Raw genomic sequence first — 72,089 nt, 5'->3', positions numbered from 1 at the left:
ATGAATGGAATGCTGATCAATGGGTTGTTTTGCTCTGGATGATGTTGAGCTTCTTGAATGTTGTTGGAGCTGCACTTATCCAGCCAAGTGGAGGGTATTCCATCACTCTGATGGAACGCAGTCCTGTCTTGTGCCCTGTAGATGGTGGAAATGCTTTGGCGTCAGGAGCAATGTTCCCTTGAAGCTGCAGTGGGAGAGTGGCCACATAGTAACCCACAACATATCTTGTAGGGAACAAATAGGTGGCACAAAACTAAAGTTGCTTTTCATATGCATCTGTGTGCCCTGGTGCATGTGGGTATCTCACATTGCAATAAACAGGCTGCACAAACAGAAATATGTTGCTCAGGAAGTGAGTCACTCACCATACAATTCTCAGCTCTGACCTGCTCTGGTAGCCAAAGTATTTACATAGCTGATCCAATTACATGTTTAGTCAGTGTTGAGCGCCAGCATGAGATTACTCTGAGATTATTAATTAACCCTGCCATGTTGCACAATGTTAGCTCTAAATTAGTTGTATTCCTAGTCAGTGCCACATGGATAGCTCCATGAAAGTGCTAGGAAAGTATTCTACAAGCTCGTCACCTTTACTACCTTTGCCAATTTGATTAATCCAACCTATATAAAGATAAAAGTTCCCTCATATCTATCACATTGGCTGGAATTGTTCTGCCGTTGACACCCCACCGCTGCTGCCACAGAGGGCGGAGAATTTGGTGCTCAGCCAAATCTCTGTTCACTGCAGCAGGACCAGAGAATCCCACTGGTATGAACGGCAGGAGAATCCGACTCAATGTCTCTAAGGGGCGGCGCGGTGGCGCAGCGGTTATCATTGCTGCCTCACACGGCCAGGGACCCGGGTTCGGTTCCCAGCTTGGGTGACTGTCCGTGTGGACATCAAAGAACTAAGAAAATTACAGCACAGGGACAGGCACTTTGGCCCTCCAAGCCTGCACCGACCATGCTACCCAACTGAACCAAAACCTTCCCGGGACAATATGCCTCCATTCCCATCCTATTCATGCATTTGTCAAGACACTCCTTAAAAGTCACTATCCTATCCGCTTCCACTACCTCCCCAGCAGCGAATTCCAGGCACCCACCACCCTCTGTGTAAAAAACCTGCCTCTTACATCTCCTTTAAACCTTGCTCCTCACACCTTAAAACTGTGCCCCCTAGAAATTGACTCTTCCACCCTGGGAAAAAGCTTCTGACTATCCACTCTGTCCATGTCTCTTATAATCTTGAAGACGTCTATCAGGCCTCCCCTCAACCTTCATCATTCCAGTGAGAACAAACCAAGTTTCTCCAACCTCTCCTCATAACTAATGCCCTCCATACCAGGAAACATCCTGGTAAATCTTTTCTGTACCCTCTTCAAAGCCTCCACATCCTTCTGGTAGTGTGGCGACCAGAATTGAACACTATATTCCAAGTGTGGCCTAACTAAGGTTCTATAAAGCTGCAACATGATTTGCCAGTTTTTAAACTCAATGGCCCAGCTGATGAAGGCAAGCCGTATGCCTTCTTGACGACCTTCTCCATTTGCATTGCCACTTTCAGTGACCTGCCTACCTGTACACCCAGATCCCTTTGCCTATCAATACTCTTAAGGGTTCTGCCGTTTACTGTATATTTCCAATCTGTAATAGACCTTCCAAAATGCATTACCTCACATTGGTCCAGAATAAACTCCATCTGCCATCTCTCCGCCCAAGTCTCCAACCGATCTACATCCTCTGTATCGTTTGTTGGTCCTCATTGCAATCCGCAAATCCAGCAATCTTTGTGTTGTCTGCAAACTTACTAATCAATCCAGTTACATTTTCCTCCAAATCATTTATATATCTTACAAACAGCAAAGATCCCAGCACTGATCCCTGAGGAACGCCACTTGTCACAGCCCTCCATTCAGAAACACTGCTATCCTCTGTCTTCTTTTGCCAAGCCAGTTTTGTAACCACCTTGCCAGCTCACCTCTGATCCCACGCAACTTCACTTTCTGCACCAGTCGCCATGAGGGACCTTGTCAAAGGCCTTACTGAAGTCCATGTAGACAACATTCACTACCCTACCCTCATCAATCACCTTCGTCACTTCCTCGAAAAACTCGATCAAGTTAGTGAGACATGACCTCCCTTTCACAAAACCATGTTGCCTCTCGCTAATACTACTAATTTCCAAGTGGGAATAAATCCTATCTCGAAGAATCCACTCCAATAATTTCTCTATCACTGATGTGTAGCTCACTGGCCTCTAATTAGCTGGATTATTCTTGCTACCCTTCTTAATCAAAGTACAACTTTGGTTATTCTCCAATCTTCTGGGACCTCCCCTGTAGCCAGTGAGGATACAAAGATTTATCCCAAGGGCCCAGCAATTTCCTCCCTTGCCTCTCTCAATATCAGGTCCTGGGGATCTGTCTACCTTAATGTTTCTCAACCTCCTACTTTTTGATCTCAACATGAATCAAACTATCTACCCACCCTTTCCCAAACTCATCATCCTCCAAGTCCTTCTCTTTGGTGAATACTGATGCAGAGTACTCATTTAGTACTTTACCCATTTTCTCTGGCTCCATGCATAGATTCCCTTCCCAGTCCTTGAGTGGGCCAACTCTTTCCCTGGCTACCCTCTTGCTCTTTACATATGTATAAAAAGCCTTGGGATTTTCCCTAATCCTGCTGGCCAATGATTTTTCGTGACCCCTTTTAGCCCTCCTTACTCCTTTGCATGGGTTTGCCCTGGATGCTCTGGTTTCCTCCCACAGTGCAAACATGCGTAGGTTAGGGGAATTAGCCATGTTATATTGCCCCTTAGTGTCCAAACATGTGCAGATTAGGTGGATTGGTCATACTAAACTCCTCCTTAGTGTCCAAAGATTCATAGGTTAGAGAGATTAGCAAGGTATATATGTGAGGTTACAGGGAATAGGGCCTGGGTGAGATGTTTTGTCAGAGAGTTGGTGCAGGCTCGATGGGCCAAATGGTTTCCTTGTGCATTGTAGGGATTCTATGATTCTATTACCATCTCCAGTAATTTCTTGCTTAATGCTCTGTTTGTTGTTGTTCAGTTCAATTGGCTAATTGGATAGTATGTGGTTCAGAATCTTTCTACTGGCATGGAGATTGTTCTGGCTAAGGTATGATGTCAAGATGTTGGCGTTGGAGTGGGGTAAACACAGTAACATAAGAACATAAGAAATAGGAGCAGGAGTAGGCCATCTAGCCCTTCGAGCCTGCCCCGCCATTCAACAAGACCATGGCTGATCTGAAGTGGATCAGTTCCACTTTCCCGCTTTCTCCCTATAACCCTTAATTCCCTTGTCCGTCAGAAATCTATCTACCCATGACTTAAATATATTTAGCGAGGTAGCCTCCACCACTTCAATGGGCAGAGAATTTCAGAGATTCACCACCCTTTGAGTGAAGAAGTTCCTCCTCAACTCTGATCTAAACTGCCCCCACCCGCCTCCCCCCCTTATTTTGAGGCTGTGCCCTCTAGTTCTGCTATCCTTTCTAAGCGGGAAGAATCTCTCTACCTCTACCCTATCTAGCCCCTTCATTATCTTGTAAGTCTCTATAAGATCCCCCCCCTCAGCCTTCTAAACTCTGACGAGTACAGACCCAGTCTATTCAAAGAAGTCTGGCAACACCAGGTTAAAGCCCAACAAGTTTATTTGATAGTAAACCCACAAGATTTCAGAAAGCTGTTCCTTCGTCAGGTGAGTGGAAAGTTCTGATCAGAGCTTTCCACTCACCTGACAAAGGAACAGCGTTCCAAAAGCTATTCAGTCTCTCTTCATAGTCCAACCCCCTCAACTCCGGTATCAGCCTAGTGAACCTCCTCTGCACTCCCTCCAAGGCCAAAATATCCTTGCGCAAGTGTGGCAACCAAAACTGCACACAGTACTCCAGCTGCGGCCTCACCAGTGCCCTGTACAGTTGCAGCAAGACCTCCCTACTTTTATATTCTATCCCCGTCGCTATAAAGGCCAGCATTCCATTCGCCTTCTTGATCGCCTGCTGCATCTGCAGACTGGGTTTTTGCGATTCATGCACAAGGACCCCCAGGTCCCTCTGCACCGTAGCATGCTGCAGCTTTTCACCCTTTAAATAGCAATCCCTCCTATTATTCCTGCCAAAGTGGATAACCTCACACTTGCTAACATTGTACTCCATCTGCCAGGTCCTCGCCCACTCGCTCAGCCTATCCAGATCCCTCTGCAGACTTTCCACACCCTCCACGCAATTTGCTTTTCTACTCATCTTCGTATCATCAGCAAATTTCGTCACCCTACATTCAGCCCCCTCCTCCAGATCACCTATATAATTATATATAGGTATATATATATTTGGTTTTATTTTTACTCGGGTTTTTCTTAGCAGTTTGATAAAACTGAGCATATTTTCCTCGGGTATTTCAGGGTTAACCACATGACTGTCAGTTTCAACTCCCCAAATGCCATGCTGGGGTTTGAACTCTGTGGGTGGGATTTTCCGCATACCCTGACGCTGCGCGTTTCTCAGCGGCAGAGAGTTCCCACAATTGGCCGACGGTGAGATCTCCTGATCCTGCCTCTGTCAACAAGGCTTCCTGTTGTTCGCACCTCCCCACCACCGAGTTATTCACCGTCGACAGAACAAAGAAAATTACAGCACAGGAACCGGCCCTTCAGCCCTCTAAACCTGCGCCAACCATGCTGCCCATCTGAACGAAAATCCCCTACCCTTCCGGGGACCATATCCCTCTATTCCCATCCTAATCATGTACTTGTCAAGACGCCCCTTAAAACTCATTATCGTATCTACTTCCACTATCTCCCCCGGCAGTGAGTTCAAGGCACCCACCACTCTGTGTAAAAAATCTGCCTCATATATCTCCTTTAAACCTTGCCCCTTGCACCTTAAACCTGTGCCCCTTAGTAATTAATTCATCGACCCTGGGTAAAAGCTTCTGACTATCCATTCTGTCCATGCCTCTCATACCCTTGTATGGAGCACTGTCACCAAACTGGCCCTTTAAAGGTGCTCAAAAATGTGTATTTTTAAAAATATCTCTTCCAAACTGCTGTATATTGAGTGCAAGGTTATGGTTGCCAAAATAAGTTTGTTCAAAATTCCCCTGTGATTGCGTTTACCAGTCTTCTTGTAACGGCACATCTGGTAACATATCTTACTATAAATGACTGTTGTCATTTTGACACCTACAATGTTAACTGTGTGGCATGCATCATTAGACATAAACAGTATCACTTTCAGTGGAACCAATGACATTAAGAAATACTGAGCTGTTTGTATGATAAATCTCTCGTCTTTTGTGCTTTAATCAGCTGCTGGCACTCGCTGTCCACCTCAACGTACTTCCTGAACACACGGCCGTTGTAGCTTTGATGGAAGGATTCCTGTGACACGACTGGTGGCAAAATTGGAATCACGTTAATCTTTTTTGAATTAATTTACAATGTCATTACACATTATTGTCTTCTTCTTCCTCCCCCGAGCCAAGATCCTATTAGTGTTTTACAAACAGTAAAACCTCTATATATCGTTTGCCATAACAATACTATGGCTGGTGGCACTGTGGTTAGCACTGCTGCCTCACAGCACCAGGGACCTAGATTCCATTCCCAGCTTGGGTCACTGTCTGTGCGGAGTCTGCACGTTCTCCGTGTGTCTGCGTGGGTTTCCTCTGGGTGCTCCAGTTTCCTCCCACAGTCTAAAAGACATGCCGGTTAGATGCATTGGTCATGCTAAATTCTCCCTCAGTGTACCCGAACAGCACCGGAGTGTGGGGATTTTCACAGCAACTTCATTCAGTGTTAATGTAAGCCTACTTGTGGCACTAATAAATAAGAAATAGATAATATACCTCTACTTAGAATTTTCAGCAAGTACAGGACAATGAATTCAGTGTTCCTGGCCAATGTATAGATAAAACTGAAGAGAGCAGCAATTCTGACCCAGGGGTCCCTGAAATAGTAACGTGCAGAATAGTTTCTCTTGTGACTTTTTCATTAAGTCTGGTTGAACCGGAAATTAATTAATTTTTTTTCTAAGTATTGTTCTGATTTCTGTAGAGAACAATAACTTTTAAAGAGAAACACAAACTTCAGTGATTAGCTGAACGAACAGTATTTAGTGTTTTAAAAGAACGTCGACTGCTTCAGTGACTAAAGACAAGGTAATATTTTGTTCATGTGGGCAGCTTATGCTTTCAATCGTTAGAAGGAGTTTGCCCCATTCAACGTCTAATGACAGCCGAAAACCCCATGTTCTCTTAAGTAGACATCCAAAGTCCTGGAACCAGTCCAAAGGGTTTAGTAGCTCCCTGTTTACAGCTGAGAACGGGGCTGATTCTCCCAGCCAGCTGCGCTGCTTTTGTATTGCGGCAGGCTGGGAGACCCAAGTGGAGGCCATTTCACAGGCTTCCCACTGAGCGCCATGGTCTCCGCAAGTCTCTGGTAACTGGATTTCCAGTCCCGACAGCTCAGCACCAGATAATATATTCACACGAGCATTTGAATCCCAGTTAAATATTAATAATGGGCCCAGAACTGGAGTAAACATTGTGATTTACTGTAGCTCTCTACCTGCTGGCGGAAAGAGGAGCAAGTGAGGCCCGTCCCCCCGTTCCCCCCCACCCGCTACCCCCCCCACCCCCAGAGGATCAGGCACCAGGGCAGTTCCCTCTGGGCATTGCCACCTTGGCAGTGCCAACCTGGGCCCCCGGCACTGCCCAAGGGGCAAGGTGGCTATGCCCAAGGAGCACTTTGGCACTGCCCACCGAGCATCAGGCAGTGCCAAGGGGGTGTGGCCTAATGGAAGCAAGGCCTCTGGAGGGAGATCGGTGGGGGTGGGTGTCCCGCTGCCATTCTGCAGACGGATCGTGAGCAGAGGGAGGGAGGCCAGTGATTGGGGCTGGGCATCAGGGTGGAGGGAGGGAGGGAGGGGTTGGCCTACTGGTGGGGGGGGTGGTCAGGTTCTGTGAGGGGGCGGGGGGGGTCGGTACTGTGGGGGATGGGGGGCAGGGGCTGCCGACAGTGGGGGAGTCGGGGCTACCAATAGGAAAGGAAAATCGGGAGATTGACTCTGCGGGGAGGTGTGGGGGGACGATCGAAGCAGGCCTTGGGTGTGGAGGGTGTTGAGAAAGGCCCGGCCATATTCGGCGGGGGGGAGGGGGCAGCAATCAGGCCATGAGGGGGTCAGTGAACCAGCAATGCAGTATCCGCGGGGCTGACCAGCAAACGAGATGTCCAGCAATTGGGAGGCCGGCAGTGTGGGGCTATTGCGTAAGCACCGATCTCAGCGCTGACAGATCGGCGTATGTGAAGTGGCCCGTTCGGTGCTTTGCTGCTGGCCTCTCTAACGGGAATCAGCCCACTGAATATTGGATTCATTAAGCTGAGGCACACTGCAGTGCACAGAGTGTGGGAGACACATTTTGAAAATCCTGCTGAAAAAATCAGCAAGATTTACTTTTTTTGATTTGATTTATTATTGTCACATGTATTATCATACAGTGAAAAATATTGTTACTTGTGAGCAATACAGACTAAACATAACGTTCATAGAGAAGAAAACGGAAGAGTACAGAATGTAGTGTTACAGTCATAGCTAGGGTGTAGAGAAAGATCAACTTAATGCAAGATAAGTCCATTCAAAAGTCTGACAGTAGCAGGGAAGAAGCTGTTCTTGAGTCATTTGGATCATGACCTCAGACTTTGGTATCTTTTTTCCAAAGAAGAAAGGTGGAAGAGAGAATATTCGGGGTGCATGGGGTCCTTAATTATGTTGGCTGCTTTGCTAAGGCAGCGGGACGTATAGACAGAGTCAATGGATGGGAGGCTGGTTTGCGTAATGGATTGGGCTACATTCATGACCTTTTGTAGTTTGTTGCAGTCTTGGGTAGAGCAGGACCCATACCAAGCTGTGATACAACCAGAAAGAATGCTTTCTATGGTGCATCTGTAAAAATTGCTGAGAGTCGTAGCTGACATGCCAAATTTCTTAATCATCTGAGAAAGTAGAGGCGTTGGTGTGCTTTCTTAACTATAGTGTCAGCATGGGGGGACCAGGACAGGTTGTTGGTGATCTGGACACCTAAAAACTTGAAGCTCTTGATCCTTTCTACTTTGTCCCCATTGATGTAGACAGGGGCCCATAGTGGCTGTGTCAAGTTTTTCGTGAAGCTTCCGAGAGAAGTATGCAGGAATTGAATAGGATCCTGTGTCAACACCTGACTTCCCATCCATTCCCATTTACCAGCCCTTGGCCCATATCCTTGAATATTATGACATGCCAAGTGCTCATCCAGAGAATTTTTAAAGGACGTAAGCTTCCACCACCCTCTCCAGGCAGCACATTCCAGACTGTCACCACCCTCTGGGTAAAAAGGTTCTTCCTAGGGAGGTCTTGCTGCAGCTGTATAGGGCATTGGTGAGGCCGCAGCTGGAGTACTGTGTGCAGTTTTGGGCGCCGTACTTACGCAAGGATATTTTGGCCTTGGAGGGAGTGCAGAGGAGGTTTACTAGGCTGATGCCAGAGTTGAGGGGGTTGAGCTATGAGGAGAGGCTGAATAATTTAGGCTTGTACTCGTTAGAGTTTAGAAGAATGAGGGGAGATCTCATTGAGACGTATAAGATGATGAATGGGATGGATAGGATAGAGGTGGAGAGACTCTTCCCGCTCAGAAAGGATAGTAGGACTAGGGGGCACAGCCTCAAGATAAAGGGGGGGCGGTTTAGAACGGAGTTGAGGAGGAACTTCTTCACTCAAAGGGTGGTGAATCTCTGGAATTCTCTGCCCGTTGAAGTGGTGGAGGCTACCTTGCTAAATATTTTTAAGACGCGGGTTGGTGGGTTTTTGATAAGAGAGGGGATTAAGGGTTATGGGGAGAGGGCGGGAATGTGGAACTGAGCCACGACAGATCAGCCATGATCTTATTGAATGGCGGGGCAGGCTCGAAGGGCTAGATGGCCTACTCCTGCTCCTATTTCTTATGTTCTTATGTTTGGTTTATATGTGCAGTACTGATGCACTTCCCTAATACTGATGTTAATGTTAATGTTAAGTGAGGTGGTTGAGGCAGACATGCTAACAACACTTAAGACTTATCTGGATAGCACATGTACAGGCAGGAGATAGCGGGATACAGGTCTAGATAGGACCACACAATCGGTGCAGGATTAGTGGGCCGAAGGGCTGTTCCTGTGTTGTACTGCTCTTTGTTCTTTGTTTTAGCCATGGCTCAGTTGGTGCCATTTGATCTTGCCTCTGAGACACCAAGGCTCCGGGTTCAAGCACTACTCGAAAGCTTGTGCACAGAAAATCAAGGCCGATAATCCAGTGTCATACTGAGGGAGTGCTGCACTGTCCGAGGTACCACCTTTCGGATGAGAAGATGAACTACGTCCTATTTGCCTGCATTATTTCGAAGTCGAGCAGGGGAGATACTCCCAGGGGAGAATAGTATCATAGAATTGCTACAGTGCAGAAAGAGGCCCATTCGGCCCATCGAGCCTGCACCAACAACAATCCCATCCAGGCCTTAGTCCTGTAACTCCACATATTTACCCTGCTAACCCTCCTGACACTAAGGGGCAATTTGGCATGGCCAAACCACCTAACCCACATATCAGACTGCAGAAGAAAACAGGAACATCCAGCAGAAACTCACAAAGACAACATGAAAATTTCGCACTCACAGCGACCCAAGCTGGGAATAGAACTCAGGTCCCTGGCGCTGTGAGGCATCTGGGCTGTGAGGCAGCAGCGCTAACCACTGTGCCACCATGCTGCTCAATATTTATCTTTCAATCAACATCATAAAAACAACTTAATAATTTATCAAAGTCTTAATTATATTGCAGTGCACAAACATGGACTTCCATATTTTCGTCATTACAGCACTTGCCATGCTTAAAATAATGAACTTCACTGGCTGTAAAGCACTTTGAAACATGAAATCATGAAAAGCCAGTAAGAAGTCTCACAACACCAGGTTAAAGTCCAACAGGTTTATTTGGTAGCAAAAGCCATTAACTTTCGGAGCGCTGTTCCTTCGTCAGGTGCAATGAGCGCTCTGAAAGCTAATGGCTTGTGCTGTCAAATAAACCTGTTGGACTTTAACCTGGTGTTGTGAGACTTCCTACTGTGTCCACCCCAGTCCAACGCCGGCATCTCCACATCATGAGTATCATGAAAAGCACCATATAAGTGCTAGGTTTTTTTCCCCTGATGATCGTTCTGCTCCTCTTTGATGGATTGATTCTAACAAATTTTAAGTTTGATATTATGAGCAAATTCTTTTGGCCAATGTGCACATTAGTGCAGGTTGGGCTTTTGTATGAAACCACGGTATTAATTAAAGTCTATTGCGAATACAGCAACAAATTGTGGAATTTCCTTCACTGGTCGCCTAGTTTGAGCTGGGATCAAACTTCTGGCGCCACCAAGTGGTTAAACTGGTTAAGGAAACCCTGGACTTGCAACATTCAACCCCCATTCAGCACAGCACTGAAAAAAGAACTTTTATCTATATGACAGATTTGAGGATCTCTGGACTTTCCAATGCTCTTCAAAGCCAATGACGTTCTCTTTGTTGAATCATTGAGCAATTAATCAAACTGTCCCAACTCACAGGCATTCAATCTCCACCTAGTGCCTTTCATTAGCTGAGGATGACCCAATACTTCATAGTTAATTCACCATTTGGCCTGGGCTTGCAAAATCATACCAACTTCCTGGCTTGAGACAGTTCATCTTTTTAACCTGTGCTTATCCATCTCTCCACTTGCACTGTCTGTATCTGTAAAGACTTAATTACCTGTAAAGACTCACATTCCGACCATTATTGTACAATTGTGTCTTTATCTATATATGCCAGGTTTGTGAAACCATCTCTCCACTCACCTGAAGAAGGAGCAGCACTCCAAAAACTTGTGATACCAAATAAACCTGTCAGACTTTAACCTGGCGTTGTGAGACTTCTTACCCCAGTCCAACACCGGCATCTCCACACCACAATCAATGATGGACTCTCGAGATGTACTCAATGTTGTAACAGTGGAAAATAAAGCAGACAATTTATATACAGCAAGGTTCCATACAGAATGAAATAAATCTGTTCCAAAGTTGGTTTAACATCAACAACTTGTAATTACATGAGGCTTTTTTATGTAACAAAGCATCCCAAGATGCTTCACAAGGACATTATGAAGCGAAAGTTAACACCGCCACAGAAGGGAGATGTTACAGCAGATGGCCAACAGCTTGGTCAAAATAGTAGGTTCTATAAAGCATCTTAAAGAAGGAAAGAAAGAGAAAGAGGTTTAGGGAGGGAATTCTAGAACTTAGAGCGTTAGGGAGCTAACTGCCACAATGGTGAAGCAATTAAAAGAGAGAATGCTCAAAGCCTGAGATTTGAGGGATAAAGTGTTAGCCAGGATAATGGCTAACATGGCAGCACAATGGTTAGCACTGCTACCTTACAGCGCCAGGGACCCAGGTTCAATTCCAGCCTTGGGTGACTGTGTAGAGCTTCTACGTTGTCCCTGAGTCTGCCTGGGTTTCCACCAAGTGCTCCAGTTTCCTCCCACACTGCAAAGATGTGCATTTAGGTGGATTGGCCATGATAAATTGCCCCTTAGTGTCCCAACATGTGTAGATTAGCAGGATTAGTGGGGTAAATACATGGGGTTATAGGGATAGGGCAGGGAGAAAGAGTCTGGGTAAGATAACAAAGAACAGCACAGCACGGGAAACAGGCCCGTCGGCCCTACAAGCCTGTGCCGCCCATTTTAACACTCAGTGAGTGCCTTATTCAAGTCCTTCTTGTACCTAAGACTTTTGTCTACATCTAGTGGACTCCATAATAAAGGGGTGCAATAAAGGTGAGATTCACCTGATGAAGGAGCAGCGCTCCAAAACTTGTGATTCCAAATAAACCTGTTGGACTTTAATGTGGTGTTGTGAGACTTCCTACTGTGCCCACCGCAGTCCAATGCTGGCATCTCCACATCATTATTTCAGAGTAAGGGGTCACCCATTTAAGACAGCGATGAGGAAGAATTTTGTTTCTCAGTATGTAGTGAATCTAACGAATTGTTTACCACAGAGGCAGAAAAGGCTCTGTTGTTAAGTGTGTTCAGACAGATTTGTAAGGGAATCTAGGATTATGGGAAAAAGGGCAGGAATATGGAGTTGAAGATTATCATATCAGATCAGTCATGATCTTATTGAATGGTGAAGCTGATTCAATGGGCCGAGTGGCCTATTTTCCCTCTGACATAAAAACATAAGAACATAAGAACTAGGAGCAGGAGTGGGCCATCTGGCCCCTTGAACCTGCTCCGCCATTCAATAAGATCATGGCTGAACTTTTTGTGGACCCAGCTCCACTTACCCGCCCGCTCACCATAACCCTTAATTCCTTTACTGTTCAAAAATTTATCTATCCTTGCCTTAAAAACATTTAATGAAGTAGCCTCAAATGCTTCACTGGGAAGGGAATTCCACAGATTCACAACTCTTTATGTGAAGAAGTTCCACCTCAATTCAGTCCTAAATCTGCTCCCCCTTATTTTGAGGCCATGCCCCCTAGTTCTAGTTTCACCGCCAGTGGAAACAACTTTCCTGCTTCTATCTTGTCTATTCCCTTCATAATCTTATCTGTTTCTATAAGATCTCCCCTCATTCTTCTGAATTCCAATGAGTATAGCCCCAGTCTACTCAGTCTCTCCTCATAAGCCAACCCCCTCAACTCCGGAATCAACCTAGTGAATCTCCTCTGCACCCCCTCCAGTGCCAGTATATCCTTTCTCAAGTAAGGAGACCAAAACTGTACACAGTACTCCAGGTGTGGACTCACCAGTACCTTATACAGCTGCAACATAACCTCGCTGTTTTTAAACTCCATCTCTCTAGCAATGAATGACAAAATTCCATTTGCCTTCTTAGTTCCCTGCTGCACCTGCAACCAACTCCTTGAGATTCCTGCACAAGGACATCCAAGTCCCTCTGCACAGCAGCATGCTGCAATTTTTTACCTTTTAAATAATAGTCCTTCTGCTGTTATTCCTGCCAAAATAGATGACCTCACATTTACCAACATTGTACTCCATCTGCCAGAGCCTCGCCCACTCACTTAGACTATCTATATCCCTCTGCAGACTTTCAGTGTCCTCTGCACACTTTGCTCTGCCACCCATTTTAGTGTCATCTGCAAATTCTGACACACCACACTTGGTCCCCAACTCCAAATCATCTAAGTAAATCGTAAACAATTGCGGCACACCTCTAGTCACTGAACATTCGGGTATCAGCTCCCTCTAGACATCTTTTGTTCTTACAGTCTAATGGTATTCCGGACCTCAGTAGCAGATGTCCCACCCATCGAGAGGACTTCATTGCTCATCAGCAGCACCGGGAGCAACGGCAATTGATGGTAATGCCCCTACCAAAGGCCCAAGATCGCAGACACAAGGGCAGAGGAGTAACTTTCAGTGGGTCTCTCCCCTTTTCCTGATGTGGTCCCAGGATCAGGCACCGAGTGCCTAACAACAAGAACCCCCTAATCCCCACCAGCTGCTGGCAAATCTGGTCAGGTTTTGTTGGGTGGCCTTCAAGAGGACAGGGAAATTGTGCATTTCCCAGAGGGCTGTTTAGGGCAGGTCATTGGTGTCTTTAAGACAGAGTTAGATAGGCTTTTAATCAATAAGAGCTATGGGGAGAAGGCAGGAAAATGGGGATAAGAATCGTATCAGCAATGAATGAACGGAGCACAGACCCAATGAGCTGAAAGGTCTCATTCTGCTCCTATATCTTATGGTCTTATTCAATCCTGAGCCACCACTGACGCAGGGCCTCTCCTGCATTTAAGTGCCCAGTTGCTATGGTTTCCATAGCGACAGACTACAGCAAATGCAGCCCAGAGTCTGCAAGTATAGACTGACTTTAAAGGGAGATGCGGGGTACTGTGGAGGCAGCAGTGTGAGGTCAACTTGGACAGACAACTTAAATAAACTGGACTTTTGCTTTAGTACATGTGAGGAAAACTGAGTAACTTTATTGACGAGGATTGGTTACATGGCTGGGATGCATTCCATGATATTTGTCTGTTTGGCTGGTATTTCGTGATTCTGTCTGTCTGTTCACTTAGCAACACAAAAACAGGTGCTTATGAACTGATAAAAAATAAGAACAGATGCGATATACAAAACAGCTGAAGCGGTTGAATTTGTTTTTATTCCAGTTTTCCAGCATTTGCAGCATTTTACTTTTATTTGAATGATAACCATTCACTTGTCTGGAACTTTTTCACATAATAGTACAATAAATGTATTTTAGTTCAGGAGGGTACAATAAACATGGAATTCATGCAACAAAATAATTTGCTGAGGTACATCATTTCTTTAAAATTGCATACAGATGATCCAGTACCCACTAAAAGTATAAATATTCAATTTATTCTCAACTCGACTGAGAAACATATGGTTCTTTCGCAAACAAACTAATCCTTTATAGAGGTCCCTTAACCAACTAGCACGGTGGCACAGCTGCCTCACAAGGGACCTGAATTCGATACCAGCTTGGGTCACTATGTGGAGTTTGCACGTTCTCCCTGTGTGTGTGTGTGTGTGTGTGTGTGTGTGTGTGTGTGTGTGTGTGTGTGTGTGTGTGTGTGTTTCCTCCAGGTGCTCCAGTTTTCTCCCACAGTCCAAAGATGTGTGGGTTAGGTTGATTGGCCATGCTAAATTGCCTGTTTGTATCCCAGAATGTGAATGTTAGAGGGATTAGCAAGGTAAATATGTGGGGTTGTTATTGGTGCAGACTCGATGGGCTGAATGGTCTCCTTCTGCACTGTAGGGATTCTATCATTCTATAAAAAATGATTTTCCGTCGTTTGATGGATTTCTGAGTAAATTCAGATAAGAATCCCAGTGCCTCATCCACCCTCTCTCCTGTACAAATTTCTTAATCCAAAGCTAAAATAAAAATAACAAATCCTGATCCAGTATAAAGTCCTTTCAATAATGTTATTTCATGTTCCTAGACTAAGTAAAGCATCACGTGCATTTCTTAAAGAAGGGAATTGCTTACGCTTTGGAATGTGTAAAATATGCACTCTTTTCAAGACTTTCCAATTATTTAAATTTAAAATGTAATTGTTGAATGAATAACTAAATAAACAGTTCTACAGTAGCTTGTGAGTCAACTCTTTAACCTATTGTATATATTGGCAAGTTGATCCATTCCAGGTGGTTTATTGCCAGGTAACTACTTTATCTGCCAGCAGGACCGGAGTGATTTAACTTCTTTCTAAATTCATTTTGGGTGACTCATCTGATCATGTCCTTTCTGCAATTAAAAATGGGTAGCACAGTGATTATCATGGCTTTCTCACAATGCCAGGGACCTGGGTTCGATTCCCGGCTTGGGTCACTGTCTGTGTGGAGTCTTCATGTTCTCCCCATCTCTGCATGGGTTTCTTCTGGGTGCTCCAGTTTCCTTCCACAGTCTAAAAGACATGCTGGTTGGGTGCATTGGCCATGATAAATTCTCCCTCAGTGTGCCCAAACAGCACCAAAGTGTGGGAATTTTTACAGTAACTTCATTGCAGTGTCCACATAAGCCTACTTGTGGCACTAATAAATAAATAAGAAGTACATAACATACCCCTACTTAGAATTTTCAGCAAATTCTGGTTTCCTACCACAGTCCAATGATGTGCAGGTTAGGTGGATTGGCCTTGCTAAATTGTCCCTTAGTGTTGGAAGGTGTATAGGCTTGAGGGTTTAGCTGGATAAATAAGTGTAGTTACGGTGCTAGGGACTGGGTAAGATACTCTATCGGACAGTCATTGCTGACTCAATGGGCTGAATGACCTCCTTCTACACTGTAGGGATTCTATTATTCTATAATCCAGCCATTTCATTTCTAACTTTTCTTCCACCCAAAGCCCACCCCACATCCACACCACCCCAACCCCATCATTACAGGTTGTTCATCGCCTGTGTCTTTTTATCCCAATGAAAGTGATTAATCTCCATTCCTTGTTCTCTCTCTATCTACTGTAGGTGAATCATCTCTAGTTTATGAAATTGGGATTACTGTTTGTATGGAAGGTAACTACCAACACTGACTGGCTGGGCTTAACAATTTGCAACTTTATACCATTATCTCTCTTCCTCGATCAACAGGTCATCTCTAGTCTCTAAGCTTTCTTTGCTCTTTGTAAGTGGTTCATCTTAGACTCTCTGAGTGGAATCATACGTCCTTTGGAAACTTTCACATTTCAGGATCATTTCTGAGTCAGAGATGTTCCAACAATTCAAATCTCTGGGGAGGTGGCCAATGAATAGGATCCTTTCTCTTTCAGCATCCAATTAAGGTCAGTGGTTGGGTTCATGAGGTGGGAGGCGCCACAGCACTGCACAGACAGAAGGGGGTTTAGCTGAAGCAAATAGCTGACCATAGGTCCAGATTGCCCGGAGGCAAACACATTGTTGGGCGGCACGGTGGTTAGCACTGCTGCCTCACAGCGCCAGAGACCTGGGTTCGATTCCCAGCTTAGGTCACTGTCTGTGCGAAGTCTACACGTTCTCCCTGTATCTGCATGGGTTTCCTCTGGGTGCATTGGTTTCCTCCCACGTTCTGAAAGACGTGCTGGTTAAGTGCATTTGCCCCGAACAAGCGGTGGAGTGTGGCGACTAGGGGAATTTGCAGTGTTAATGAGATCCTTACTTGTGACTAATAAATAAACTTTAAACATTGGGGAGCTGTGGTTTCCTTCTCCTTGTGAAGAAGGCACCAACCAGGAAGAAGGGATTGATCAATACAAAATTTGTAAGTTTGTTTATTAAGAATCTGAAAAGCTGGTGGCAGTATTACACTGTTAGAGAACTTAGACATGTGTCCAAGCTTCTTCAGAACAAACTGTGATTAAGATTGAATCACGTGATATATTGTCTCAATTACCTCCAGAAATGTATATAAAAAACATAACCACACCCTTTTTAAGGTTTACCACAGCACCCACCATTACCTAGCTGGTTATTGACACCGCCCCCAGCAAGGACACCTTGAAGGTGGGAACACATTGGACAGCCTATCAAAGTGAAGCCATTCGTGAGCGTTATGGGTGTTCAGGAGTAACCCAAATGGAACTGCCAAAAACCATGGGCCGGACTTTCCGGCCGGGCTCGCCCCGAAACCTACCCAAGGTCAACACATCTTTCCATGGTCAGCCCCAAACCCACTCCGATTCCTGTGGTGAGCGGAATTGGTAAATTCACCCCCATAGGTCTTCTAAGCAACAAAATGCTCCAAAATAGACAGAAAGATTGCACCCATTGAGGTATGTAGTGTTAAATCTACAATGCAATGTGCTTCAATCTTGGATTGCCTTGTCCAGATTAAAGCTGATCTGCTATTCCTTCAGGAGTGTGGGATACTGTACCTCATCTCCCACAGGCAATGATGGTGGTGCTACAAGCCATTGATCTGGTCGTGTTGAAACAACGCTTGTTCCTCCTGCCTGTGTACTGTGCTGTGGGGAGGTAACTTCACCATCTCCCAGTTTAAGTGAGTAGGGATCTTCTTGTAGCAGATGTAATATACAGAACTGCTCTGCTCCGGCTAATCACTGTGTAAATCCAGGCTGGAAACAGTGAGCGGCTGGCTGTCCTTCACACTGTTGCAAAATGACACCCAGGTCGGTCATTCTGGGTGGGGTCCTCAACAACATCACCAATGCAGTTGGACAATCCAGCAGGAGCGACAACTCACCCAGATGCCTCATCCAGATTCTTGATGGAAATGATAAAAGATGCCAAGCTGCACAATGCTGTCAGCAACCCTGCAGGTGAGGTGCTGTGGAGATGCACCTGTCTATGCCAAACAGGTCTGCCTTTTCAAGGATAGACTTCCTGTCTGTGTTCCAAACATGCACGCTCAGACCTGTCAATGTCAAGTCAGGGTTCTTCTTTGACCATTACCTTCTATTGGCCAATTTCCACCTACAGGAAGACCAGAGGGTTGGCAGGGAAGCTGAACGTGGCCCCAAAAACTATTGAGGAACCCAGAAGGGATTATAAAGATTGGAGAAGCACAAAACCCCTCTTTAGTGTCTGAAGGACAGTTGGGAAGCGATCAAAACAAACATCAAAAGATTCTGCATCCTCGAAGGCCCTGTGGGAAAACAAGATGGCAAATTCTGGATGGTTCCCTGAGCGAAGTCATTTGTAGAATGCCTCGTGACCAATACTTTCAAACAAGCACCTGAACATAGTGAAATGATGCGCAATGCCCTCACTGTCAGACCCACCCCACACACCTGGAGTCTCCCCCTCCACACATTACCCTCAAGGTGAGGAAGAGACCATTGTTCACCTCCTTCAGAAATGTGCCTTTTTTACCTCTTTCCCACCCATCTCCCCGCTCCCCCTACATCTTCATCTGTCAAAGCTTACTCTCTGGTTTCAGCTTCTCTGCCGTTTGGCCACTCACACATTCTATTCTCTCTGAGGGCTGCCATTAGCAGCCTTTCCCCTTGTTTTTGTGGCAATGACTCATCTTCTGTTCCCTCACCCTGCAGTGTAAATATCTCCCACTTTCTTTGCCTTTTAGCTTTGACAAAGGGTCATCTGGATTCACAACGTCAGCTCTTTTCTCTGTTACAAATGCCGCCGGACTTGCTGAGAGTTTTTAGCATTTACTCTTTTGGGATCAAGAGCATTGAATTGGAATTGAGGGACTTCAGAATGGAACATCCTGTTGGAGACAAGTTAAATTTTTAACCACATTTACAAAACATTTCAAAATGAAAATTGCAGTAACGGTTTACTTTTACAAATTTAATGAATAAAGTGTATTTTAGTTTCAGATTTATCTCCCAATCCCATCTCCATGGTAAGATTCTACCCTCTCTTCCCATTGTACTTGATTTATCTCCAACTTTTAAACCCTCTCTAACATAGGAGATTCAGTTCCAGCTTTCAAGTTTCTCCCTCCTGTTTCATGATAATGTCACTGCACCACACGAGTGCCAAGAAATGACCATCTGCGCAAGATTGAGTCCAACAACTGGCCCCTGACATTCAATGGGGTCAACATCACTGAATCTACACTAGCAGCTCCTAGGAATATTATTGACCAGAATATTATGGACATACAGTAACATTTCAAAACTTATCTTTCTGCTGGCAGCTGGCTCCAATGGTTTGCCATCTCGGGTTTGAGGTGTCCCTAGAAAGTTGATCATGTGACACTTGAGTATGTGACGGTCAATATGATGCCAGTCATATGATTAACCACCTAACACTTGATGACATGATTATTTGCAAAAATGTTAGTAAATTTACCCTGCCTGAGGGCCAAAGTATCACCAAGCCAAAATAAAATATTCGACATTTTTTCTTTTGTGGTGAGATAATGATTTTTAACTGAAAGATCATAAATAAAGAAGATGTGGACAAATAATGTTTTAATAAAACTTACTGGCATGCTTTTTCTACATTGAAAAACATCAAGTTCCACTGATAAAACAAAATACCACTTGTCCTCACAGTAACACAGTGGTTAGCACTGCTGCCTTACAGCGCCAGGGACCTCGGTTTGATTCCCGGTTTTGGGTCACTGTCTGTGCGGAGTCTGCATGTTCTTCCCTTGTCTAAGTGGGTTTCCTCTGGGTGCTCTGATTTCTTCCCACATTCCAAAAATGCACGGGTTAGGTGAATTGGCTGTGCTAAATTGCCGCTTAGTGTCAGGGGGTGTCACTAGGGAGAGTATGTGGGATTACCAGGATATGGGTGGGAGTGTTGTTGGTGCAGGCTCAATGGGCCAAATGATTCTCACAATTGACAACAAAGTAGTATGTCCAGTAGGTGACAGACAACATGGATTAGCTGCAAGCCACAATATCCTGGGTACTCCAAATGCTCAAACTGCTTACACAAGGACTGTTCCTCTTGAGTCACTAGCAGTAGCATGTGGGACACTAATTGCTCATCCTGGCGACTGACAAAAAGAGAGGGGGTCAGGAACTCATAGTCCCAAGCATGATTGGTTTAGGGCAAAACCAATTTTATAATAGGCCCTCAATCAGACATGTATTTGCGTGTGTATAGAATCTAGTCCTCTTTCAGATGTATTATCAATTTCTATTTTTCATCAATAGGGTTACAACATTTCCTGCCAGCTATTTAAAGCTTTTTTAAGTTGAATAGGTCAAACTTAACTTTGCATCAGATGAAGTCTTATCACAAAGGAACTGGAATGGATTTTAACTAACGTATTGATCAACAAGTGGTTGCACAATAATCATGCATGACACATTAACAAAAAGAGTGACTGATATATACATAAATAATACATCATACTTTCAGAAATAAGCACTTTTGGCAGTAAACAGCTTGAAAGAGACATCTGGTGGTTATGAAGCTTTATTCCATTTGGGACATGGGTATTGTTGGCTTTTACTACCCATCCCTAATTGCCCTTGAGAAGATGGTGGTGAGCTTATTTCTTGAATCACAACAGTCCCTGTGGTGTAGGTACCCCTACAGCATTGATAGGGAGATAGTTCTGGGATTTGGACCCAGTGACAGTGAAGGAACAGCGATATATTTCCAAGTCAGGATGATGAGCGGCTTGGAGAAGAATTCCCAGGTGGTGGTATTCCCATGCATCCACTGCCCTTATCCATCTAGATCAGATGTCCAAGGTTCAGGCCGAGGATTGACTGCAGTGCATGAAGCCCCTCTATACTAGTCCCAGAGCCAGTTTTCAAAATGCCAATCAAACTGGTAAATTTGAATGGAACAACCTGCATGGAACTGCTCCTCCAATCATGTACTGTAAGTATGGGAACGAAACAGCCAATCGGCTCATTAGTGTAATTGGAGGAGCAGTGAACACCAGCAGGAGAGGTTTTTAGAGAGCTGAGAGCCAAGGACAAGGAAACCAAGGAGCAGGGATTAGCGAGCAGAGGGTCAAGAAGACCTGGGAAGCTAAGGAACAAGGCGAGGTGAGCCAAAGAGCAAGTCCCTGGAAGCCAAAGGCTGGGAACAAGGCTCAGGGAGTGGGAGCAGAGCATAAGACATCAGTTGCAGGGTCCACTACTGTCTCAGAGACTGAATTGGAGTCTGTAAGAAGGAGAGGAATGAGGGGGTATACAATGCAAGGGATTGATGCAGAGTGCAAGGGGAGGAGGCCGGAAACCGGAAACCTTACAACTTAAAATATATTTGGATGAGCACCTGAAAATGTAACATTTAAGGATAGCGGCCAAGTGTAGGAAAATGGGATTAGTACATTTCCAATGGTAGATAGTGTCATGCAGACACGGTGGGCCATAGGGCCATTTCTGCACTGTATGATTCTGACAGGGGAGGGGGGAGTGTTTGTGAGAGAGAGCATGGGGAATGAGAGTACATGGGAGGGTGGGAATATGGGATGCTGAGACAGCATGGCAGAGGGCGGGGGGGAAAGAGTGTGGAGGGTGGGTGTGGGGATGAACTCCCGCTCCCACTCATCATCCAGTAGCATATATCTCTCGGTGCAAGTATATTGCCAGCAGCCATCATTGCCATAGCGTAGGCAATGGAGGGCCTTCTGGTCGTAATAGCCAGCATTTCTCAGTAGGTAGGGCTTTGATTCCGGGGAAAGCCTGCCATTCCCACTGACTGATTGCTACTGATGCGATAGGCCTTCCTTAAGTGAGGTGATGAATGGTTCTTGTCAGCTCTCCAGGCGCAGATGCAATCCACCTCTCAAATTGCTTAGATTATATTCTAGCCTGAGAGCTCAAATCCCATCAGTTGTGATGTTAATGTTCTGAGGCTAGCACCACAATACAAAGACTATGAAACCTATTAAAAGTCATAAAAACCCACCTGGGTTCACTAATGTCCTTCAGGGAAGGCAGCCTGTCGTTGCAAACCAGTGTGAGCTACACAATTCAAAATCCCATTCTACGTGGTAAACACACAGTGCATCCTGGATAAAGACTGCTTTGTCCCTGTCATCCACATCCCAAGATCAAACTTAAAAACATGGCTCTTATAGTCAATATAAAACTACTTCTTGAAATAGTGTTATTTCTTAAGTGACTATCAGTTATTATGAAGAATTCTAACTGCTTCAGAGGAACTGCTTTAATGTAATACCATTCAATTTAAATCCCAAAAATCCTTTAAGCCCAGAACACACATCTAAATGAGCTGGCCAGCCACTCAAATCTTGCATCATCCAGCACCCCCGCCCCCTGCAAATGGAGTTGATCTGGAAAATTGTTGTACCAACAAATAACCTCATGCAAACATAAAAACATTTAATGAAAATGCATTTCAATTGATTAAATACCTACTATTCATAAATAACAGGATTAAATTTACACACTTTTCTGCATGAAAAATGTTGCTTATATGCATGTTTATACATATCTAATCTTGGAACAATGTACATACTAAGCATTCTGTAAGATCGCATAGTCATTATAAGGGTTACAATTTAAATTAGCAGATTCACAATGCAGCATTTAACAGGCTAACAGGAACAAAAAATTATTGGGTTGTTATTGTGTTGAACTTGATTTGATTTGATTTATTGTTGTCACATGTATTAACATAGTGAAAAGTATTTTTTTCTTGTGTGCTATACAAAGCATTCTCATTTCCTTCTGTATGAATGGTGAGTGCAGAATGTAGTGTTACAGTCATAGCTAGAGTGTAAAGAAAGATCAACTTAATGTAAAGCAAGTCCATTCAAAAGTCTGATGGCAGCAGGGAAGAAGCTTGAGTCAGTTGGTATGTGACCTCAAACTTTTGTATCTTTTCCCCAGAGGAAAAAGATGGAAGAGAGAATGTCTGGGGTGAGTGGAGCATTTAATTATGCTGACTATCTTCACTTCCTGCTGCCTCAGCGAAGCAGAGTCAATAGATGGGAGGCCAGTTCGCGTGATGGTTTGGGCTACATTCATGACCTCTTGTAGTTCCTAGCAATCTTGGGCAGAGCAGGAGCCATACTAAGCTGTGATACAACCAGAAAGAATGTTTTCTATGGTGCATCTGTAAAAGTCGGTAAGAGCCACAGCTGAGATGCTAAATTTCCTTAGTCTTCTGAGAAAGTAGAGGCATTGGTGGGCTTTCTTAACTATAGTATCGGCACTGGGGGACCAGGACAGATTATGCACAACAGTAACATATGCAATGTTTGCGAAGAAATAAAACTGACGTTGTGATATTCAGCATCCAATATTTTTTTAAAAGAAAGCGAGCATCAAATACCTATAGTTCAAATTATTTTGAAATTTATTCACACAGTGCTAAATTAAACACACTTTCTTATTGTTAGCTGGAAAGTACACAATCAAATTGTAAATATTTCAAACATTATGGAAAGTCAAACCATGTATCTTAAGCATTCATTTTTGTCAAAAAACAAACAATACTCTGACATTGTTCTGGCAAAGTTAAGGTATGGATTTGCTGTGCTACAGGGTTTGTACCCAAGATGCAAGTTCATGACATTAATTGTCATGATGGGGGAGATACCAAGCAGAAACAGTAGTCAAGTTTCTCACTCGCATCAGGGGAGACAAAGAGGAGAGTAAAAAGGCAAAGGTCATCTTAAATTATCTGGACTCCACTGATGCCAGGGAGCAAGTTCTGCTCAACTTTTAATGGGAAATAATGGGGAGAAATTTGAGAGAGTAACAGAAAAATATCTGAAATATCATCCCTCAAAATTTTGTTTCCTGATCAAGAGTTCAGTCTTATGAACGGAGCATGCCCAATTACACAGTGCAAAGAGACACTCATCTGCTAAAAGCCAGCTTCACATTTCAAATGCCAATACTACCAGTCCATGCAGGCATGCTTGATAATTCACTGGCTTAAAAACTTTGCTTGCTGTAGGAGCTTATTTTTACCATAATTTTGGTATATAAGGCTTAATGCAAGGAGAAAGATTGGTCAGAAATTACTTGCCCAACCCATATAAACTCTGAAGCTGGCAGAAAAAGTTTTCAAAATTCTGATTTACAAATGAAGGAATAGTCAAACCACTTTCATTCAAGCATTCAAACTCCAATTTACATAATACCTTTCATTACCTGAGAAAACCCCAATGTTTCACAGCCAAATTTTTTTGTTTGAAATATATTCGCTGTTGTAATGGAGATAAAACATGGTAGCTGTTTTACACAAAACAAGAATCCATATGGTCCAATGTGACTACATTTAATGCTGCTGATTGAGGAACAAATGCTGGTCAAGGCACAACATGTTTGCTCTTCTTCAAATAGAAGAATGAGAACATTTGTGTTCACCTGAGGGAGAAATAGGAACAGAAACCATTCAGCCCGTGGAGCCCACTCCGCCATTCAATTACATCATGGCTGAATATCTACCTCAACGCCACTTTCTCAAGTGAGGGGGAAGGAAGGCTGATTCTGTTTAAGGAATCATCTTAACTGTAGCATCTGGCATTCCTTCAGCAGTGCACCAAAACATAATCTTGGCTTGTACACTCATATTTCTGAAGAGAAGCATCAACTCTTGATCTTCTGTATCAAAGGCGAAAGAGTCCTGAGCCAAGATTGAATTAACAGATTGCAATGGACATTGTTTTAAATATATCAGTGAAAAAATTTACCAAATTTAAATGACAGTAAAGCTAATTTTTCTCCATTATATTGCTCCTCTCTGGGTTACCTTGTAATTATGAAAAACGTTTGTGCATTTGAACACATTCGTGGGCGGGATGGTAAAATTCCAAAGGGGCAGATCACGGAAAGGTCCATTGACTTCGGGTGAGGTTTTATAGTTTCAGGATGAGCAAGGCCATAAGATCCCGCACACTGTCTATTCAAACATGATTTTATATAAAGCAACTTTTCTTTCCAGTAAAACATAGTCAATGAAAGTTTGCAAGTTGTTCTCGGTTGATTTTCAAAATTAATGGAAAGACCCTTTTTAAAAAATTTAATTGAACATGTCTAAGGAAATGTATCCATTTTATCAAAATAACCAGAGCCAAAAACTATGCTGTTGGCTATTTTGTTAAGAGCAGCCACTGCTCTGCAGGCAAGTAAATTATTGAAAGCAGTAGGAAACATTTAATTTTGGAATGGATCTGTAAACGATTTATGCAACTCCACACATTGCCAAATGGGTCTTAACGATGAAAGTATAGTTCTTTTGTTAGCATAGAAATAATGCAAGGGATTTGCTTCTTTTCATTGCAGGCCTCTATGCTTGTGCTAGATTCAAATTCTAGTGCCACTTTGTGGTTGACTCGGGTAAGCAACTGCATGAGCTCAAGTTCCTTGCCATGCTTATCCAGTATATAGCATAACGACTGGATGAACCATGAACCATTGCCTGTATTTCGCCAAGAATAATAGCCTAGAAAAGATAAAACAAAATGTCACACGTTAATACTTGAGAATTTGAATGGAGAACATATGGAATCAATGTCCAAATTTGATTTGATTTATCACATGTATTAGTATACAGTGAAAAGTATTGTTTCTTGCACGCTATACATAGAACATAGAACATTACAGCGCAGAACAGGCCTTTCGGCCCACGATGTTGCGCCGACCAGTTTTTTTTAAAAAAAAACACTGACCCACTAATCTAAACCAATCCCTTTTCGTCCATAAACCTATCCACAGATCTCTTAAACGCCCCCAAACTAGGCGCATTTACAACTGCAGCAGGCAGGGCATTCCAGTCCCTCACCACCCTCTGGGTAAAGAACCAACCCCTGACATCCGTCCTATAACTACCCCCCCTTAATTTAAAGCCATGCCCCCTCGTGCTAGCTTTCTCCATCCGAGGAAAAAGGCTATCACTATCCACCCTATCTAAACCTCTAATCATCTTATATGTTTCAATAAGATCCCCTCTTAGCCTCCTTCTTTCCAGCGAAAACAACCCCAAATCCCTCAGTCTCTCCTCATAGGACCTCCCCTCCATACCAGGCAACATCCTGGTAAACCTCCTCTGCACCCTCTCCAAAGCCTCCACGTCCTTCCTGTAATGTGGGGACCAGAACTGCACACAGTACTCCAAGTGCGGCCGCACCAGAGTTGTGTACAGTTGCAACATGACGCTGCGACTCCTAAATTCAATCCCCCTACCAATAAACGCCAAGACACCGTATGCCTTCTTAACAACCTTATACAGACAAAGTATATCATTCATAGAGCGCAGAATGTAATGTTACAGTCATAGATAGGGTGTAGAGAAAGATCAACTTAATGTGAGGTAGGTCCATTCAAAGTCTAATAGCAGCAGGGAAGAAGCTGTTCTTAAATGTAATATTCATTAAATAAACACACTTGGAGATTAGTTTAATGAGTTCACTCTTGCACCAAAAAATGGTTAGTATCCAATATACCTCAGCCATCCTCCCCCAGAAATACACTTGTGCAATAATATGAGGAGGCTTAGATGTGAAAAATATCAGGGTGGGCTACAGAAAACAGTTAAACTCCCTGAAGTGGTGGAAATAAAATGTATACATTACCCTGAGGCCCAGGTGGGATCCTGTCACCCTCCAATCAGTCCAGGATTAAAAAACCTTTCACACACGGCAGCTTCTGTTGTCACATCAGCCCCCTTTTTTAAAACTTCAGATTATGGGATACGGGCATCATGAGCTAGGCCAGCATTTATTGTCTATCCCCAGTTGCCCTTGAGAAGGTGTGGTGAGCTGCTTTCTTGAACCACTGCAGTCCCGAGTGTTTTTGGAGGTACATTCATCCAGGCAAGAGGAATGTATTCCATTGCACTCCTAACTTGTGCCTTCTCAATGGTGCACAGCATTTGAGAGAGGAGGTCAGTTACTTGCCTCAGGATTTCTAGCCTTGACCTGCTCTTGTAGCCACAGTATTTATATGGCTGGTCCAGTTCAGTTTCTGATCAATGGTAACCTCCAGGATATTGAGAATGACTGATTCAGTGATGATCATGCCATTGAATGTCAAAGGGCATAGTTGGAGATTTCTTGTTGGAAATAGTCATTGCCTGGCACTTGTGTGCCATGAATGTTACTTTCTAGCACAAGCCTGAATATTGTCCAGGTCTTGTTGCATTTAGACATTAACTGCTTCAGTATCTAAGGAGTTGCTAATAGTGCTGAACATTGTACAATCACCAACAAACATTCTCATTTTTAACTTCATGATTCTGGTGTTGGGGTGTGTGCGTGTGTAAGTTCATTGATGAAGCAACTGAAGATGGTTGGGCCTAGGACACTATGCTGAGCAACTCCTGCAAGTGATGTCTTGGAGCTGAGATTGTTCACCTCCAACCATCACAACCATATTTCTTTGTGACTCCAAACAGCAGAGAGTTTTCCCTCAATCCCCATTGATTTGTTTTGCTGGGGTTCCTTGGTGTCATACTTGGTCAAATGCTGCCAAGATGCCATGGGATGTCACTCTCACCTTACCTCTGGCATTCAGCTCTTTTATCCATGTTTGAATCAAGGCTACAATGAGGTCAGAAGCCAAGTGACCCTGGCTGAACCCAAACTGAATGCCTGGGGCAGGTTATTGCTGAGTAAGTTTTGCTTGATAGCACTGCTGATGACCCCTTCCATCACTTTGCTGCTGACTTAGAATAGCCTTGTGAGATGTAATTGGCCTGATTGGATTTGTCCTGGTTTGTGTGTGCAGGACATGCCTGGGCAATTTTCCACATTGCCGGGCAGATGCCAGTGTTGTAGCTGTAATGGAACAGCTTGGCCAGGACATGACAAGTTCTGGAGCACAAGTCTTCAGGATTATTACCAGAATATTGTTAGGGCACTAAAGCCTTTGCGGTAACCAGTGCCTTCAGCCATGTCTTGATATCATGTGAATGAAACTGGCTGAAGACTGACATCTGTGATGCCAGGGCCTTCTGGAAGAGAAAGGGAAGAATCACCCGGTCAGCATTTCTGGTTGAAGATTGTTGCAAATGCTTCAGCCTTATCTTTTGCACAGATGTGCTAGGCTTCTCCATCATTGAGGATGGAAATATTTGTGGAATCTCCCCCTCCAGTGAGCTGTTTAATTGTTCACCGCTATTCACTGCTTGATGTAGCAGGAATGCAGAATTTAGATCTGATCCATTGGTTATGAAATTGCTTACCTCTGTCTATTATTTGCTGCTCATGCTATTTGGCATGAAAATAGCCCTGTGTTGTAGATCACATCTCATTTTTAGGTATGCCTGGTGTTGCTCCTGGCATGCCCTCTTGCACTCTTCATTGAACTAGGGTGGACCCCTGTCCAGGTGGTAATGATAAGAGTGGAAGATATGCCAGGCTACAAGGCTGAAAATTGTGGTTGAGCACAATTCTGCTGCTGCTGATGGCCACAGTGCCTCATGGATGCCCAGTCTCGAGCTGCTAGATCTAATCGAAGGTTATCTCATTTAGCATGGCAATAGTGCCATACAACAGGACATGTCTCCACAAGGACAGTACAGTGGTCATTCCGACCAATATAGTCATGGACAGATGCATCTGTAGCAAACAAATTGATGAGAATGAGGTCAAGTATGTTTTTCCCTTTTGCTGGTTCCCTCACAATCTGTCATAGTCCTGACTTAAAGCTACATCCCTCAGGACCCAGTCAACTCAGTCTGTGGTGGTGCTACCGAACCACTCTGTGATGGACATTGAAATCCCCCATCCAGAGTACATTCTGTGACCTGCCCTCCCCCCTCACCCTCCCATCAGTGCTTCCTTCAAGTGGTGCTAATATGGAGGAGTACTGATTCATCAGCCGAGTGGGGGTAACAGTGCGTGATAATCAGCAGGAGGTTTCCTTGCCCATATTTGACTTGATGCCATAAGGCTTCATGGGGTCCAGAGTCAATGTTGAGGACTCTCAGGAGAGCTCCATCCTGACTGTATACCACCATGCCTCCATCAATGCTGGGTCTATCACTGCCTCCCCCTCTACATGCTATGGGCGATGATACTTTTTCTGGACTCCAATGGCAATGGAAAAGGCCAAGAGTGCATTCAATAGGTCTCATTCTACCAAGCATTGCATCATAGAAGTTACAAGGAATCCAGACAAAATCCTCTTTGCATCAGTTAATTTCAATCCAGTTGACTGATCACACACTTTACCTCAAACTGTATAAAAATGAAAATCACACAAATCATACCAGTGACAAGAATACAGTCAGTTATTTTTTAATTACTCATATATCTTTTCTGCAGTATTTTCCCAGCTTTCAAAAACAAAAATATTCTCGAATAATTGCTGGACTTGTTTTTTTATTCCTGCCTGTAGATGATGATAATGATGAAATTGTTTACATCTCCCCACATAGAACATAGAACACTACAGCACAAACAGGCCCTTCGGCCCACGAGTTGTGCCGATCACATCAACACCTACCAATCTATAGACCTATCTATAACCCCCAATCCCATTAAACCCCATATACTCATCCAGAAGTCTTTTAAAAGACCCCAGCGAGTTCGCCTCCACCACCACTGACGGCAGCCGATTCCATTCACTCACCACCCTCTGAGTGAAAAACTTACCCCTAACATCACTTCTGTACTTTCCTCCCCGCACCTTAAATCTGTGTCCTCTCGTAGCGACCATTTCAACCTGGGGAAATAGCCTCTGAGAATCCACCCTATCTATTCCTCTCAACATTTTATAAACTTCTATCAGGTCGCCTCTCAACCTTCGTCTCTCCAGGGAAAAGAGTCCCAGCTCCCTCAACCTAACTTCATAAGGCATGCCTCCCAGTCCAGGCAACATCCTTGTGAATCTCCTCTGTACCCTTTCAATAGCTTCTACGTCTTTCCTATAGTGAGGCGACCAGAACTGCGCACAGTACTCCAAATGAGGCCTGATAAGGGTCTTATAAAGTTGCAGCATTACCTCCCGATTCCTAAACTCAATCCCTCGATTAATGAAGGCCAGTACACCATACGCCTTCTTGACCACATCCTCCACCTGCGAGGCTGATTTAAGAGTCCTGTGGACCCGGACCCCAAGATCCTTCTGCTCTTCAACACTACTAAGACTCCTGCCCTTGATAGTGTACTCGTTCCTGCCGTTGGTTCTGCCAAAATGGACGACTACACATTTATCCACGTTGAAGTCCATCTGCCATTTCTCCGCCCAGTCCTGCATCCTATTTATGTCCTGCTGCAACTTTTGACATCCTTCCAGACCATCCACAACACCACCGACCTTCGTGTCATCAGCGAACTTACTTACCCACCCCTCCACTTCCTCATCTAGGTCATTTATGAAAATGACAAACAGCAAGGGTCCTAGAACAGATCCCTGGGGCACTCCACTGGTGACTGACCTCCATGCCGAAAAAGACCCATCCACAACCACTCTCTGCCTTCTGCAGGCAAGCCAGTTCTGGATCCACAAGGCCAAAGGCCCTTGGATCCCATGCCCTCTCACCTTCTCAAGAAGTCTTGCATGGGGGACCTTATCAAACGCCTTGCTGAAGTCCATGTACACCACGTCCACTGCACTTCCTTCGTCAATGTGTTCAGTCACACTATCGAAGAATTCAACTAGGCTCGTAAGGCACGACCTGCCCTTGACAAATCCATGCTGACCATGGTTTAGAAGAGTTTATGGAACTGCTCAGGACATTCCTCACAATTGTAATTGATTAATCTCATCAGGCATGCAATCCAACCTGGAGCTTTACTGCTCTTCATTGCCTCAGTGGCTTTTCAATATTAGTAATTGCAAGGATCATTCGCATAACATTTTGATCTCTGTACAACCGTACCTCAAGAGGGCTTGAATCAACATTGAATAATTTGTTCCATTATTCATGAGGGTGACATCAACTGTAACATTTCTGAAATTTGCTATACATCTTTGGTACATTGTGTGGTTACTGATTCTCAATTTTTGCAATAGGAACAATTTCCCCCCTTCTATTCTTGTGCAGAACCTTCTCAACCTGCTTTCCTCCACAGAGAACAGCTCCAGCTGCTTCAAATGATCCTCATTACTGAAGTCCCTCATCCCTGAAACCGTCCTCATAAATCTTTTCTGCACACAAATGACTTCCAACCCTTCCTAAAATGTGATGCCCAGAATTTAGCACAGTACTTCAGCTGAGGCCAAAGCAATGTTTGACAAAGGTTCACCATTCTCTCTGCACTTTTGTACTCTTATGCATCTATTTATCAAACTAAGGGTCCTATGTGCCTTATTTACCGCTTTCTCAGCCTGTCCTGCAACGTTGAAAGAACTGAAAGACTTAAATTATAGTGCTTGATATTGCAAAACGCTCGACAGCCAATTAAGTACTTTAGCTGGAAATATAGCAGCTAATTTCCACTCAAACTCCCACAAACGGTAATCATTATCATACTGAATGATCTTTTTTTTATTTGTGATGGTGACTGAGGATAAATATTGGCTAGGACACCAAAAAGACCACTGCTCTTCTTTGAAATAGGTCCGTAGGATCTTTTACATCCACCCAAGCAAAAAATGGGTGATTTGATGTCTCATGCACACCCCAAGTCTCTGTTCCTGCATAATCTTTAGAATTGTATTCATTGTTTTACATTGTCATTCTTCTCACCAAAGTATATCATTTTACATTCCCTGCATTAATTTTCATCAACTTTGTGTCCCCCTCATTCCACTAGCCCATATCCTCTTGAAGTTCATCTCTATCATCCTCAAAATTCATAATACTCCCAAGTATCACGTCATCTGCAAATTTTGTAATTGTGCCCTGCAAACCCAAATCTGGGTCATTAATATAGACAACGAAAATCAGCAACCCTAATAACGACCTGTGGGGAACTCCACTATACACATTCCAGCAGTTCAAAACAACCATTCTTCACTACCCTCTGTTTCCTGTCACTCAGCTAACATCATAACCATGTTCTCACTGTCCCTTTTATTGTATAGTTTTTAACTGAAAAACCTGTTAAGTGACATTTAATCAAATACCTTTTGGATGGTCATGTACACATTGACAAGGCTAGTGCAATTAACCTGTCATCTCAACAAAAAAAAACTCAACCAAATCAGTTAAACACAATTTACCTTTAATAGATCCATGCTGGTTTTCCTTAACTAATCAATATTTGTCCAGAGGACTACTGATCTTCTTTTCTGTGATCATCATTTCTACAATTGTTGCAATCACTGAGGTTAAACTAGCTTGCCTGTAGTTGCTGCATTAATCTGTATTCCCTTTTTTGAAAAGGATATAACATCTGCAATTTTACATGGTATCATCCTTGCATCCAGGGAGGACCGGAAGTTTATGTCCAGTGTCTCTATATTTTCCATCCTTAATTCACCATCTAGTTCTGCTGACTCATCAACTTTTAAGTACAGCCACCCTTTCGAAGACCTTTTTTATCAATTTTTAGTTCACACAGCATCTCAACTACATTTCGTTTCACTAAGACTACGGCAGTATCTTCCCTAGCTCATTTAGTAGTTCAGCCAGGCCTCCTACATACATAAGAACATAAGAAATAGGAGCAGGAGTAGGCCATCTCGCCCCTCGAGCCTGCCCCGCCATTCAATAAGATCATGGCTGATCTGTCGTGGCTCAGTTCCACATTCCCGCCCTCTCCCCATAACCCTTAATCCCCTTGCCTATCAAAAACCTATCAACCCACGTCTTAAAAATATTTAGTGAGGCAGCCTCCACCACTTCAACGGGCAGAGAATTCCAGAGATTCACCACCCTTTGAGTGAAGAAGTTCCTCCTCAACTCCGTTCAAAACCGTCCCCCCCTTTATCTTGAGGCTGTGCCCTCTAGTCCTACTGTCCTTTCTGAGCGGGAAGAGCCTTTCCACCTCTATCCTATCCATCCCATTCATCATCTTATATGTCTCAATGAGATCTCCCCTCATTCTTCTAAACTCTAACGAGTACAAGCCAAGTTTATCCAGCCTCTCCTCATAGTTCAACCCCGTCAACTCCGGTATCAGCCTAGTAAACCTCCTCTGCACTCCCTCCAAGGCCAAAATATCCTTGCGTAAGTGCGGCAACCAAAACTGCACACAGTACTCCAGCTGCGGCCTCACCAGTGCCCCATACAGCTGCGGCAATGAAGGCCAGCATCCCATTAGCCTTCCTGACCACCTGCTGCACCTGCAGGCTGGGTTTTTGCGACTCATGCACAAGGACCCCAAGGTCCCTCTGCACCGTTGCCTGCTGCAGTTTTTTGCCACGTAAGTAATAGTCCTTCCTACCATTATTCCTACCAAAGTGGACAACGTCACATTTGCCAACATTAAATTCCATTTGCCAGTTCCTGGTCCATTCGCCCAGCCTATCTAGATCCTTCTGCAGATTCTCCACACCCTCTGCACAATTTGCCGTTCCACCAATCCTGGTGTCATCAGCAACATGCATAAACCCTAATCAACCACATTTCTCCTTTACCACCCTTTCACTCTTTTTCTGCTTAATCTCACTCATTTCTTTCATCAATCAGAAAGCTTTGTCTTGGTTTGTTTTACCTTTCTCCCTTGTGGGAATGTACCGCGACTGACTGCAGTCAAACAATCTCCTTTTTCTATTGTTCCAATACAATTGTGCTTGCCAATCTTTGATTCCAATTTATCGACATCAGATCACCCTACTGAAATTGGCCCTTGTCTTTTTCAATAGTTAATGATACCATCTCTGCTCACTGTCCCAATGACACTTGACCCAAGTTACTGCCCCAAACCAGATCCAGCCATGGCTCTTCCCTCGGTGAGCCAGAAGAGCAAGAGGTCAGCCTCTTGCCTCTCAGCCCTTTACATACATTACTATCCCAGGCTATATTAGAACATTTAAAGACCTCACCTATGTGATATAATTTTGCAGTAAATTCCTTGTAAATTTGTTCCCCTACATCTTTCCCATTAATGGTTTATAAAATACACTCACTGGTTTAATGGTACCATTTACAATAGTATTATCTGAATGCCGGTACAAAGTTTTTGGGATTCCTTTTATATTAACTGCCATTCTTTTCTCATATCCCCTTTGCCAGTTTATTTTCCTCCACTTCCCCTCTCAATTTATTGTACTTGGCTACTTTTGTTTGAAGAATTCACCCCAACATGCATCATAGACACCCTTTTCTTGTTTCATCGTATTTTCTGTCCCTCATTTTGCAGTGAGCCTTAGTTGGTGTGTACCTAGCTTGTATCTGAAACATCTCTTCCTCAAAGATCACACAAGAAAAGAAACTTAATTCACTCCAGTTGTAGGGATCTGGAAATCTCTACCTGAAGCTGACTCCATACATTACTTTGCAAGGGAGGTGGACAAGTAGTTGAGGGTTACAGAAAAATAGCACGACTGTGGGACTAAGCATGACCACTTTGTTCAAAGCACCAATATGTATACGTTTCCATGGTTTGCTGATGCCTTTTGGTAGACGATTCAAATGTGCAATAATTGAAATCCAACGCCAACAGAATGTGCCATTTTTCTGCATAGCTGCAGCTGATGTTGATGTAACCCAAACTGTCTTCCATAAACGTCTCTTCAGTCAGCCAGGACGCCTATCTCGTTGATATGCATTATCATCATGTCATAGTAAGTCACTGATCTCATGCTTGTCGGTAAGGAAAGCCACAAAACCAATATCAAATGTTGTTTCTTTCTGCCTGTTTTGTTACTAAATTATAACAATTGGCCCAGTCAACTGTGCAACCTTATGGTATCTTCTGGGTCAGGCAACATGAAATCTAAACAGTACTGAGCTGTAGCCTCAAATATCCAATGGAAAGTAATGGACTGCTTTCTCACAGGAGCACAGCTGCACAGTCTTCACACCTACGTTTTGACACTCAGCTATCAAATCTTCCTCCAAGAAGCATAAAGTTTGCATAGGAATGACCTCCAATGAAAGTCGATTGCTTTCAGTCATACAGTGCAGAAAAGGCTTGTCAGCCCATCGAATCTGCACCAACAATATCTATCACTAATCCTATATCCTTGAATATTATATTTCAAGTGCTCATCCACTTAACCTTTTAAAGGTTGTTAGGTTTCCAGACTCGACTACTTTCTCAGACAGTGCATTCCAGATTCCCACAACCCTCTGAGTGAAATGTTTTTTTCTCTCAAATCCCCTCTGAATCTCCTGCCCCTTACCCTGAAACTATGTCCCCTCATGACTGACCACTCAACCAAGGCGAACAGCTGCTCCCTATTTACCCTGTCCAAAACCCTCAATCTTATATAGCTCAATCATGAGTCCTTAAGCCTTCTCCACTCTAAAAACAATCCAAGCGTATTGTCTCTCCTTGTAGCTCAAATGCTCCATCCCAGGCAAAATCCTGGTGAACCTCCTCTGTACCCTCTCTAGTGCTATCACATCCTTCCTATAGTGAGGTGACCAGAACTGCACACCGTACCCCAGTTGTGGCCTAACCAACGCTCTGTACAACTCCAGCATTACCTCCTTGCTCTTACATTCTGCACCACCACTGATAAAAGCAAGTTCCATGTGCCTTCTCAACCAGCCTTTTAACGTGCTCTGCTGACTTCAAGGATTTGTGAATAATTACTCCAAGTTGCCTTTGTTCCTCAGATTCCCAGTGTCCTGCCATTCATTAAATGCTACCTTGTCTTTGTTCTTTTTCTATAATGCATCACCTCGCACTTTTCAGGGCTAAATAACATCTGTCACTGCATTGCCCATTTAACCAACCCATCTATACCTTCCTGTAACCTACAACCATCTTCTTCATTATTATCTAGCCTATCAATCTTTGTGTCATCTGAAAACTTGCTCATCATTCCCCCCACATTTTCATCTATATTGTTTATGTACATAATAAACATTAAGGCTGTAGTACTGAAGCATGAACAATAGCTTCATTATCAGAAGATTCTGCTATTTCACTCACCAGGTGCTGTAGAATAAGCATACAGAAAGTCAGCCTCAATAGGTAATTTTCTCAGGTGAGTACTGTTTCCACTGACTTCGTCTGGAATACTGTCTGTCTCAACACCTCCATCAAACTGATTTCCTCGACAGGCCTAAAGAGCAAAAAAGCAAGAAAGCCATAGAACTTGAACATGGAATTAAAATAAAACTCAAAATCAGGTGAGAAATAAATTATTTAAATTAGTCAAGCAATCTGATTTTCGCATTTTGATAACAGCAAATCACATCTCCACAGTTCACTTGTAGCAAAGCATATCCTTAAGTGTGTCGATTTTTGTCCCACTTTTGTTTATGCACTTTGACTTTTTCTGAAAGTGATTTACAGATATAAACTGGTTATTCTTAACATGAAAGTTTAGACAGATTACTGAACTATGAAAGCATGTTGTTGTACCTTATTCTGCCCTCACTCAACATCCACTTTCCAGTCAACAATGATTAAGAGCATAATTTGTAGTTCTGGTACAATCAAATCCTCAGATGTTCTAGTGCATTCTTCACTTTCATTTATTTCCGATTTGATAGCTTGTCTTAGCTGGCTGCTTGGTTAGAAAACCTTTGGTTCCACTCTGGCAGAGGGGCAAGTTCCCAAATAAAAACCCCCAAGGCGTCACTTGCCTGCTCGGAAGAAGCATCGGGGGTTTCACCAGTATCTTGGGCATTCTCCCTCCAAAACACATGACCAAATGAAATCACATGACCATTTAGTTGGTTATCCTTTTGGGATTTTGCTGTGCATAAATTAGGCCTGGAATTGAAACTGAATTGAAAGTGGAACTGAGCAGCGACAGATCAGCCATGATCTTATTGAATGGCGGGGCAGGCTCGAAGGGCTGGATGGCCTACTCCTGCTCCTATTTCTTATGTTCTTATGAATTTGCCTAACCATTTGTAACCATGCCCCAAAAAGATAAAATGCACCAAAATATCCTAAGCACTATATTGATCAAGGTCTTTTCTTTCATCCTACGGTAATTAAAAACAACTATTTTCTGCACTTAAATTTATTCCATCAAGTAGATTTGTCCCACATTATTACTGATGCTAGGATGTTTCCCATGTATGGTGAATCAAGACCCAGGGGACACAGTTTCAGAATAAGAGGCAGGCTATTTAAGACTGAGATGAGGAGGAATTTGAGGGTGGTGAATCTTTGAAAGTCTCTATCCCAGAGGGATGAGGAAGCTCAGTCACTGAGCATGTTCAAGACAGAAATCAAGGATACCAATGACATCAAGGGTTATGAGATAGCGAAAGTAGATGATCAGTCATGATGTTTAAATGGCAGAGCTTGACAGGTTGAGTAGCCTACTTTTGCTCCTATTTCTCAAAGTCCTATGGAAGTTCTTTGAAAGTGTCCACATTTACCAGTGATACTTGCCATTTTTACCAGTCAAACATTGTAATCGGAGTTTTCAATCTCCATCTTTGCCCTTAATACCTTTGGATTACAAAAATCTATCCATCTCAGATAATAACATATGCAATTGATATAGCATAAATTGCCATTTCTGGAAGAGTGCTCCAAACTTCTATCACGTTTTCAGCAGAGAAAAAAGTACGTCCTTTCACTCCTGAAATGTTTGGCTGAAAATTTTAATCTCTAACTAAATTTATCAACTGGCAGAAATAATTTCTCTCTATGAATTCTCCTTCATATCTTGAAAACACAGATCATATCACTCCTTAACCTTTCACAACCCTTCTACACACAATCTCATTCTGATGAATTTATGCTGCACTCCCTCCGAGGGCAGTATATCCTTCCTAAGATGTGGTGTCCAGAGCCGCTCACAGTAACCCAGCTGTGACCTAACTGGGGCAGTGTACAGCTTCAGTATGACTTCTATATTTTGTGTTCTAGTCCTCCAGATATAAAGGCCAAGCTCAATTTGCCTTTAATGATTATCTGTACCTATTTCTAACATATGGGGGTTGATTCTCCAATCCCGTGCACCCAAGCATAAATCGTGTTATGGTTGGAAAAATCAAGCAAATGAAGCCAAATGAAATTTTCGCCAAGGAGAATCCACTCTAGAAATTTCCCCCACCCCACTTCCCCAATGCCTGTGTGATTTGGGTTGATTCAGACATATAGTAAAGAGGAGAGGTTGCCCCTCCTGGATCAAGAGTTGCAGGTGTTCCCATGTCCATGGGGGTGAGGTTATTGTGTCCACAGGAGTTGCCGGGGGAGGGCTTCAACTTTTACTTTGAGATGGGGCACCCTAGGAGTCAGTCTTGCCAGTGTCTTTAGGTGCCACACATCTCTTTACAGGCAAGAATCTTCGCAAGCTCAAACAATGACTAGATTAGCCAGGCCACTCAACCAGAATTTCACCAGGTTTCTCGCTGGACACAATGCTTAGAAATTTTTGGGAAAATTGGCATGCGGGCTCCCAAGCTTGTGGATTGCCACTGTTTCTAGATTCAACTGTTTAGAAAGTCCACAGAGGATGGCCTCAAATTTGCCTGCATTGACATTTATTTGCCACAGTTTTGCTCATCCACTTATCAATATCTCTTTGTAATTTGCATTACTTACCAATGCTGGGCACCTTTGTGTCATTAGAAAATCTGCATACACATAGTGTTCTATTCCATCATCTAAGCCATTAATAAATATGTTCCTCATAGGAAAAAAAAGACCAAATAAGTGCTTGGATAATAAGTTGGACAAGTGGCAAGAAACATAGTAGGGGCAAATGGTTGTTTTTCAGGGGAAGATTTGTAGCAAAATTCCTCAGGGGTCAGTGTTGGGACCCTTGCTCTTTCTTCCTCATATATAATTACCTAGACTGTAGCATGCAGGGCATGATTTCAAAATTTGCAGATGATACAAAGATTGGAAACATTGTCAACTGTGATGAGGATAGTCTTAAAACTTCAAAAGGACGTAGACATATTGGGAAGACAAGTAGCAGATGAAGTTAAATATAGAGAAGTGTGAGGTGATTCATTTTGACAGAAAATATATGGAGAGACAGGACAAAATAAAGGGAGAAACTCCAAAGGAGGTGCAGGAACAAAGTGACCTTGTTATATATGTACATAAGTCATTGAAGATGACAGGGAGTGTTGAGAGAGCAGTTAATAAGGCATATCATATCTTAACCTTCAGTAATAGGGTCACTGAGTGACAAGAGTAAGGAAGGCATGTTGAACTACTACAAGACACTAGTTAGACTTCATCTGGAGTACTGTGTCCAATTCTTGGTGTGAAGTAGGGTGTGACAACATTGGGGAGAATACAGAAAAGATTCATAAGGATAAAGAATTGTAGCTATGAAGATAGACATTGGAGATGTTGGGACTGTTTTCTTTGGAGAAAAGGAGGCAGAAAGCAGATATGACAGTGGTATTCAAGGTCCTGAGAAGTACAGGTAGGGTAAATAGTGAGAAACTGTTCCCTTTCAAGGCAAAAGAAGAACTAGAGGGCACAGATTCAATACGTTGGCAAAAGTGGTAAAAGTGATGTAAGGAAATTTGTTTTCACCCAGAGGGTGGTTCATGTCTAAAACAGATTTTCTGAAAGTGTGTGGGGACAGGTTCAATCAAGGTATGTAAAAGAGAATTAAATTATTATCTGAAAAGATAGCAAGGTTACAGGATAAGGCAGGGGAATGGGACTAGATGGAATGGTCCTTCAGAGAGCTGGTGCAGATTTGGTGTGCTGAGAAAGGTCTCCTTCTACACTGTAAACAATTTGTGATTAAAGTTAAGGCCCAAATAAAGATCTTTGTGAGCCACCATTACTTTTACCCTGCCTATTATTCCTACTCTGTTTTCAAAGACTCAGCTATCATAAGCTGATCAATAATTTGCTTTCAATTCCATGAGCTTCAATTCTATGAACTTGAACTTGAACTCTTTTCAGAAGGCGTTTGACAAGGTACCTCACAAGAGGTTATTGCAGAAGGTCAGGGGGCATGGAGTTGGGGGTAGGGTGTTAGCGTGGATAGAGGACTGGTTGTCAAATAGGAGGCAGAGAGTGGGGGTCAATGGGTGCTATTCGGATTGGCGGATGGTGACTAGTGGAGTGCCCCAGGGGTCGGTGCTGCGGCCTCAGCTATTTACCATTTATATAGATGATCTGGAGGAGGGAACCGAGTGTATGGTGTCGAAATTTGCTGATGACACCAAAATTGGTGGAAAGGCAAATTGTGCGGAGGGTGGGGAGAGTCTACAGAAGGATCTAGATAGGCTGGGCGAATGGGCCAGGAAATGGCAAATGGAATTTAATGTTGGCAAGTGCAAGGTGGTCCACTTTGGTAGGAATAATGGTAGGAAGGATTATTACTTATGTGGAGAAAAACTGCAGCAGGCGACGGTGCAGAGGGACCTCGGGGTCCTTGTGCATGAGTCGCAAAAACCCAGCTTGCAGGTGCAGCAGGTGGTCAGGAAGGCGAATGGGATGCTGGCCTTCATCGCGAGGGGGACTGAATATAAAAGTAGGGAGGTCTTGTTGCGGCTGTATAGGGCATTGGTGAGGCCGCAGCTGGAGTACTGTGTGCAGTTTTGGGCGCCGTACTTACGCAAGGATATTTTGGCCTTGGAGGGAGTGCAGAGGAGGTTTACTAGGCTGATACCGGAGTTGAGGGGGTTGAGCTATGAGGAGAGGCTGAATAAATTAGGCTTGTACTCGTTAGAGTTTAGAAAAATGAGGGGAGATCTCATTGAGACGTATAAGATGATGAATGGGATGGATAGGATAGAGGTGGAGAGACTCTTCCCGCTCAGAAAGGATAGTAGGACTAGGGGGCACAGCCTCAAGATAAAGGGGAGGCGGTTTAGAACGGAGTTGAGGAGGAACTTCTTCACTCAAAGGGTGGTGAATCTCTGGAATTCTCTGCCCGTTGAAGTGGTGGAGGCTACCTCCCTAAATATTTTTAAGCCGCGGGTTGATGGGTTTTTGATAAGAGAGGGGATTAAGGGTTATGGGGAGAGGGCGGGAATGTGGAACTGAGCCACAACAGATCAGCCATGATCTTATTGAATGGCGGGGCAGGCTCGAAGGGCTAGTTGGCCTACTCCTGCTCCTATTTCTTATGTTCTTATGTTGAGCTAAAAATCTTTTATGAGGAACTTTATCAAATGCTCCTGGAAGTCCGCATAAATAATATCTATAGACATTTCCATGTCCACTGCTTTAATTACCTCTAAAATATTCAGCAAGATATTCAGTTATCACCTACCCTTCACAATTCAGTCACTCTTTGACCAACGACTGTCTGTTTATCTTGACACTTAACCAATAATCCAAATAATTTATTGCAGAATTTCAGCCAGAAAATAAACAGGCACTCCCAGATCTCAGCATAAGTGATGACCAACCCTATTAGCTGCAAACTGAAGTCAGAACCAACCAGGAATTCAGCACAAGGTTTACGGCAGCCAGAATGGCTCTCATTTCTGCCAGCTTCTACAGATCGAGAGGTCAGGCTGTCACAGAACTAAAGGGAAACGATCACTCACCACTCCAGGAAATGTAATTAAGCAAATTGGCAGATCAAGATCCCCTGAACTGTACACCTAGAAACTAAATCTAGAATATACAGCTGAAAGCACAATGAAACCAGCTCTAAGGAACCCAATAGGAAGACCTGCTATGAAGTAAATCCCAAAGCAACGAATCAAAGAAAAACTAATTTAGGTCTGTGATGGATAGTGTATATATAGGTGCTGATCTTGGGCAGTTAATCAGGGCAAAGTACTTTAGCCAAGCACACACACCAGGTTGTCTCAATTTCCTTATGCTTGTCCTTTCAATACATCTTTCTTTGGACAGGTGAGTCAGTCAATCTGGGTAGATACAGGCCTAGGGAAATCTGACAAAGATGTTAGGCAGCTCATGAATTCATCATTATTACATAAGAACATAAGAACATAAGAAATAGGAGCAGGAGTAGGCCATCCTGCCCTTCGAGCCTGCCCCGCCATTCAATAAGATCATGGCTGATCTGTCGCTGCTCAGTTCCACTTTCCCGCCCTCTCCCCATAACCCTTAATCCCCTCTCCTATCAAAAACCCATCAACCCGCGTCTTAAAAATATTTAGCGAGGCAGCCTCCACCACTTCAACGGGCAGAGAATTCCAGAGATTCACCACCCTTTGAGTGAAGAAGTTCCTCCTCAACTCCGTTCTAAACCGCCCCCCTTTTATCTTGAGGCTATGCCCCCTAGTCCTATTGTCTTTTTTGAGCGGGAAGAGTCTTTCCACCTCTATCCTATCCATCCCATTCATCATCTTATACGTCTCAATGAGATCTCCTCTCATTCTTCTAAACTCTAACGAGTACAAGCCCAGTTTGTTCAGCCTCTCCTCATAGCTCAACCCCCTCAACTCCGGTATCAGCCTAGTAAACCTCCTCTGCACTCCCTCCAAGGCCAAAATATCTTTGCGCAGGTGCGGCGCCCAAAAATGCACACAGTACTCCAGTTGCGGCCTCACCAATGCCCTATACAGCCGCAGCAAGACCTCCCTACTTTTATATTCAATCCCCCTCGCTATGAAGGCCAGCATCCCATTCGCCTTCCTGACCACCTGCTGCACCTGCAAGCTGGGTTTTTGCGACTCATGCACAAGGACCCCGAGGTCCCTCTGCACCGTCGCCTGCTGCAGTTTTTCACCTCGTAAGTAATAGTCCTTCCTACCATTTTTCCTACCAAAGTGGACCACCTCACACTTGCCAACATTAAATTCCATTTGCCATTTCCTGGCCCATTCGCCCAGCCTATCTAGATCCTTCTGCAGACTCTCCACACCCTCCGCACACCCTCCGCACAATTTGCCATTCCCCCAATCTTGGTGTCATCAGCAAATTTCGACACTCTACACTCGGTTCCCTCCTCCAGATCATAATAATAATAATAACAATCATCAATAATCTACTGTAATCCACAACTGCATTAAATACTGAATTTGGATCCTTTAAGATAGATGTTGGAAGAATACAGAAATTGCAAGATATTAATACAAAGGAATGTTAATGTTTTTTGAAAATTAACCAATACAGACAGGGAACAGAAAGTAGTAATAAATGGGTATTTTTCAAAGTGGCAGGCAGTGACTAGTGGGGTCCTACAGGATCAGTGCTTAGCCCCCACTATTCACAATATACATCAATCATATGAATGAGGGAATTAAAAGTAATATTTCCAAGTTTGCTGACAACACAAAACTTGGTGGTAGTGTGAATAGCGAGGAGGATGGTAAGAAGCACCAAAGTAATTTAGACACGTTTAGCAAGTAAACAAATATATGGTAGATGCACTATGAGGATGAATGTGAAATTATCTACTTCAGGTAGAGAAACAGAATGGCAGAATATTATTTAAATGGTGATAGATTGGGAAATGTTGGCGTACAATGAGATTTGGTACACCAGTCACTGAAAACAAGCATGCAAGTATAGAAGCAGCAAGGAAGGCAAATGGTATGCTGCCTGCAGTGTGCGATGACTTGTGTGCAGGAGATATACAGGGCCTTGGTGAGATCAAACATGGAGAACTGTGTGCAGTTTTGGTCTTTTATCTAAGAAAAGATATACTTGCCATAGAGGGATTCCAGCAAAGGTTTACCAGACTAATTCCTACAATGGCAAGATTGTCATATGAGGAAAGAATGGGTCAAATGTGCCTATATTCACTGGAATTTAAAATGATAGGGGATCTAACTGAAACGTATAAAATTCTGACAGGGCTGGACAGACTGGATGCAGGGATGTTGTTTCCTCCGGCAGGGGGTCACAATCTCAGGATACAGATAGGCCATTTAGGACTGAAAGGAGGAGAAACCTCTTCACTCAGAGGGTGGTGAACCTGTGGATTTCTCTGCCACAGAAGGCTCTGGAGGTCAGGTCACTGAATATATTTCATAGAAAGTAGGTTCACAAGCAGGCCATTCAGCCCTTTGAGCCTCACTACCACTTAATATGATCATAGCTGATCAAGCACTTTCAGCATCCCACTCCCGCTTTCTCTCCCCCTTATGCCACAAAGGTCACATTCAGGTCCCTCTTGAACATATTTAACAAACTGGCCCCAAAAGCTTTCTGTGGTAGAGAATTGCACAGGTTCACAACTCACTGAGTGAAGAAGTTCTTCCTCATCTCAGTCCTGCATGGCTTATCCCTTATTCTTAGACTGTGACCCCTAGTTCTAGACTTCCAACATTGGAAACATTCTTCCTGCATCTAGCCTGTCCAGTCCCATCAGGATTTTGTATGTTTCTATTTAAGAAAGAAACAGATAGATTTCTAAACTTTAAAGGTATCAAAGGGTATGGGGAGAGAACAGGAATATGGTAGTTGAGACAGAGGATCAGCCATGATCGTATTGAATGGCACAGTCGACTTGAAGGGCAGAATGACTACTCCTGTTCCTGTTCTTGATGTGTCACGTGAACGAAGTAAGACTAATCCATGCCTTCTCTAGAATGGGATCCATACCTGACTTTACTCTAATGCTTGGTAGACACTGACTGACCCACCAGTATAATGACAATCACAAAATAAAGTTGAAAAAAATTAGGCCAAACTCACAGCAAAAGAGGAGGCATTCACAAGTATACATTCATTTTTACATGAATGTTAAGATGACAATTATACAAATTAGGGGCTAAATAAACTTTTGATTTAAGTTCAGTTCAACAAGTCTGTGCTGCTCTATAAATACAAATGAATTAAAGGGAAGTTGAATACTGGTGTAGAATCACATTATACCATCATCCTTATGTATTAACATCCATATTCCTCCACTTAGTAAGAATCACAATTATTCTACAGCTTTACACAGCAATTCCACAAAAGGAATTGGAAGTGTACCTGCTCCTAAAATACAAAATGATGCATATATACATGTCAATAACTATAATCTAATTTTGGTGGCTACAGTCAGAACCAACTCACACACTTTCATTCCTACCTGTATAAAAAATAGTTTTGGCTTGCCAATCAGAGATCTGCATTGGTTTCCTTTAAAGTAACTGGTTAATTCTTTAATTTCTTGAAAACCGTCGGTTCCATAAAGTATCCCATCATCTCCATGGCTAAGGAAAATGCAAACAAAAGAAGCCATTTGGCTGTAGTCTCCCTTGGCAGCTAAATAACAAAATAAAATGATAAATTATAAATACAAAAACAACATGCTGGCACCAGCTTCAAATCCAGGTTTAAACAACAAAACACTTTCAAAGATTATCAGAACAAACTTTAAAGTATATTTATTAGAGTCACAAGTAGGCTTACATTAATACTGTAATGAAGTTACTGTGAAAATCCCCTAGTCGCTACACTCTCGGCGCCTGTTCAGGTACATGAAGGGAGATACATGGAAAGCACCTAATCATCATGTCTTTCAGACTGTGGGAGGAAATCAGAGCACCCAATAGAAACCCATGCAGACATGAGCAGTGACCCAAGCCAGCAATCAAACCCAGGTTTTGGAACTGTGAAGCAGCAATGCCAACCACTGTGCCACTCCAAATGTTATTATCTGATTACTCAGATTACTAAGAATAATCAAACTGTGTTGAGATCATCATCCTGACTTGGAACCACATTGCTAATCCTTCACTGTTGCTGGGTCAAATGCCTGGAACCTTCCAAAAGAGCTCTGGAGATGTACCTACACCAGATGCACTACAGCAGTCCAAGATGGTGGCTTATTACCATTTTCTTAAGGCAATTAGCAATGGGGATGAAGGCCTTCCCCACAACACCCACCAACTCCAAGGAAAATCATTTTAATAAGCACCATGATTATGAACTCATTCAGAGAATATGCTCAAAAAGCTTAGCACCATAAAACCCCTACCATCTATCTCAGGTCTAGTATTTGAACAATAGTATTGATAACAAATATAAAGTTAGAAGTAACTAGACTAATCTACATCTCAGCACAGGAATGGATAATTTCACTCTTTTTAGCAGAGAGTGTAGGGTGCAATAAAGAAACAGAATTTTCATTTGCTCAAACAGAAAGTTGTTTTACTCTATACCAGCGAAAACAATGCTAACTTGCATTTCCACAGCACCTTTAACATAAAACATTCCAAAGCATTATCAAACAAAATTAGCCTCAGAACCACATATGGTGATATTACGACAGACGGCCAAAACCTTGGACAAAGAAAGTCGGTTAACTCAGTTAGCCAAATGGTTTGTTTGTGATGCAGAGCGATGCCAACAGCACGGGTTCAATTCCTGTACCGGCTGAAGTCCCACCTTCTCAACCTTGCCCCACGTCTGAGGTGTGGTGATCCTCGGATTAAAATCACCACTAGTCAGCCTACAGTTACCTAGGACATAGTGACTTTACCTTTACCCTATTCAGTTTAATTTGGGTCACGGATTTTTCAGCTGCCAATTACACAGCGATTACTGTGTAATCATGTTAAATTTTATCTTAATTTTGACAAATACTTACCATCTTTCAGCTTTTCAACCATTTCACCACATGTTTGATCTGTATAAATCATAACTTGAAAACCCAGTTTTTGAAATGTCTTCTTCAAATTACCAGCATCTACATCTGTACCTTTACGTTGACTCATGCCTATAAAACAACAGTAGATTATTAACAACATTAGTAGGAAGAAAAATAATTCTAAGTTTATCCTCTCATAAATTTTCTGCTTAGCCATTCATTCTATAATAATGAGCCAGTCTACATCTGGCGCCTAACAGCTTCCCAAATAATGCTGCTTGGGTAGCTTGTGAGTATTAGCCTTAACAGCAAGTGTTAAAGTCACTACGAACAAGGTATTTGATGATAAAGAAACAACATGCTAAGGGTGACTCGTTGCACAATACTTGCAACAGGGCTCACCGGTAGACATTTGGAATGGGAATCCTGCTTAATTTTCCACATTTTTTAACCAGATTACACAAAAGTGAACTACAGTGACTTTGTCACACTCTCAGATACAATCAACTAATTCTGTCAAACCTAGATCTTCCCAGTGTCAGTCAACAGAATCTTTGCAAATGTGTAGGTATTAAAACCGGTTATTTGATAAAATACCATAATTGCATAACTATCAATGATTATTGTATTGTGAAGTCTCAAGAACTATTATATCTGACTATAATGTTTACACAGATAAACGAGTGTCTAGATATAAGCATTTCACGTACAACATTGTTTCATCCATAAACAGAAAACAAGAGTAGCACAAGTTGATTATAAACTAGTAGTGGATACGATGTAGGGGTGATGTAACTAGTTATCTAGAGGTTCAAATCCCACTGATGGAATTTAAATGCAATATAAAGATACTCTCGGTAATGGCAATCACAGTAACAATCACTGATCATTGCAAAAGCCCTTCTATTCATTAATGCCTTTTAGGGAAGGGATCTACCAGCCTTATCTGGTCTAACCTATGAGACTCCAGACACCCCAGAAATGAGATTGACATTTTGGCAGGTCAAATGGGATGAAGGAATATAATATTAAGGGAAGACTCTTAGCAGTGTGGAAGATCAGAAGGATCTTGGGATCCGGCTTCATAGGACTCTCAAATTGGCTTCTCAGGTAGAGGACGTGGTTCAGAAGGCGTATGGTGTACCAGTCTTCATCAATCAAGGAATTGAGTTTTGGAGTCGGGAGATAACGCTGCAGCTGGATAAGACCCTGGTCAGACCCCACTTTGAGTACTGTGCTCGGTTCTGGTTGCCTCATTACAGGAAGGATGTGGAAGCCACTGAAAGAGTGCAGAGGAGATTTAAAAGGATGTCACCTGGATTGGGTGGCATGCCTTATGAGGCTAGGTTGAGAGAGCTCGATCTTTTCTCCTTGGAGAGACGAAGGATGAGAGGGGACCTGATAGAGGCGTATAAGATGATGAGAGGTATTGCTCGGGTGGACTTTCAGAGGCTTTTCCCCAGGGCTGAAGTGGCTGCCACAAGAGGACACCGGTTTAAGGTGCTGGGGAGAAGGTACAGAGGAGATGTCAGGGGTAGGTTTTTCATTCAGAGGGTGGTGGGTGAATAGAATCAGCTGCTGCTGGTAGTGGTGGAGGCAAATTCGTTAGGGTCTTTTAAAGAGACTTCTGGATGAGTTCATGGGACTTAATAGGATTGAGGGTTATAAGTAAGCCTAGTAGGTAGAGATAAGATCGGCGCAACTTGTGGGCCGAAGGACCTGTTTGTGCTGTAGCTTTTCTATGATTCTATGATTCTTAACTGCCCTCTAAAATATTCCATCAAACCATTCAGTTCAAGGACAATGAGATATGGGCAAATGCCCACAACTCATGAAAGAATTAAAAAAACCCAATTCAAGCAAAATTCAAATACTAATCTACATAGAACACAAAATTCTACAGAAATCTTCCATCCCAACTGTAAATCTTATGTGCATAAGCACTGTTAAATAAAGGTATAATCTACCTGTTTCTGGATGGAAATTCTTATTGTTGAAGATAATGCACATGCCAATATGTTTGTAGTTCATGTTATATTTCATATATTGGTCAGGTACAGCATCCACTGTGAGGGCATTGTCAGCAAACTGCTTTTCGCTTTTTCTGATAAACAGGAATACAAGTCAGTTTTAGTGCAAGACAAGATTTGATAGTCAAACATTTAACCAAAATACAACTTTTCCCTTTCAAATCAGAGAGAAAAAAATTCCAAAAGGTGCCCAATTTCAATTTGTTGCAAGACAGAGTAGAATTAGTGGATATTCCTTTGTAAGACCATAAGACATAGGAGCAGAATTAGGCCACTCGGCCCATCAAGTCTACTCTGCCATTCAATCATGGCTGATATTTTTCTCATCCCCCATTCTTGAGCCTTTTCCCCATAACCCCCGATCCCCTTATTAATCAAGAACCTATCTCTGTCTTAAAGACACTCAATGACCTGACCTCAACAGCCTTCTACGGCAAAGAGTTCCACAGATTCACTACTCCTTGGCTGAAGAAATTCCTCCTCATCTCTGTTTTAAAGGATAGTCCCTCTAGTCTGAGGTTGTGCCCTCTTTTTCTAGGTTTTCCTACTAGTGGAAACATCCTCTCAACCTCCACTCTATTCAGGCCTCGCAGTATCCTATAAGTTTCAATAAGATTCCCCCTTATCCTTCTAAACTCCAATGAGTACAGACCCATGGATGCTTTTTGTACAAAGACTAGAAAATGGAGTGTGGGTAAGGAAAATCTTAAATGGTATAAAAGGTGATGTGAGAAATGTTCACACTAGCCCCAAACAGCATATTTAATAATCAGTGTTGATCCTATCTTCACTTTTCCCAAGATAAATCTGATTTGGATATCAACATTTGCAATATTTCATTTCCTGATTTCCAGACTCTTTCATCTCTTCTTTTCCTGTCTTATAACTGCATCTCTGTTTCTTTTCTGTATCCAGAAGCTATTTTTTTTATTCATTTGTGGGACATCAGTGTTGCTGGCTGGCCAGCATTTATTGCCCATACCTAGTTGCCCTTGAGAAGGTAGTGTTGAATTGCTGCAGTCCACATGCTGTGGGTTGAGCAGTAGGGAGAGAATTCCAGGATTTTAACCCAACAACTGCGACGGAATGGCAACATATTTCCAAGTCAGGATGGTGAGTGGCTTGGAGGGGAACTCACAGGTGTTCCCATGTATCTACTGCCCCAGTCCTTCTAAATGGAAGTGGCTGAGAGTTTGGAAGCTGCTGTCTAAGGATCTTTAGCGAATTGCTGCAGTGTATCTTACAGATAGGACACACTGCTATTACTGAGCATCGGTAGTGGAGGGAGTGGATGTTTGAGAATGGGCTGCTTTGTGATGGATGGTGTCAAGTTTCTTGAGCATTGTTGGAGCTGCACCCACCCAGGCAATTGGGGAATATCCCATCACACTTCTGACTTGTGCCTTGTAGATGGTGGTCAAGCTTTGGGGAGTTAGAAGGCGAATTACTCTCTGCAGTATTCCGAGCATCTCACCTGCTTTCGTAGCCACTGTGTTTATTTGTCAAGTCCAGTTGACTTTATGGTCAATGGTAACGCCAAGGATGTTGACTGTGGGTGATTCAGTGTGGTAAAAGCATTGAATGTCAAGGGGTGATGGTTAGAGTGTCTCTTATTGGCGATGGTCATTGCCTAGCATTTGTGTGGTGCAGATGTTACTTGCCATTTCTCAGCTCAAGCCTAGATATTGTCCAGATCTGTCCTCTGTCCTCCCTCCTTCAGATGACGTTGGGCCCTGAGCCTCCAGGCCCAAGGTCTCTGACTTTCCAGGCCTCTCTCTCTCCCTCTCCCCTTCCAGAGGAACAGCACTTTGCCAGTGGATGGAGGTAGGATGATTCTTCAGTCAGCAGCAGCAGAATTATTTTCCTTTACTAGAGTTTCAGACATACATATGTCCCCTCCAAACTACAGAGTATTCCCAGTGTGCTACCGGGGTCCAGCAGTCCACAGAGGCAAAAGACCCATCACCAAAAGTTAATTTACAAGATCACACTATAACATCAGAGTGCTCCCAGTTGTGCTGCCTACATGCCAGAGAGACTGGCATCCCTGTTTAAATATAAACAGCTCAAACAGCAGACAATGCCCCAAAGTTCTGATGAGAGGTCGCATTACTGAAATATTAATTCCCTTTGTCTCTCCACAGATTCAGCCTGACCTGCAGACAATATCCAACATTTTCTGTTTTTACTCTCAATGTTGCCTGATGATGCTAAAACTTAGTGTTGATCCTTTGAAGTGAAAATGACCACGCGTCATTTAGGGTAATTGGTAGCATTCCAGTGGATATGTGAGTGAGTGCGAAGGCTGATTTGTGCCCAGAAGGCTCTGCTGCAAATAACTAAATTTTGGATAGATTGCCCTCTCGGGATTTCCTCTTGAATTTTCATTGCCTCTGACTGGTGCTTGCTTTTAAAGGAGGCAGCACCAGTTTTATTTGCTTCTGTCAGGTGCACTGATCTTGGGCAAGCTTTTCCAAAGACTCAAAATCAATACAAAAACTTCACAGAAACCTTCAAAGTGTTCTTGTAGTGCTTTCTTTATTGTTACGATTCAGCACCCCAAGATTGAACTCTTCACAGAAGATTTGCTTTGCTAAGTGTTTTGCCAGCCCAACTCTGTTGTAACTTTCTCCATATGATATGGATGCTTGGCATGCCAGCTTAGAGAGTACCTCAGTACCTGATATTCGACGCTGTCTCTGATTTTCAGAAACTTCCATGTGAAAGTGGCTGAGATTCTTGATGCGACACTGGTACACACTGCCAGTGTCTTGAATTCACAGAGTGAGTAGGATGATTGCTCTGGAGACTTCAGTTGGCAGACAGACTTACTCATCATTCCAAGACTGATATCTGAAATCTGCCATAGACCACATTCGCTTTGACAATTCTTAAATGTATCTCGTCATCAATAAGGACAGCTTAAGCGAAAATGCACTGACCAGAAAAGTGAACTGATCATGGACTGAAAATGTGAGCTCAAATAGGCTGTCCTGGAGAAGTTTTATGGCTGAAATTGTTGCATGAATTGCAGATCAAATCCAAGCTACTTCAGCCTCCGCCAATGCATACATGAACTTGCCAAAATTAATGAGGCCACAGAGCCCTTTTAACAATGCTAACATTAGTAAAGTAGGATAAGTGATTAAGAAATGAAAAGCTTAGATTATACAATGTGTTAAAACACCCGCTACCTCTGATTGGATACATTCCTGCACTGCAAATTCAGTTGGGGTTAGGTTAGCATGATTGCATTTTGTATCCATTACTCTATCTGGAAAGGTGAGGCAGTTGATAAAATAGCAGTGGAAGCCATCAACTAGGATTTAAAACAGCCTGTTGTAATGGGCTAAGTGGCAGGTGGGCTAACTTAATTGCAGGGGAAGCCATGCATCTTATTCCTACCTGTGAGAAAATATATCCCTATTTAGTCAATTGTGGGAATGGGCTGACATGAGGAACTCACCCACTGCTAATTACGCTCATTAAGTGGTTCAGTAAAGACAATTGTCCAAGCCCAGCAGGATTTAGGGGTGGTTCAGGGATTCTCAAAAACTTGCTTGGATTTCCCATGCCTTGTAAGGTCAGCCAGCAAATCCTGAATGATCTCCTCAGACAGTCCCACTTTCAAAGGCACTAAGTTCCCAATTAAAGGACCTGGCATCAGAAAGGAGGAAGCCTGCTTAGAGAACTTCTCTCAGGAGGTGGCTTTCATCACTTGACAGGCAATTACTTCGCGCATCAGTTGTCTAGCACCGAACAGCTGGACTTCCCGCTTGCCAGCCAGCAACAAGACAAGAGGAGCTTGTGCAGCTCCAACCTTCACCTCTACTGAGGCTTAAGAACAGAGGACACACCTTGTCAACTGCTCCAAGCAGGAGGGACACCAGAAGTGACGGTGGCAGTGTTTAGCACTGTTGCCTCACAGCACCAGGGACCCAGGCTCGATACTGTCTTTGGGTGACGGTGGTGTTTGTGCGTTATCCTTGCGTCTGCTTGGGTTTCCTTTGGGTGCTCCAGTTTCCTCCCACAGTCCAAAGATACGTAGGTTAGGTGGATTAGCCATGATAAATGCACCGGATTAGGGGGATAGGATGAAGGGGAAAGCCTGGGCGGAATGCTCTTTCAGGTAGTCAGTGCAGACTCGATGGCCTCTTTCTGTACTGTAGGGGTTCTATTATAAACAGCAAATCATTCTATAGGGCAGATGGGATGGACACTGATATCCACCTGGGAGGCTGTGCCTCCAAAGGACTACACACTTCGACCAAATGAAGTCGAAGTTCTCAGCTGAGGGCTCAATTTCTGCCCCACCACCAAAATGGACCCCATCAGTCTTGCAGCAGGCACAGAGGAATTCAACAGGCGAATGAGACTGCGGGAGCTCTTCCACAATCCCATGAGGCCAACAGCGAACACAGTGAGACAGCCAATGAACTGGAACAGCCGATAGAGAGATCCACAGTGCAGCAACCGAAGAGGAAAGAGTCCAATTGGTCTCCTCCAAAAGGCCGCTGCCCTTGACTGGACATGTATGCCCAAGCCATCAGGATGTGCGTCAACACCAGATTCATCAACCGCACTCACAAGACAGCCTCGAACATCACCCAAGCACAACGCAATGCCATCCATGCTCTCAAGACCAACCGCAACATTGTCATCAAACCAGCAAAGGAGGGCCATTGTCATACTGAACAGAACGGATTACTGCAAAGAAGTTTACCAACAACTGAACAATGAGGAACACTACAGACAGTTACCCGCAGATCTGACCAAAGAACACACCCGTCAAACTCAACACTCTGATCAAGACTTTTGATCTGGACCTTCAGAGCACCCTCTGTGCTCTCACCTACGTACTCCCCACGTTGGAAGTCTCTACTGCCTCCCAAAGATACACAAGGCAAACACAATCAGCTGTCCCGTCGTATCAGGCAATGGGACCCTGTGTGAGAACCTCTTCGGCTACGTCGAGGGGCACCTGAAACCCATTGTACAAAGAACCCCCAGCTTTTGTCGTGACACTATGGACTTCCTACAGAAACTCAGCAGACATGGAGCAGTTGAACCAGGGGCACTCCTCGTCACAATGGATGTATCGACACTCTACACCAGCATCCCCCACGACAATGGCATTGCTCCAACTGTCTCAGTACTCAACGCCGACAATTGCCAGTTTCCAAATGCAATTTTACAACTCATCCGCTTCATCCTGGACCACAATGTCTTCACCTTCAACAACCAGTTCTTCATCCAGACACACAGAACAACCACGGAGACCAAATTCGCACCTCAACATCTTCATGCACAAGCTCGAACAAGATTTCTTCACCACAGGACCTTCAACCGATGCTATACACTAGATACATTGATGACGTTTTCTTCCTTTGGACTCATGGTGAACAATCGCTGAAACTATATGATGACATCAACAAGTTCCATCCCACCAGTCTCACCATGGACTATTCTCTGGAATCGGTTGCATTCTTGGACACACGCATCTCCATTAAGGACAGTCACCTCAGCACCTCACTGTACCACAAGCCCACAGATTACCTCATGATGCTCCACTTCTCCAGCTTCCACCCTAAACACGTTAAAGAAGCCCTCCGTATACACAGGATCTGCTCAGATGAGGAGGATCGCAACAGACACTGAAAGATGCCCTCATAAGAACAGGATATGGCGCTCAACTCATTGAGTGACAGTTCCGACGTGCCACAGCGAAAAACCACACCGACCTCCTCAGAAGACAAACATGGGACACGGTGGACAGAGTACCCTTCATCGTCCAGTACTTCCCCAGGGGAGGAGAAGCTACGACATCTTCTCCGGACTCTTCAACATGTCATTGATGAAGACGAACATCTCGCCAGGGCCATTCCCATACCCCCACCTCTTGCCTTCAAACAACCGCACAACCTCAAACAGGCCATTGTTCGCAGCAAACTACCCAGCCCTCAGGAGAATGGTGACCACAACACCACACAACCCTGCCACAGCAACCTCTGCAAGACATGTCGGATCATCGACATGGATGACATCATCTCACGTGAGAACACCATCCACCAGGTACACGGCACATACTCTTGCAACTCAGCCAAAGTTGTCTGCCTAAAACACTGCAGGAAAGGATGCCCTGAAACATGGTACATTGGGGAGACCATGCAGTTGCTACAACAACGGATGAATGAACACTGCTTGACAATCACCAGGCAAGACTGATCCCTTCCGTTTGGCGAACACTTCAGCAGTCATAGGCATTTGGCCTCTGATCTTCAGGTAAGCGTTCTCCAAGGCAGCCTTCACAACACATGACAGTGCAGAGTCACTGAGCAGAGACTGATAGCCAAGTTCCGCACACGAGGATGGCCTCAACTGGGGTCTTGGGTTCATGTCACACTATCTGTAACCCCATGACTTGCCTGAACTTGTAACATCTCACTTACTGTCCTGTCTGGGGACAATACACATCTCTTTAACATATGCTTAATGCTATCTACACTCACATTGTCTGCACCTTTAAGACTTGAATAGCAGATTAGCTGTAAAGACTCGCATTCTAATCAGTATTCTGTAAACTGTATGTGCCTTTATATGCTCTGATCAGAACTTTGCACTCACCTGACAAAGGAACAGTGTTCCAAAAGCTTGTGGGTTTACTATCAAATAAACTTAGTGGACTTTAACCTGGTGTTGTGAGACTTCTTACTATGTCCTCCAAAGGATGTACAGGCCTGGAGAGGATCACTTCTCATCACAAGACTGAGGGCCTCAAGCTTTCCTGGCAAATTGCTGATGATATCTACTGTCTATTTGAACAAGACCTCCACCCCAGGGAACAGGTGGGCATGCACCGCAAAAGGTCAACAGGGTGCTCGTCACTAGAAGCCACCTCCACACAGATCATTGCCCCATACCAATTGGTGGGCTTTCTTGAATGTAAAGAGTTAAGTATTCTTAATGGCTTGCATGTGGTGATGGAAAACATACAATTTATGGAAGGTGACAGTGAGGCATGGGTGTGAGGGAGCAACAGGTTGAGGGGAAGGGTCGGTAGCAGGAGAAGGCTGGGTACATCAGAAGCTAGGGGTGGCCCTGAAAATATTATGTCATACATCAGTCATTCCCTCCTGATGTCTTGGATCCCGTTGATGGACTGTCTCCAAATTGGAGGAATCACATCCCTGCTGCTGACTTCCTCGGCCACTTCCAGTTCAGCCCAATGCAGGCACTCAGATGCTGCAGCAGAACCTCTAGGTTGGAATGAGACCTTCCCTGGGGAGTGGGAACAGTTTTCCCAAGTCTCCTCTCAATTCCTGTGATTGCTATAGCCCAGTAAATCCAAGTGCTGGTGAATTTTTATGGTACGCTACGGTTCCTTCAATTCAAAATCCTCCTTTTGACAGGAAAGATGTGTCATCTCACCTCCAGGCTCCCCAGCCAATTTCTAAAAAGCTCCCAATCTTCATGCATATCACTGTTCTTTGCAACGTTTTAAGCTTCTTCTTCTAAAGCAATGTTATCCTTACTTCTTTAGTAAACATGAACAAATTTTTCTTGCTCAGTTTTTTTGAAGATTTGTTTTTTGAAATGTCCACCACCAGATCTTTTAATCTATTTAACCAAATCAACTTTGTGCGTATAATTGGCCTTATTTAATATCTTGGTTTGGGATTGGAAGATATTACTTTTAAATTTAGTAGGAAATTCAATTGTATTCCTCAGAGGATAAAGAACAAACAAAGAACACTACAGCACAGGAAACTGGCCCTTCAGCCCTCCATGTCTGTGCCGTGCATTGGTCCAACCAGACCATTCAACAATACTGGGTCTAAAATAATTCAAATAAACAAATGATGCACGCCTCTCAAGATTTTAATCTCTATTTTGCTGGCGTAAAAATGATTCAGATGTATCACGTTAACAAAATCACATTTATATTGCTAATGAAGGTTGTGATTAACATTGTGTCAATTGAATTCATCTGTAATTACATGTAGACAGAGTCAGTAAAAGCAATAATTTGTCAGCCCGATGGTAAATAGTTAATAAATCTAGAAGAAAATATTCTTGGTTGTGGGAATGCTACAAATTGTAAAATACCTCTTAAGCATCTAAGCAATTATATTTTTAAGTAGAAGAAATAAATTAATCTCACCCTTCCTCGATTGTGCTGGATCTTGCATCAATGGTGTCAGACATTGTTCCCTTATCAGCCTCTGCAGCTGTAAGCAAATGATTTCATATACATGAGTAATTGTATTTTCTAGGCAAATTAACCTTAATAACATGCACCGATATGTAGAAAATATCGCACAATTTGGAAAGAAGAAATCTTGAACAGAGATCAGTGAGCAAATTCATGGGTCACAATCAGGATAGCTTGAAGGTCTTGAAAAGATCAGTACCACAGTGGCACAAGGGCTTGCCAGATTTATAAATGAAGAGAGTGAAGCTGCAGAAGAATCCAGTGGTGTAGTTACGTCATTGTTCCTGTAATCTCACCACGGCAGGTTGAAAATTCAGTCTTGAAAAAAAAAGATATAAAAAAAAAAGTTGGTATCAGTAAGTGACCACACCCTGCGGCCCTTATCCAGTCTGGTTTATGTGTGAACTCCAGTCACATATCAATGCAGTCAACTCTCAATTACCTCTGATATGGCTTCATAAGCCACAAAGTTCCTAGGACAACCAATAAATTTCGATGTCAGCAACCTCATCTTTCTTCTTCCAGGTTTTTAAATGTGCTACTGTCTCTTAAATCAGTGCCTACCATTCCTGGAGCTTTACGTTAAAACGCTTTCCACCCTGTCAAAGCACTGAAACAACTATCAAAGCCACAAGTGTGGTGGTAACAGTGGCAACCTCTCCCTCCTCATCCTTCTTGAGCCGCTTGCAAATTCTGACATAGTTCACCACCTCTCCAGGTGGGTGGGATAGCAGTGCTAGCCTCTACTTTAATCTCTCCAGTCGCGTACAGAAAATCACCTGCAATAGCTTCGCTTCCCATTCAGGCAACATCACCACTGGTGTCCCTATTGTCTTTCACCATCTCCAATTCTCATCTACATAGTGCCTCAGGGCAATATCATCTGAAAACAAAACGTCAGTTTCCACATATACACTTAGGTCACCCAGCTCAATGTCCACCTCGCTTAAACTCTAAGATTTAAAGGTTAAGTTAGAGGTAGTGTGTCAAAGTTTAAAGTTTATTAGCCACAAGTAAGGCTTACATTAACACTGCTATGAAGTTACTGTGAAACTGCCCTAGTTGACCAACATCAGATTTCCACCAACGAAACACTGGGAAGATTGAAGCTACTGTCTTCAATTTTTGCCATAAACCTAGCTACCAATGTCACCCGCTTCCTCAGTGATCATCAGAGGTTGAACACAACTGTTCATACATCCAGCCAATTTGAGCTTCTGTCTACATAGCCATGCCATCACTACGACAACCTATTTCCACCTCTAAAAATGCCTGACTCAGCTCCAGCTTCATTTTATCTGACACTAAAACGCTCAACTATGCCTTTGTTACCTCTATACTTGACTATTTAAGCACACTCCTGGCCGGCCTCCTATTTTTTGCCCTCCATCAACTTGGAGTCAACCAAAACTCTGCTGTTCATAACCCAACTTTTCATGCATCGTCATCTAGACCAGCATTTATTGCTCATCCTTAATTGCCCTTGAGAAGGTGGTTGTGAGCTATCTTCTTAAACTGCTGCAGCCTACGTGGTGTAGCGACATCTACAATGCTGTTAGGAAGTGAGTTCCACATTTTGATCCAGCAACAGTGAAGGAACGGCGATATAATTCCAAGTCAGGATGGTGTGTGACTTGATGGGGAACTTCCAGGTAATGATCTTCCTTATCCTTATAGGTGGTATAGTTTGGAAGGTACTTTGAAAGTGCTTTTGTGAGTTGCTGCAATGCATCTTGTAGATGGCACACACCACTTCCATGTGTGTTGATGGTGGAGGGACTGAATGTTAAAGAGGGTGGATGAGGTGCGAATCAAGAGGTCTGTTTTGTCCTGGATGGTGTCAGGTTTCTTGACCGTTGTTGGAGCTGCACTGAAATAGGTGTGTGGGAAGTATCTCATCAACCTTTGGACCTGTACCTTACAGATGATCAATAAGCTCTGAAGAGTAAGATGAGGGTCACTCATTTCCTAGGCTATGACCTATTCTTGTAGTCACAGTATTTATATGGCTGATCCAACTCAGTTTCTGGTCAATGGTAACCCCAGCATGATAGAAGTGGTCAAGGACAGAAGGTTAGATTCTCTCTTGATGGAGATGATCATTGTTTGGCACGTGTGTGGCACAAAGCCTTTTGCCACATGAGCCCAAGCCTGAATTCTGTCCAGGTCTTGCTGTATATAAGCACGGACTGCCACAGTATCTGAGGAATTGCGAATGGTTTTGAATATTGTGCAATCATCCCTTATGACCATTTAGTTATTTGCTAGTACAGAACCTGAGTATTGCTGAAAAAAAGTCAAAGATTTTTGTATTGCACTCATTAAGACATTTCACAAGAATACCAGTGTAAGGAGAACGTAACAAGTTTTACTGTATGAGAAGAGTGGGTTGATGGATTGACAAGTGGACTCTGATTGGTAGAGACATTGGCAAGTAGAATGCAGCAGGGGATGGTGACAGTTAACTGCCAAGTGACAAAACATGCCACTCTAAGAAATTGACCTGAAAACACTATGAGCTTATCATCCAGGCTATCTATGCCAAACTGATTCGTCCAACCTATACGCAAATTTAAATCACCCATGATCATCACCCTATCTTTCTCACAAGCCCTCATCATTTCTTCCTGGATATCCATACTACATTGCGATTACTGTTAGGGTCCTATAAGCCACTCCCACAAGTGACTTCTTATCCTTGCTATTTATCTCCACCCAAACTAATGCCACATCTTGATCACGAGAACAAAGGTAATCTCTCTCTCTCTCTATTGTACCAATGTCACCCCCAATAAACAGAGCTACTCCCCACCTTTCGCTAGTATCCCGTCCTTCCTAAATGTCAAGGGCCCTTGCATATTCAGGTCACAACCTTGGTCATCATACAGCCATGTCTCTGTAATGGCTATGAGATCATACATGTGTATTTCTATTTACATTATCAATTCATCTGTTGGTTACAAATGTTATGTGCTTTCTGATGCAAAGCCATTAGTTATCTCTAGCCTTAGCTGCTGGTACATTTTTAAATTTGTACATTCTATCCATTTCTGCCATGCTCTGATCATTTCCCTTATTGCTAATTTGCATTAATTCTTTAACTAATTTATCACATCTTCCCAAACTTGAGCCTATACACCCACTATTTAGTTTAGAACTCTCAACTTCCCGGAAGTATGACTTTCCAGAACAGTGCTACAGCACAGTTCAGATGAAGAATGTTCCAGAGATTATTACCTTTGAGGTTCCGCCTTTTAATTTAGCTCCTAGCTGTTCATACTCCCTCAGAAGTACCTCTTTTCTAGTTCTGCCTATGGCATTGGTATCTATATGGAGCACCCACCTGATGAAGGAGCAGCGCTCTGAAAGCTCGTGCTACCAAATAAACCTGTTGAACTTTAACCTGGTGTTGTGAGACTATTTACTACATGGAGCACAACCACTGGATCCTCCCCCTCCCACTACAAGTTCCTCACCAGCCCACAGCAGATGTCCCAAACCCCAGCATCCAGCAGGCAACATCATCGCCTGAAATCTCATTCTTGGCTGCAGAGAACTGTATCTATCCACCAGTTATACTGCACTCCACTACCACTACATCTCTATTAAACTCTCTGCTTGAATGGCTTCCTGTGCCATTGTCAGCTTGCTCGTCTATCTTTCACCTCCCACTTTCGCCCAAGCAGGTTGCAAAATCCTTGAACCTGTTAAGCAATTGCAAAGGCTTAGGCTCCTCCACTTTGACATTCAATGTCCCCATATCTGCCTTACTCATACTTCTTGTCCCTGACTGAATCCAAACACCCACCGTAATGAGTGTATTCTAGAACAAACTGTTGTTATAATATTCTCCCTCCCCGTTGTGTCACAATTTGTGACTAGGTCTCCAGCTGAATGACCCTGAGTTGAAACTCTTCAAGCCACAGACACTTGCTGCAGATGTTTGTCCTGTTTCACACTGGTGCTCAGCAGCTCCAACGCTCTGCAGTCACAACACATCACCTGCTCTGTTATCTTCATTGTTTTTTAATAAATGAATTAACACATAAAGAACAAAGAAAAGTACAGGACAGGAACAGGCCCATCAATCTTCCAAGCCTGTGCCGATCATGATGCCCGAATTAAACTGAAAAAAATACCTTTGCCCTTACTCGACAGACTGGAGGGGCTGATTGTGGACAAGTCCCCAGGACCGGATGGAATGCATCCGAGGGTCCTGAAAGAAATGGCGGAGGTGATAGTGGATGCCTTGGTGGTTATTTTTCAGACATCGCTGGATTCCGGGGAAGTGCCGGAAGATTGGAAAACGGCTAATGTTACGCCGTTGTTTAAGAAGGGTGCCAGGCAAAAGGCAGGAAATTATAGGCCTGTTAGTTTAACGTCTGTTGTAGGTAAAATGTTAGAATCCGTCATCAAGGAGGAAATAGCGAGGCATCTTGAGGGGAACTGCTTGATAGAGCAGACGCAGCACGGTTTCATTAAAGGGAAGTCGTGTCTGACAAATTTACTGGAGTTCTATGAGGATGTGTCTAGGGCGGTGGATAGAGGAGAGCCGGTGGATGTGGCCTTTCTGGATTTTCAGAAGGCGTTTGACAAGGTACCTCACAAGAGGTTATTACAGAGGGTCAGGGGGCATGGAGTTGGGGGTAGGGTGTTAGCGTGGATAGAGGATTGGTTGTCAAATAGGAGGCAGAGAGTGGGGGTCAATGGGTGCTATTTGGATTGGCGGATGGTGACTAGTGGAGCGTCTCAGGGGTCGGTGCTGGGGCCTCAGCTATTTACCATTTATATAGATGATCTGGAGGAGGGAACCGAGTTAGGGTGTCGAAATTTGCTGATGACACCAAAATTGGTGGAAAGGCAAATTGTGCGGAGGGTGGGGAGAGTCTACAGAAGGATCTAGATAGGCTGGGCGAATGGGCCAGGAACTGGCAAATGGAATTTAATGTTGGCAAGTGCGAGGTGGTCCACTTTGGTAGGAATAATGGTAGGAAGGATTATTACTTACTTGGAGAAAAACTGCAGCAGGCGACGGTGCAGAGGGACCTCGGGGTCCTTGTGCATGAGTCGCAAAAACCCAGCTTGCAGGCGCAGCAGGTGGTCAGGAAGGCGAATGGGATGCTGGCCTTCATCGCGAGGGGGATTGAATATAAAAGTAGGGAGGTCTTGCTGTGCCTGTATAGGGCATTGGTGAGGCTGCAGCTGGAGTACTGTGTGCAGTTTTGGGTGCCGTACTTACGCAAGGATATTTTAGCCTAGGAGGGAGTGCAGAGGAGGTTTACTAGGCTGATGCCGGAGTTGAGGGGGTTGAGCTATGAGGAGAGGCTGAATAGATTAGGCTTGTACTCGTTAGAGTTTAGAAGAATGAGGGGAGATCTCATTGAGACGTATAAGATGATGAATGGGATGGATAGGATAGAGGTGGAGAGACTCTTCCCGCTCAGAAAGGATAGTAGGACTAGGGGGCATAGCGTCAAGATAAAGGGGGGGCGGTTTAGAACAGAGTTGAGGAGGAACTTCTTCACTCAAAGGGTGGTGAATCTCTGGAATTCTCTGCCCGTTGAAGTGGTGGAGGCTGCCTTGCTAAATATTTTTAAGACGTGGGTTGATGGGTTTTTGATGAGAGAGGGGATTAAGGGTTATGGGGAGAGGGCGGGAATGTGGAACTGAGCCACAACAGATCAGCTATGATCTTTTTGAATGGCAGGGCAGGCTCGAAGAGCTAGTTGGCCTACTCCTGCTCCTATTTCTTATGTTCTTATGTACTCAGTTCATGTCCCTCTATTCCCTCCATATTCATATACACATCCAGATGCCTCTTAAATGTTGCTAATGTGCCTGCTTCCACAACCTCCTCTGGCAGCCTGTTCCAGACACCCACCACTCTCTGCGTGAAAAACTTCCTCCCCACTTTGATTATTCTCTGAATTAATTAAACCCTACCACTCCTTTATTACCACTAGTAAAGTTTAGTAACAGTAATAAAATCTTGCAATTCCAAATAAGTGACCTGAATTTTGAAAGATATCAGAGTTCATAGAATCCTACAGTGCAGGAGGCCATTCAGCCCATAGAATTTGCACGGACCACATTTCCACCCAGGTCCTCTCCCCATAATGTCATGCATTTACCCTAGCTAGTACCCCTGACACTAAGGGGCAATTTAGCATGGCCAATCTACCTAACCTGCACATCTTTGGAGTTCAAAGGCTGTGAAGTGACTCTAGTCCTCTTTATTAAATGGGTCCTAGCTAACAAAAAGGAGGCTGGACTTTGATCAAAAGTCTTCTCTGAATCTACATACAGCCTCTCACTTCCAGTCAAATCCACTCCTTCAGGTAGTGAACTCTGTTAATATTTACCTCATATTGGAGAGACAGATGTTCCAAGAGCGAAACAAAATCCATTGTATCACCTTTCATATCATAATTATTTGGCATTTTCAAAGGATATGGTACAATGGTAATGCGGTGTGAACTGTGACAAAGAGTGAAAGCATAGAAACACCCCATACAAGCCAGTGAAGCTGCCAAGCTAACTAGACATCTTGGATTCCCCATCTCTGGGATGATGTAAAAGCAGCGAGAAAACTTGGACAGCAGCACACAGTCTTCCTTCATAATAATCAAATTCCTTAGCACAGGTTTAGCGAAAAAGCATGGTCTTCGGACTTGCAACCAATTCCAATGGCAATGGGAAGCAGGTGCAGTGACAGCTGCAGTCACTAAATCACACCTCTCAACCTATACCCAGGCAGTACTCGTAATAGTTTTGATCACTAGACGTACTCAAATAGTTGCCTGATACAGCTTCTGAGAACCCAGCCGCCCTATTTAGGAATGCAGAGCTGGCTGGTTTAAAACAGGGTGGGCAGGGGGGAACAGAACAGATGAAAGGAGGTGTAAATAAAGCTTGTTCCTTACATTAATGCCCAGCATACTGTGCAGCTCAATCTGGCAGCAAGAAACAAAAGAAGAAAGTAATCAAAGTAGCCAATCATAACTTGTTGGAATTTTCACATCCAACTTGATCATCAAACCAGCAATAAGGTCTGAACACCATTCAACTCTCGTAGCCAGGAAATTTAGATGGAAAGGTGTGGACATAGCTGCCCTTAGCAAGACAAGATTAGCAGGAAAGGTCAGTTTGAAGAGGAGGATAAACTTTCTTTTGGAATAGTCTATCACTTACAGAACATAAAGGCAAGTATTGCATTAAGGACCTGGAAAACCTTCCAAAAGGTATCAACAAATGCCTATGAATCTGTGCCTTTCCCCGTAATAAGTAGAGATGAACAAACAAGTGCATATTCTCCCACAGTGATGAACATCACAGTGTAAATGTTCTATGATGATTTGTACTATCACCCACTATCAATCCTTAGACCACAAAATTATCTGTGTGGGCAATTACAATGCCAGCTTTGGACATGGTCACATCAGATAGGCAGGCATCCTCAGTCACATGGAGTTGGAAAGGAAAACTCAATGGAACTCTCCCACTTTTGTTGCGTGTCAAGCAAGACCTTGGCCGGAATTCTCTGGCTGTTCATATCTATAATCGCTTATGGTTATAACAATAGTCCACCTGAAAGGAAAATACAAGGCAGCCTAAAGACAACCCACAATCTAACATTTGCATATCTTTGACTATGTGCTTATCAGGAGAAATTTGACATGAAGATAACTCTGCCAATGCAAGGAGTTAATCGCTGTACAGACCTCTCTCTACCTGACCAATACGAAGCAGAGAGTAATGATATAGTCAAAATATTGTACTTGCATTACAATCTTCCCTGAACTCTACACTCCTCAAATTCTTGTGCACTGCCCCTCCCTCTACCCCAGCAATAGCAGTCATTTATACAGGCAATAAATTTTACAGGACCTATATTCTGAAATTCCCTCCTTGTACTTTTCCAACTGCCTGTCCTTTTTTTAAAGCTTCCTTTAATATACTCACATAAACATTAACATGTGCTATATCCTGGAATTCAAAGCACATAACTATGTAATAAAATAATTGAACGTATTTCCAGATTTAAAGGAAACAATAAAATAATGCATCAATTTGAATCTAAAGAGTGTTTAACGCATTTCCCAGCTAGGCTTTACTTTAACCATCAATAAGGATGAGGTAACTTCAATTTGCTCAACCACATGGGAAATGACATCATTAGTATTCATATTAAATACATATGAATTCAACTGACAGCTGCACTGATTGCATGAAGATCTATTATACTCTCAAAACCCTCCTTTCTAATGAGAAGCCTTTCACATTAATGTTCTAGTCTTACCCCCTTACCTGCACACTAGCTCCAATTAACAATTTATCCATCCTGAATATTTGAATCAATGAATGCAATCTGAACATAAGAACATAAGAAATAGGAGCAGGAATAAGCCATCCAGCCCTTCGAGCCTGCCCCGCCATTCAATAAGATCATGGCTGATCTGTCGTGGCTCAGTTCCACATTCCCGCCCTCTCCCCATAACCCTTAATCCCCTCTCTTATCAAAAACCCATCAACCCGCGTCTTAAAAATATTTAGCGAGGTAGCCTCCACCACTTCAACGGGCAGAGAATTCCAGAGATTCACCACCCTTTGAGTGAAGAAGTTCCTCCTCAACTCCGTTCTAAACCGCCCCCCCTTTATCTTGAGGCTGTGCCCCCTAGTCCTGCTATCCTTTCTGAGCAGGAAGAGTCTCTCCACCTCTATCCTATCCATCCCATTCATCATCTCATACGTCTCAATGAGATCTCCCCTCATTCTTCTAAACTGTAACGAGTACAAGCCTAATTTATTCAGCCTCTCCTCATAAGGGATGTGCTCTTAAATGCCAAAAAGCCATGTTTAGAACTCGTCTACGTCTGCAAGTACAACTTGTATTTATATGGCAATCACAACACAAATGAAACATCCCAAGACACGTTCGGTAACTGGTGAGCACAGGGTGTTCCCCACCTTATATCAATGAGATCCAAATCACAATCTGGTACATATGTGCAAGGGCTTCCAGTTTGTCCAGATTGCTTTGATAGTCTTATTCTATATTAATGACGGCGGCACCTTATTTCTGGAGGAGGTATTGTGACATTGATTTCAGTTTTGTTAACCCAAGCAAAATAGTACTCATCGCAAAATCGATACAAAAATGACTGCCTCTGCCCACAATTTAAAACACTTCGATAATAAAGTCTTGAAACTATAATTTATTTATAAATCTCATCTCTTAACAGCTCAGTAAGATTGATTCCCTTCCTTCATTATTTATTTTGTAAACACATTCGAGGCTGAGTGTGTTTTAGTTTCACCTCAAACAGGTAAGAAAACATCACTTGTCGGGACAAGAACTCGCCCGCATCAACACGTTTGTGCAAATTTACAAACAAATCAATCAGAAACTTCCCGGATCCGAAGGCATATTTTAAGCTTGGGAAACTTGGAATGAAAACGCAAATGAAAGTGGAACGGTTTACGTGAATATTGCGTCCGCTAACTCACACCTGATCCACCTCCCATCAGGAGACATCGGCAACACTCAGAGCAACTTTCCCTGGGTCGACAAAAAGCCCCCACGGCAAACTCCGATCGCGCGTTATTATTGTTGAAGCCACCCTCTCTTTCAACCAAAACAAACGAAGGACCCAAACGGCTGAAGTCCGGACTACCTGCGCTCCGCAACCCACCTTCACCGCCTCGAGCCTCCGACTTCCAGCTCACACCCCGGCAGCCCTTTGTGACGTCACCAACCACAGCCGAAGTTTCTCCCCGCGCACGCCTTGGCTTCACTACAACTCCCAGCCTGCCTCGCCAAACTACAACTCTCAGCCGGCCGCACTCTCTACCGCTCCCAGCATCTCACTCAATACAACACACAGCCTTGCCTCGCCAAACTACAACTCCCAGCCTGCCTCGCCAAACAACAACTCCCAGCCTGCCTCACTCTCTACCACTCCCAGCGTCTCACTCAATACGACACACAGCCTTACCTCGCCAAACTACAACTCCCAGCCTGCCTCGTCAAACTACAACTCCCAACACCCTGCTCTCTCACTGTGAGCTTTGGCGCTGAGTTGAAATGTTTCTGTGTGAGTGAGCAAGTTTGAAATGTATTTCAGGTTGTTTTTATTTAACAGAGGAGTATGTAAGTAAGTACCTCACACCACTTTGGATTGAAATGTATATAGATTGTTTTTATTCAAGTTTTAACAGAAGTACATAAGTGTCTCACACACCTTTTGACCGAAATGTCCGTTAGCCGTTTGTGATTTAGTGTACGTTAAACCAGAGTCAATAGTTTTGCACTGGTCTTGTTTTAAGGTGATTTGATTTGATTTATTATTGCCACACGGATTAACATACAATGAAAAGTATTCTTTCTTGCACTATACAGACAAAACATACCGTTCACAGAGAAGGAAAGGAGTGCAGAATGTAGTGTTATATTCATAGCTGGGGTGTGGAGAAAGATCAACTTAATGCAAGGTAAGTCCATTCAAAAGTCTGACAGCGGCAGGGAAGAAGCTGTTCTTGAGTCAGTTGGTATGTGACCTCAGACTTTTGTGTCTTTTTCCTGACCGAAGAAGACAGAAGGGAGAATGTCCGGGGTGCGTGGGGTCCTTAATTATGCTGGCTGCTTTGCTGAGGACGTGGGAAGTGTAGACAGAGTCAATGGATGGCAGGTTGGTTTGCGTAATGGATTGGGTTACATTCACGACCTTTTGTAGTTTCTTGCAGTCTTGGGCAGAGCAGGAGCCATATCAAGCTGTGATGCAACCAGAAAGAATGCTTTCTATGGTGCATCTGTAAAAGTTGGTAAGAGTCGTAGCTGACGTGCCAAATTTCTTTAGTCTTCTAACAAAGTAGAGGCGTTGATGGGCTTTCTTAACTGTAGTGTTGGCATGGGGGGACCAGGTGATCTGGACATCTAAAACCTTGAAGCTCTCGACCCTTTGTACTTTGTCCCTGTTGATGTAGACAGGGGCATGTTCTCCTTTACACTTCTTGACAATCTCCATTTTGTTGACACTGTGGGAGAGACTATTCTTGCTGCACCAGTTCACCAGATTCCCTTTCTCATTCCTGTGCTCTTTCTTGTTGTTGTTTGAAATCTGTCCCACTATGGTGGTATTGTCAGCAAACTTAAAAATTGAATTGGAAGGGAATTTGGCCACACAGTCATAGGTGTATAAGGAGTATAGTAGGGGGCTGAGAACACAGCCTTGTGGGGCAATGGTGTTGAGGATGATTGTGGAGGATGTGTTGTTGCTAATCCTTACTGATTGTGGTCTGTAAGTTAGGAAGTTCAGGATCCAGTCACAGAGGGAGGAGTCGAGGCCCATGCCATGGAGTTTGGAGATGAGTTTTGTCGGAATAATCGTGTTGAAGCTTGAGCTGTAGTCAATAAATAGGAGTTTGACATAGGTGTCTTTGTTGTCTAGATGTTCCAGGGTTGAGTGCAGGGCCAGGGAGATGGTGTCTGCTGTGGACCTGTTGCGGCGATAGGCAAACTGTAGTGGACCCAGGTAGTCGGGAGGCTGGAATTGATTTGTGCCATGACTAGCCTTTCAAAGCACTCCATAATGATGGATGTCAGAGCCACTGGATGATAGTCATTGAGGCACACTGCTTGGTTTTTCTTAAGTACTTTGCCAAGGCAGCAGGAACTGTAGACAGACAGTGGATGGGAGCCTAGTTTGTGTGATGGATTGGGCTACATTCACGACCTTTTGTAATTTCTTGCAGTCTTGGACAGAGCAGGAGCCATACGAGCCATTCAGTTACGAGTGGTGTGCCTCAGGGATCTGTTTTGGGGCCATTGCTGTTTGTAATTTTTATAAATGATCTGGATGACGGTATAGCTGGGTGGATTAGTAAATTTGCTGATGACACCAAAGTCGGAGGTGTGGTAGATAGTGAGGAAGGGTGTCTTAGTCTACAGGGAGACTTGGTCAAGTTGCACAGCTGGGCCGAGAGGTGGAGGATGGAGTTTAATGCGGAAAAGTGTGAGGTAATTCACTTTGGCAGGAATAATGGATGTGTAGAGTATAGGGCTAACGGTAGGACTCTGAATAGTGTGGATGAACAGAGGGATCTAGGTGTATGTGTACATAGATCCCTGAAAGTTGGGAATCAAGTAGATAGGGTTGTTAGGAAGGTATACGGTGTCTTGGCGTTTATTGGTAGGGGGATTGAATTTAAGAGCTGCAGCGTCATGTTGCAACTGTACACAACTCAGGTGCGTCCGCACTTGGAGTATTGTGTGCAGTTCTGGTCCCCACATTATGGGAAGGATGTGGAGGCTTTGGAGAGGGTGCAGAGGAGGTTTACCAGGATGTTGCCTGGTATGGAGGGGAGGTCCTATGAGGAGAGACTGAGGGATTTGAGGTTGTTTTCATTAGAAAGAAGGCGGCTGCGAGGGGACCTTATTGAAACATATAAGATGATCAGAGGTTTGGATAGGGTGGACAGTGATAGCCTTTTTCCTCGGATGGAGAAAGCTAGCACAAGGGGGCATAGCTTTAAATTAAGGGGTGGTAGTTATAGGACGGATGTCAGGGGTAGGTTCTTTACCCAGAGGGTGGTGAGGGATTGGAATGCCCTGCCTGCTGCAGTTGTGGATGCGCCTAGTTTGGGGGCGTTTAAGAGATCCATGGATAGGTTTATGGATGGAAAGGGTTTGGTTTAGGTTAAAGGGTCATTGTTTTTTAACTGGTCAGCGCAACATCGTGGGCCGAAGGGCCTGTTCTGCACTGTAATGTTCTATATCTATATCTATACCAAGCTGTGATACAACCAGGAAGAATGCTTTCTGTGCTGCATTTGTAAAAGTTGGTGAGTGCTGTAGCTGACGTACAAAATTTCCTTAGTCTTCTGAGAAAGTAGATGCGTTGTCATAAAGGTCACCCCTAATATTTTCACCATCTTTGTATTTTTTTGGGCAAAAAAATATACTTTTATTCACAAAATATCTGGAAGAACATGACAAAGTAGCCATCATAGTCCAGTTATATTCAAGATTTCAACATAGTTCATGTTGCGCTCTGAGAATTTGATTATCCTGGATATTCAGAAGTTTTTCTTTGATTTGTTTGGCGTTTTCAGCATTTATTGCCCACTTCCAAATGCCCTTGTTTGGTTTTATGTTACCTGAAGAAGAGTGGATCTTTCCATCCTTCTGGCTTTTAACTATATGATTTCTAATTAAAGGTAAAACCTAGGAATGGATAAGTTGTCTGAAGAATAAGAAACATAGAACATTACAGCGCAGAACAGGCCCTTCGGCCCATGATGTTGCGCCGACCAGTTAAAAAACAATGACCCACTAACCCAAACCAATCCCTTTTTGTCCATAAACCTATCCACAGATCTCTTAAACGCCCCCAAACTAGGCGCATTTACAACCTCAGCAGGCAGGGCATTCCAATCCCTCACCACCCTCTGGTTTTCTAGTGAAAACACCCCTGACATCCATCCTATAACTACCCCCCCTTAATTTAAAGCCATGCCCCCTCGTGCTAGCTTTCTCCATCCGAGGAAAAAGGCTATCACTGTCCACCCTATCTAAACCTCTAATCATCTTATATGTTTCAATAAGATCCCCTCTTATCCGCCTTCTTTCCAGCGAAAACAACCCCAAATCCCTCAGTCTCTCCTCATAGGACCTCCCCTCCATACCAGGCAACATCCTGGTAAACCTCCTCTGCACCCTCTCTAAAGCCTCCACATCCTTCCTGTAATGTGGGGACCAGAACTGCACACAGTACTCCAAGTGCGGCCGCACCAGAGTTGTGTACAGTTGCAACATGACGCTGCGACTCCTAAATTCAATCCCCCTACCAATGAACGCCAAGACACCGTATGCCTTCTTAACAACCCTATCTACTTGATTCCCAACTTTCAGGGATCTATGTACACATACACCTAGATCCCTCTGTTCATCCACACTATTCAAAGTCCTCCTGTTAGCCCTATACTCAACACATCTGTTATTCCTACCAAAGTGAATTACCTCACACTTCTCCGCATTAAACTCCATCCGCCACCTCTCGGCCCAGCGCTGCAACCTGTCCAAGTCTTCCTGCAAACTATGACACCCTTCCTCACAATCTACCACACCTCCGACTTTGGTGTCATCAGCAAATTTACTAATCCACCCAACTATACCTTCATCCAGATCATTAATAAAAATTACAAACAGCAGTGGCCCCAAAACAGATCCCTGAGGCACACCACTCGTAACCGAACTCCATGACGAATATTTACCATCAACCACCACCCTCTGTCTCCTATCTGCTAGCCAATTCCTGATCCAATTTCCTAGATTACCCTCAATCCCATACATCTGCATTTTCTGCAGAAGCCTACCATGGTGAACCTTATCAAACGCCTTACTAAAATCCATATATACCACATCAACTGCCTTACCCCCGTCCACCTCTTTGGTCACTTTCTCAAAAAACTCAGTAAGGTTAGTAATGCACGACCTACCCGCTACAAAACCATGCTGACTATCTCCAATCAATTCATTACTCTCCAAATAACTATAAATCCTATCCCTAATAATTTTTTCTAAAACCTTGCCCACAACAGAAGTGAGACTCACCGGTCTATAATTCCCGGGGAAGTCTCTGTTCCCCTTCTTAAACAATGGGACAACATTCGCTAACCTCCAATCTTCCGGTACTATACCAGAGGCCAACGACGACCTGAAGATCAGAGCCAGAGGCTCTGCAATCACTTCTCTTGCCTCCCAGAGAATCCTAGGGTAAATCCCATCCGGACCAGGGGACTTATCTATTTTCAAACCCTCAAGAATATCCAGCACATCCTCCTTATCAACTGTAATACTGTCTATTCTACTCCCCTGCAACCCAGTGCCCTCCTCAGCTATATCCTTGTCCCCTGCGTGAACACCGAAGAGAAATATTGGTTCAATGCCTCTCCAATCTCTTCCGGTTCCACACATAACTTCCCTCTGCTGTCTATAACTGGCCCTAATCTTGCCCTAACCAACCTTCTATTCTTGACATACCTATAGAACGCCTTAGGATTCTCCTTAATCCTATCAGCCAGAGTCTTCTCATGTCCTCTTTTAGCCCTTCTCAACTCACTCTTCAACTCCCTCCTAGCCAATCTAAAGTTTTCTAGTGCACTACCCGAGCCCTCAAGTCTCATCCGAACATGAGCCTCCTTTCTCTTTTTAACCAACGAATCAACTTTTTTAGTGCACCACGGTTCCCTAGCCCTACCAGTTCCTCCTTGCCTGACAGGGACATACCTATCACGGACTCGCAGTAGCTGCTCCTTGAAAAAGCTCCACATTTCGGATGTTCCCAGCCCCTGTAATCTCCTAGTCCAACCTATGCTTCCTAATTCTCTCCTAATGGCCTCATAATTACCCTTCCCCCAGCTAAAACTACTGGCCCGAGGTTCATGCCTATCCCTTTCCATCACTAAGGTGAACGTA

The 72,089-nt window shown here is 43.6% G+C and overlaps 1 protein-coding gene across 3 annotated transcripts; it reads right to left on the bottom strand.

Moving 5' to 3' along the window:
- Nucleotides 1–22,674: 22,674 nt before the first annotated feature.
- casp3b (caspase 3, apoptosis-related cysteine peptidase b) lies at nt 22,675–66,356 on the bottom strand. Of its 3 annotated transcripts, none has more exons than XM_080189409.1 (7): nt 66,289–66,356; nt 56,564–56,630; nt 48,340–48,476; nt 46,373–46,501; nt 44,870–45,045; nt 35,908–36,040; nt 22,675–25,412 (listed from the first exon to the last, which is right to left on the bottom strand). In XM_080189409.1, exons 2-7 carry the CDS (start codon nt 56,605–56,607, stop codon nt 25,183–25,185), a joined length of 849 nt encoding a protein of 282 aa, XP_080045535.1. In that variant the 5' UTR covers nt 56,608–56,630; nt 66,289–66,356; the 3' UTR covers nt 22,675–25,182. The 3 variants fall into 3 exon arrangements, with proteins under 3 accessions (XP_080045535.1, XP_080045534.1, XP_080045533.1); XM_080189408.1 differs by having other exon boundaries at nt 66,307–66,356; XM_080189407.1 differs by lacking the exon at nt 66,289–66,356 and adding an exon at nt 66,124–66,217.
- Nucleotides 66,357–72,089: the final 5,733 nt, after the last annotated feature.

Source organism: Carcharhinus amblyrhynchos, chromosome 5 (assembly GCF_965287045.1).
Source record: "Carcharhinus amblyrhynchos chromosome 5, sCarAmb.v2.hapA, whole genome shotgun sequence".
Taxonomy (NCBI): domain Eukaryota; kingdom Metazoa; phylum Chordata; class Chondrichthyes; order Carcharhiniformes; family Carcharhinidae; genus Carcharhinus; species Carcharhinus amblyrhynchos.
Note: the sequence above shows the minus strand (reverse complement) of the source record. Positions and strands in the feature narration are given on the sequence as shown.

Bases quoted from the DNA above. Each gene is read 5' to 3' on its own strand.
- casp3b (XM_080189407.1), bottom strand. The intron at 45,046-46,372 runs GTAAGTATTTGT...TTTGTTATTTAG, and splicing joins GGTTGAAAAGCTGAAAGATG to CTGCCAAGGGAGACTACAGC. The intron at 36,041-44,869 runs GTAGGAATGAAA...TTTGCTCTTTAG, and splicing joins CAAAACTATTTTTTATACAG to GCCTGTCGAGGAAATCAGTT.